This window comes from Pecten maximus, chromosome 8, assembly GCF_902652985.1.
Source record: "Pecten maximus chromosome 8, xPecMax1.1, whole genome shotgun sequence".
Taxonomy (NCBI): Eukaryota; Metazoa; Mollusca; class Bivalvia; order Pectinida; family Pectinidae; genus Pecten; species Pecten maximus.
In genome coordinates, this window is record NC_047022.1 from 26446352 (window position 1) to 26509790 (window position 63439).

At 35.7% G+C, this 63439-nt stretch overlaps 1 protein-coding gene across 3 annotated transcripts; it reads left to right on the plus strand.

Moving 5' to 3' along the window:
- Window positions 1-11913: 11913 nt before the first annotated feature.
- LOC117333741 (solute carrier family 46 member 3-like) lies at window positions 11914-34115 on the plus strand. Of its 3 annotated transcripts, XM_033893166.1 has the most exons (3): window positions 11914-12138; window positions 15795-15870; window positions 32468-34115. In XM_033893166.1, exon 3 carries the CDS (start codon window positions 32516-32518, stop codon window positions 34019-34021), a length of 1506 nt encoding a protein of 501 aa, XP_033749057.1. In that variant the 5' UTR covers window positions 11914-12138; window positions 15795-15870; window positions 32468-32515; the 3' UTR covers window positions 34022-34115. The 3 variants fall into 3 exon arrangements, with proteins under 3 accessions (XP_033749057.1, XP_033749058.1, XP_033749056.1); XM_033893167.1 differs by lacking the exon at window positions 15795-15870; XM_033893165.1 differs by lacking the exons at window positions 11914-12138; window positions 15795-15870 and adding an exon at window positions 27410-28212.
- Window positions 34116-63439: the final 29324 nt, after the last annotated feature.

The following is a 63439-nucleotide window of genomic DNA, read 5'->3' on the forward strand; positions in this document are numbered from 1 at the left end:
CTTTAGGGTGAAACCCAGATACGGGTAACTGATAACGGACGGATAGAAACATATAGTGACACGAAGACATCATTAATGACATAAGCACATCATAAAATGACACAAACACATCACACGATGACACAATGACATCATATACAAACATAAACACATACTTAATGACACAAGGACATCATTAATGACACAAACACATAGTTAATGACACAAACACATCACACAATGACACAATAACATCATTAATGACACAAACACATCATATACAAACATAAACATATAATTAATGACACAATGACATCATTAATGACACAAACACATAATTAATGACACAAATACATAATTAATGACACAAACACATAATTAATGACACAATGACATCATTAATGACACAATGACATCATTAATGACACAAACACATAATTAATGACACAATGACATCATTAATGACACAAACACATCATATACAAACATAAACACATAATTAATGACACAATGACATCATTAATGACACAAACACATAATTAATGACACAAATACATAATTAATGACACAAACACATAATTAATGACACAATGACATCATTAATGACACAAACACATAATTAATGACACAATGACATCATTAATGACACAAACACATCATTAATGACACAAACACATAGTTAATGACACAAACACATCATTAATGACACAAACACATCATTAATGACACAAACACATAGTTAATGACACAAACACATAGTTAATGACACAAACACATAATTAATGACACAAACACATAATTAATGACACAAACGCATCATGTAATGACACAAACACATAATTAATGACACAAACACATAATTAATGACAAAAACACATAATTAATGACACAAATACATAATTAATGACACAAATACATAATTAATGACACAAATACATCATTATTGACACAAACACATACTTAATGACACAAATACATCATATAGTGATGAGGCACTGTTATTTTTTAAGTTAAATACTTCTAGATTTCTGTTAAGACTCTGCAGAGCAGACAGGGAGTCAGAATACAAATGATTTCAATACATCTCTAGTTTAAATATGTTTGAGGCTGAGGTAGATTGCAAGGCCTCCTACGAAATCTTGACGCATCATCAGGCAGCCACTATCCAATCGGAGTAGGTTTGGCAACCTTGAACATTCAGTACAGATTTTTTATCAGTATTTTTTCAAACGTTGGTTTCGTTGTAGACTGGGTCGAAATTAATTGTCTCGTGATATGATAAATCAGCCTTGGGTAGTTTAACAGCGAATGAGGAATATACAATGTAATTGGTTTGAAAGGATCAAATTGTATCAAAATCAATTTTAAAATTTTCAAAGAGTTGTGAATTACAAACACTAAAAGACGGTATGGAATATTAATTTTGGTTTATTTTTTTAAATGAAGCTTGCATTAAGGAAACAAAACATGAATACATATATCTGAATGGTTTTATTTTATTTAGGATAGATAAGACATTGAAAATTGTCCCCCTTCCTGGACCCAAATCTTGAATATATTGGTATAAATTACAGAATTGCAAAAAATTGTTCTTCTTGCATGCTCCGAATGTTTCAGGTGACGCTGATGTGATGTGACTTTGAATGCTTTTTCGTTATTTTCTATTTTTTTCCTCTAAAAAATGGCAAGAATAAGCTTTCGGGTGGAAGCGCGTGAAGTATTGATCGTGAAGTTAACAGTACTACCAAGCCAACCTTTACGCATGTAAAAAATAGATGACGTAGATCTACGTCACATTACAAGATTTAGACTCCGATACAATGACTGTCTGATGTATGTACGGCTTACTGAAAAGTCTGACGACTTAAAGTAATATACATATGTATAGCTATACAATAGGGGCAGATCTCTCTCGACTAGACCACGTCAATGACTGTCAATAATCAGCATACTTTTAGGACAATGAATGTTGACACGTGCTCTTCTTCTCGTCGTCTGTCGGTGGGGAAAGGGTAATATGGAAAGGTCAAGGCAATCTAAGAAAATCTAGGGGATGAACGAGAATAAAGGCGAAATGCGATTGTTCGCATTGTTATTCATTATATATCCTGTCACGTTCAGATATGGGCACATCGTCAATTTCGTCAATTTTATTACATGAATATAACATCCTGTTACATCTAATGAATCTGTACGTTCTGATCAAACGATCAATAATATAATGATAAAGTTATATATATATATATCCCTGAATATTGTCTAGTGCATTACTTGTAGTGTGTCCTTATTTATACTCGAAATTAAACAAAAAAACTTATCTATCAACTAGATGAACCTCGTGCAAATGGTACATGAACTGCTTCGCAGTTCACTTCATTTGCACGAGGTTCACTTCCCTTCATCAGTCCATGCAAGCAACAAAATTGACAATCAATCCTTAATTAAATGTATCATACGAGTTAAAGATTGATTTACGACATAGAATTGACGTCATAATGATGTTACCGGCGTGACAGTCCTGATTTCCATGCTTTTGTGTCATAATTCTTCTAATGAATAACAATACAAATGATGAATATGTTAGATAGAAATACATATTATGGCATATTTATGAAGTAAATATGACATAGTGTGAAAATGCCTCGCAGTCTCTAATTCACACTATTCGTAAGGGTCACATCATAGGCGATTACCAGTGTGTCGATCTTATCTTAAACTAAAATGTGATCACCATGCCAAATCATGTGTATCTCGTGTCCACATTTTTTCTGTTGAAAAAGATCTTCAACTTAGGGAATAGACCCTTAGAATAGCTTGTATAAGATCTCTCCTGGACGCATGTACAGAAAAAGTATATATATATCAATATTCTTGGGGTTTTGTGTAAAATAGTCTACATGTATAATTTAAAAGAAGAGGTGGGGGATTGTTACCATTGGAGGCTGGCGAACGAAGTGAAAGTGTTTCTAGGCAGCTTTGTGGATTGGTAGATTATTCCAGTTACTAATACTGCGTGGTTTAAAGAGGCCTGTATGTGTTTGTAATTGTTAGAATTGATGTGACCCTCGTGTTCTTCTGTCAGATTGTGTTCTTTGGGAGTACATAGATGGGAAAAAGACAATAATATCAATATTTACAACTCTAAAATTGATGGCAACGCTGAGTACTTAAAGTTTATATAAACAGTCTAATCACTAAGTCACGCCACGTTAACAATAATGTCAACATATATTGAAAATGGCGGCATTGGTTGTTACAAAATACGAAACTTGTGTACCAAACGGAACAAATGTGAAGTATGAAGAAAGTAGCATTTCGCTTGTTTTGCTTACATTCCATTTTGTATTTACCGAACGACCAGTTTTACCGGAATAAGCCAGGAAATGTAAACACTTCCGATTTTGAGTTTTTGATTGTTACTTATGTGTATTTAATGGCGGAGTCGTGACAAAGACGTAATAGCATGACGCCATTGAACGTTTGAATATAATTTCGATGATTTGTATGATCAAATTCTAAAACTCAAATTTGTACAGTCTGTGCAGTGTACATCCGACATAGGAAACTACATGTAGAGGTTACACGGCGTCTGGTATAGGTTTCTCGCCGTGTTATCCTCTAAAACGGTCGGAGTAGTATAAGTCTAACCTTTCAGCTTTATAATACATCTTGAACTCTAGACAAATGCATTACCCCTGAATTACTAGGTTGCCAGGAAGACGAAGTTCTATTGTGCTGTGAGATATCACTACTGCTGCTTTGAAATGTTTATAAATGATTGGCAAATGTATAGTGTGGGTTGAACCCAGACGACTGTAGTTACAGCGCTTCATCAGAGTGGCGTTATGTAGTAAAAGATCAAGGTCATTTAGTAGTCTTACACAAAATGTATTTACTGCTGTATCTAACTAAACCATTGATAATGATATACGGGATGTTTTTGATACTCCCGAAATTGATATCAACTTGAACTTGAAACTTTTCGGATATTTCCTTTTGCATTAAGACAGTATAACTATTTTAATTTAGATATTTCTCACACAAATACGGGGGATGATTGATATGTCGTGAGCCACGTATTGAAGGAGGTACGCAATGCTGTTCTTTTAAGTCCTTCTATTCTCTGACTATATAGAGCCGTGTACCCAAGGACTGGCATCAATTGGTTAGTTTGTATCGACGAGGAAGCACTCTAAAGTAAACACGACAAGCGGTTAGAGCAGTGATCCCCAGAATGCAAAGATTTTTCCCTCAGCTGGGAAGGTCTCGATTTTCTGGGATGTAGATGGTATTCTGCTGATAGAGTATAAACAAAAGGGACAAACAATCAATAGCGCATGCTATGCCTCACTGAGGCAGTTACGGGAAAATATTAAACTTAAGCGCCGCGGAAAGCTCACTAAAGGTTCGTTATTCCATCAGGACTATGCTCCCGTTCATAAGTCTGTCATTGCCATGGCTGCCATTCACAGTTTTGGCTTTAAATTGATTGAGCATCCGCCTTATTCACCTGAACTTGCTCCATTAGACTTTCCTTTATTTTCAAAACTCAAAACAAATATTTCAGGCACCCACTTTCAGTCCGATGATGACGTCATACATGCAGTGGATGACTTTCGGAACAACCAAGATAAAGAGTTTTATAAAAGTGGCATTGCCGCTCTTGAACACCGCCGGCAAAAGTGTATAGATACTGAAGGGAATAATGTTGAAAAATAATACAACGTGTCCGGCAAAATTCAAATAATTCAATATGAGGCTCACAACATATCAATCAGCCCTCGGTGTGAAGTTGTATCCGTATCAAGAACTTATCTCAATGTACAAAATGTCCATTGTATGAGGTATCATCTACGGCTACAAACCAAACAACTGAACCTGCGTGGTAACTCACACGAGCATATTGCGACACATTAATATTTTGAAAGAAAAAACATTGCTATAATTTATTCATTGATAACATGTGTATCTAGTTACTAACGAGCGATCCCGAGTTAAGAAAAACTCCCGTATACATTTACAGAACACGCAACACCTGTTAAACAAGCTGCCACACCTGGCCATCAGGAATAGGCTGTCAAACAAGGTAGGGGTTGTCGGATTCGGTCTTTCCGTTAATATAAAGATATTGTCCGTTCACCGCATTACATGAATTCGAAATGAAACAATAGACAATACAAAATTTCGGTGCCCTGGGAATCGGAGAAGTCATTCAATGGTTTCGAACGCCAATATTGCCAATAATCGGCGAAAAATATAGAGACGGCCTGACACTGGTTTGACTGTTGCATTTCACTATTACATGCTACTTTTTCAAGTTCGAAAGAATATAGTTAGTAACTAAGGGAAATCGATTGTCAAATGTATTGTTTTTAAAGTTAACGAAAAACCCCAAAGTAATTTAGTTATTTTCTATATACGTACTGCCGTATTCAATTGTTCTACTTTCGTTGAATGGGTTCATAAATACGCTTTACTGTAACATACATGTATGTCTTCGTTTAAACTTTTTTATTGCAATTTAAACAAAAGGATAGGGCACAAGTTTTTACCACCTATAAAAACCTCCAAATATACAATTAAACAATACAACATTCAATGGTCTGGACAATATTAATAAATTTACATAACAACAGATTTTATGTATATCTTAAAATCTGTTATATCATTTATATAATGATGCACATGCCTGAAAATACTTAAGTTCATATTTTCGGCATACGGTTTACTGCCATACGGTAAACCATTCAAAGTTATATTAATATTCAAGTTTCTTAAATTATCAAATAAAACATCCCTGCAATTTCAAAATTATCACATTCAAAGAAAAACTGATAGACACTCTCACAACGATTTCCCCAACTACAATCGGGACTGATTATGAGGTTTGCTCGGAACAAATTATAATTCAATTGACTACATCTATGTCGTAATTTAGTATATATAATATATGTCTTTCTGTCACCAAAATTAAAAAAAGCTGGATATTTATTTTCCGAAGATCTGGATATAGTTTTCTTAAATGTTGCCAATGAAGGTGATCTAGTAAATGCTGCCAGGTCATTCCACATCTTAAGAGAGGTATAAAGGATGAGGAAGTACAATGTAAGAAAGAGTCTGAAGTGGGGAATTCTATAATTAGTGCTAGTTCGTAGTGTGTAATTGTTAGTATCGTCTACTTTTGGAGAAAGAAGACAATGGAGATAATTTGGTGTTAAATTCCTATCAATTTTATATAAAAAAAAGACATAATTTTCTTCATTTTCGTCTCTCAGTGTCGCAATGCTCGTTTCTGAATATAGAGCTGAGATATTTACAAAAGATGGTAAACCAGTTATGATGCGAGCTGCCTCACGTTGAGCTAATTCTAATTTCAAGTTGTTGTTTTTTAATTTCATAGAGTCAAATATTGAACACCCAAAACATATGTCTATAAATCAGCCAATCCTAGGAGTATCAATTGTCGACCAGCACAGACCCATACAGGAGGTAATATAGACTTCATATGCTGATATAACTGCTCAGTTCATAATATAACTTCAAACAACCGCCCTTTACATTTTTCATTTTCGAGCGAAGAAACAAGACAGTGTGTTTTCCGGAAACTGTTTGCCGATTCAATGGTTAGATTGTATTAAAGCCATGTATCGACCCTATAAGGCTCACAAATAACTTACAATGTCCAATGGGTGCAAACACAGCAAAGTGACTCCATTCGACTTCCATGTTTTTTAAATGTACCTACTTTTTCTAAATAGGAAACGCCGTCATTTGCGGGACTGATTTTCATTAGGTTTAATCAAACTGATTTGATACACTAAATGATCTATGTCTGTTTATTTAGAATACAAAAGATAATAATTACGTTACTTCCAAATTCTTTTTCATGATAGTACGTTTCGACGGCGATTTACGTGGTCGAAGGTGTACTCGAAAGAATCTGTTGTGAATGTCTGCATATCTCGTTATCTGCGTTTCATTTCCCGTTATCTGCGTTCTATTTTCCGTTTTCTGCGTTTCATTTCCCGTTATCTGGTTTCATTTTCCGTTATCTGCGTTTCAGCTCCCGTTATCTGCGTTCCATTTCCCGTTTTCTGCGTTTCATTTCCCGTTATCTGCGTTACATTTTCCGTTTTCTGCGTTTCATTTCCCGTTATCTGCGTTTCATTTTCCGTTATCTGCATTCCATTTCCCGTTATCTGCGTTTCATTTTCCGTTATCTGCGTTACATTTTCCGTGATATGCGTTACATTTCCCTCACTATAGATCACCTGTACAAGCGAGTCTCCTGTCCTGTGTGGGTGACTACCATTCCCTCGCTATATATATCCAGTACAAGTGAGTCCCCAGTCCCGTGTGGGTGACTACCATTTCCTCGCTATATATATCCAGTACAAGTGAGTCCCCAGTCCCGTGTGGGTGACTACCATTCCCTCGCTATATATATCCAGTACAAGTGAGTCCCCAGTCCCGTGTGAGTGACTACCATTTCCCTCGCTATATATATCCAGTACAAGTGAGTCCCCAGTCCCGTGTGAGTGACTACCATTCCATCGCGATATATCCACAATACAAGCGCATCTCCAGGCTCGTGGGGTCGTCTACCATTCCGTCGCTATTTATCTCCAGTAGAAGCGAGTCTCCAGTCCCATATGGGTAACTACCATTCCCTCGCTATAGATTTCCAGTACCAGCGAGTCTCCAGTTCCTAAAGGCTGACTACCATTCTGTCGCTATTGATTTCCAGTACCACAGAGGCTCCAGTTCCATGTGGGTGTTTACCATTCCTCGATATAGATACCTAGGACTAGGGAGTCTCCAGTCCGATGTGGGTGACTAGCATTATCTCTCTATAGATCAACATTAATAGCGAGTCACCAGTCCCCTGTTGGTGATTACCATTTCCTCGAAAACCGTTTGGTGTCATATCGGAATAATAGTTTAACTTAAAAAACTATAATTAACACGTAAGCACACACTTGATGTAAACTTTCATGCTTAGAAATTATAGCGTGGTGTATTATTTACAAAATCAGCGTTATTAAAAGACTCGCGTTTATTGAATAGTGTCTTTACAGGTGTTGTGATTTTCAAAATGTTCAGTAGTGGCACGAAGAGGCCTTAATTGTGCAATACTCAACCTGTGTATTACTCTCGTCTAATACCATGTTACATTGGAACTCATCAGGTTAATTGTAACTGAAGGCCAAATTATATTTGTGGTTGAAAGCAATGGTATCGTAAACAAAACGGCTACCACAGTTTCCTGATACAGTTTGGTCTGTTATAGGGTACTGTTTGGGAAAATTACAGTGTACAGCCGCACTATCCATCAATGGTAATTTAGTCGTCTTCAGCGCAAAGTGAAATTGGTGCACATGATGGGGGCTTTCTGTGGTGAGGGCAAATCCATTAATACTGATATGGCAGGAAAAACACCACCAACTGACTAAAAGAAACCTAATTTCCTCTGCTGATAACATATTTCGGGGGATTGACATCTCTGAAATAAATACACAGGAAGTATACATCTCGGATGAAATAGGCAGTCTCAGTATGGGTATTTGTTTAATTAGAAACCGTCGTTGGTGGTTCTTTTCGTGCCTTAAGAAGTATAATGCTGTTTCTAATACTGTAATATAACATCGCCTTGTTCTCCAGCATTGATGTCTGCTGCGTCAATGACATTAACATTCCGCTGTTACACAGTTTTCATTGCTTTACCATGCGATACCCAGGTTTTTTAGTTTTACACTCGAAAAACATTTCTTCAACATTAAACAGTCAGTTCTACAAATCTTTACAGTCAGTGTTCAAACAGCAATCGACACGCAAACGAAAGCGTAATTCTAAATCGAAATCGATAAAATGGGACAAATAGGAAAAAAACATATTTTTACAAAGAAATTGCTTCGTTCCCTTACGTTATAAATGGACGTTGATCAGTGCATGGAATATGACCTTTAAGCAAAGGTCAGTCTACCTTACAGTGCAGTTAAAAACAAACTTAATATACTTGAAAACCTCAATATTTACTTACGAACAAAGTTATCTATATATCAACACAACAGAACACAACAAACAAAAGAAACCGTACAATGTTATTCAAATTCTAAATCGCCAAAACGACAATGGTAGATTTGCATGGAGACCGCGGAAGAAGTACACGAAGAGAATGGACAAGGTGTTCCGGTAGGACCAGCGTCTTCTGCTTCATCAATGACGCCAGCAATGCTGGTTACGACACATTCTCGAAATGAGAACTATGGCTATTTCATCGCAAGTGAATAGCCTTATTCCCGTTGAGACAACGAAACATTTCAAATTCTTCATCAACCTGCATTTTGCGAAATCTGTGTTGTTAGCTTTTCGCCAAAGCTGACATCAACCGTGGAAATCCTGATATCTCGGAACAGATCCTGGAATAATGAATCAACTTGGATATGTCAACATTAGGTCGAGGAAGCAGGGGTGTTATTCGAGATGGAAAATTAACAATTAGAATAATCACGCCTTTCAAACAGCTCATTTGTAAGCTGACCCTGGTGTTGAAATTGTGTAAAATCATTTCAGTAGATATAAATCCATATTGTTAAAATGACTTACATGTATATAACCAGCATTGCAACAGTAAACGAAAGCATTTTGTCTATTGACCCTAAATGACTTAATATTTCCGAGTGTAACCTTAACCCTGGCGTAATAACAATCGTAGATAGTGAGAATACCAAAGTGGTTGCCCCGAATCTTAATATTATTATACAATGCATGGTAAGATAAATTAAATGTTAATTTGATCGGGATAGTCCATGGATAACCGCCTGTAAATTATCCTCGATTTTCCAGGTGTACATCCACCTGTAAATATAAACTGTGTTAATGATCAGCATGGACGTTTCAGACGTTAAAATATTGATTGGTTATTTATTTTCAAAATTGCGTGATTTATATGTAAGAGAGATAATAAAAAAAAAGCTTTCTAACTACATTCTGTAAGTAGGTTAATATTTACAGATTAATTATATAATTAAATACATGCTATTTCTGTAGTTACTCTGTCACTGACACGCATTTGATTTGTTTCCTTGTTTTTATAACTTAATGCTTTAGTGATTTTATAACATTAAATCGCTAAGTACACGTTTCATATATATGTCCTCATTGTTACTAAAAGTAGAACGGAACAAAAGAAACCACGTGAAAAATCGGGGGTTGACAAAACTCACCGGTCTATTTCAGTAACGTTTGTCGACACACCATATATCTGTATATTGTATCACAAATTTTATTCAAATACCAAAATAGAGTTTACTACTTACATTAAACTTCTGCAGTCTGTTGATGCTACTATTCATTGCTTTCGCAACACACAAATTTGCATGCAATTTAATTATTTCGAAATAGTGTGTGCTCTGTTAATATACGTATACTTTTAAAATAGCAGGGATTTGGACATTAATACATACATATAGCATAATTTGAAACAAATTACTCAGTCAACTCAGAAATTTGGAAACTCCTACAAAATATTGCAAACCTTACATTTATACATTGTTTTACTAAACAATGTCAGGAATATTGACACTCTAACAGAAAATTGTGTTATCAATGATAATAACATTTAGTTAACAATACTTAATAGATGGACATTCCCACAATATTACTGTTTTTGATGTATTTATTGACAGTTTTAAGTTATTAAGTTATTTTAAGTTTATTATTTTGAGATGCCATGTAACCTATACAAGCATTCTTCTTCCTCATCAGAGTTTTATCAAAACAATAATTAATTCGAAAATACGACTTCCTTAAAATAATAATAGAAAATGCACCCTTCGATCTTCGATATCATTAAGTTGAACACATGTTACACAGATCAATACACTTGATCTGTTAATTAGGGACCTGACGAAGTCTGTATCATGAATGATGTAGCCTGTTATTTAAGTTTATAAAGCATAGCTTCGTACACTACATATCAAACGGAATATTCGTAGAATAACCATGGTCTAAGATAACACACAGGTAAGTTATTCGTTTATATTTAAAATACTACATTTTCAGTATACATCATATCGTATATAAACATGTACACTTGAAAGGTTTGTCAAAATTACGGTGTTAATATTATACAAACAGGGTATGTCGACTATAAATTATTTTTGCTTTCCCGGTCACCATTTACAGTTGTTTTCTAAATAAATTCTTACTTCAAATTGTCTGTCATTATAAACGTGTGGTTGGCATGTGTCTATCCATCTACACACATCCAATATAATATACATTGTCAAACCGTTTCTGCTAAATACTGCTTTGTGTATTCAATCTGCATCTGACCTGCTTCAGACGATTTGACGCCCTGATCTATCGACTTGCAGATCTGTTGGTTTAGGGTCGCTAGGAAAGATGAAAGAAGTAATATTCTAACATACACTTTTGTCAATATAACATTTCATTATTGCAAGAGTGTACTTTCCAATTTTGATCAATATAATACCTAATTTCACATGTTTAGGGTTAGTAAAACATTCAACGTACAATTGATTTAATTCACATTCTTTAAACTATTCACAACTAATTAAGCTTACCTGTACTTCACAACACGAATTTAGCTGTCATTTGTTTAAAGTAATTACTGTTTATTGTCATTTTCACGTCAACTGTTTTATAATGAAAGTTGTAAAAACATTTATGCATTGCATCCACTGTAATCATATTCGGGGATAGGGACACTTCAACAGAATAAATACACTTTGAATACCGATCATACTAATATTTTACTGTTTAAAGCGTTGTCAAACTAATGAATCTTGGCCCTCCTGGTCGAACTCTTACGTGGGAGATTGTAACACAGTGATCGATTCTGTGGCCTAGTCTGTCTGGTATTGGTAAAATAGTACTCAGTATACAACTGATGTCGACAGATCAACTGCCTGTTTCAGGGGTAATACCAAGCTCAGTCGACGGCTGACGTCGGCATAACATGACGTACGCGGCCCACCCATGGAACAGCCAATCTATTTGTCACTCCCTTACTCCTGCTAGTCAAGTAATTCAACTTGACTTTGATTAATGGAAGTAAGGTCGCCAAGTTTGCAAGATAAATCAAGTGTTTGACTACAACGTAGTAAATCTGGACATCGTTTTAAGTTCCCAAAGGTATGTATAAGCATTTAATATTGTGTTTGATGAGAAACTCTTTCATTTGTTAAGCCTCGTTATATCAATAAACACTATCACACTTGAAACCTATTTAACAGTATTTATATACACTGGCGTATGTCAAGATCAGTCATAAGGAACATGTCCGGTTTTGAATGTTATAGCTGTTTAATTGTAAAGCCTTGTTTATATGTTTTATATTGTTTCGAAAATCGCTTGTCATGGACAAAAGATTTCTGGGTATCTCAATACTATATATATGTCAGATTGTGTATTGTTATGTGTATGTGTTGTCAGATTGTTATATTCGAAGTCTAATAATCGTGGTCAGTTTAAAATATTTAAGTCTTACTATAAATGCATATATATATATATATAAATAATACGTACAGTATTAACAGTAGTGTAAACCAGCAACTAGTTGTAATCAGTAAAGATACCTGATACCTTATTCATTAATAGTATTACGGATGTCATTATAATGACATAATGACTGCATTAAATGATTTTTTTTCGTATATACTCTGGTCACACTTAATGGAGCAATATGTTCCTCTTAACTGACAAAAATATGAAATTCTCAAAAATTGCTTAATCTCTTATCTTTGATATTGACATGTTCCTACTATCTATAGTACGTTTGCCAAGTAAAAAACACTTCCTGACATTCATTTACGACGGATATATACGACTGCTCTGACCATTCGTAAAGTGATAAAATTATACTCTTAAGCAGAACAGTAACTCACGTCCTTCCTCTAAATCAAACGGATTAACTATCATCCATGACTATGACAATTATCCTTCAAACCGCACACATAGACTTAAGAATAGTCCATGTCCAGAAAGGCCAAAAACAAACATGTTCGTCTTCAAAGCACACACGAGGGCCGTACAACAAACCATGTTCCTCCTCAAAACACACACATGGGCCGAAAAACAAACCATGTTCGTCCTCAAAACACACACATAGGCCGAACAACAAACCATGTTCGTCTTCAACGTACAAACAAGAGCCAAAATCACACTAGCAAACATGCATTATGAGTAATGAGAAAAATGCCCTGATTCTCATCGGTTTCACTATAGAAAAAAGAAAATCGACTAAACAAAAATGATACTCACTATACACCGTATTTGGGTGAAACGAACGGGAATCGTTACATGCATCTGTGGGCCGGGGCCTTATGATAACAAAATGTCATATTTCGAAAATGATAAAACATAGGGCAGACACGAAATTGGCCATGTCCATCCGATAGGTTATACAAACGTGCACTAAACGTACTAATGACTACAACATTGTGTCAAAGAATGAGCATGCGTCGTCAAGTGAAAGCTATATACGTTTGTTGTTTGTGAATCTATTATTCATTACAATCTACATACAGACACTATAAGCTGACGTAATTCCGTCAGTATTCATGAGCATTGAATTAGCTGACTACGAATACCGTTATCAGCAAACAGTATATTTTGAAGCCTTGATTTTCTTCGGTTTTATTAACAAAGATGCTAAAAGTGTATTAATATCTAAGGCACCGTGCCACATTATAAATGTATTTTTTTCTCGTGCAATGTAATTCATTACACAGATTTTTTCGGAAAGGAATTAAAGCTAAAGCAAGATTATCACTGTCAGGAGGTTAGTTTAAGATTTTGATGAAGTGTTAACTTTTAATAGACTGAAATATGAAGACATTTGCATTTTACTGCCCACTTTTTAATTGTACGACATATTGATAACCAGTGGACACCTATCTTCGTGCCACAATTCTGTACGTCACGGGTAAATTACTGATTACTCAAAGGTCATGATCCCTCTAAAAGCATACCAGGTAACATTTTGTTGGATATACATGTGCAAAACTTAAAATAAAACGGAGATCCAGTTTTTTAAGGATTTTTTTTTTTCCAATATATATTCCATAAGATCTCTGGAGCATGACCTTTCCTAATTGTTTGTTTTGGTTATACGCTTTGTAGGACAATTATCGACAAATAATAAAGGCAACTTTATGAATCTAGAATAATGGCTTAATTCTGTTATTATCAAATACGAAATTAGCACAAAATAAAAGCGCTATTCCAGATACGAAATTGCCAATGTTTTCAACTGCCATTAGACATGAAATATCTGCTTCAAACGAACGTCCTTGGATAAATTGCCGCCTACTGATAGTTTCCTTGGTAGCGTTCGAGTATCTCAAAAACATTAGTAAGAATTGCAATAATTATAACGTTGTGAAGAAATGAAAAAGTGTTTGTTCAAACCATCTTATGCGCTCGTTGTTTATGATGACACAATGAATTTTACTAGAAATATCGTCTGTTTTGAGAGTTTAACTTCCTGACGTCAGTGTTTTCGTAAGTGGCAATTATAGATGCCCCTTTCGTTTAAGAAAAATGAATAAGTCAAAAGGCAAATATAAACACTGAACTGTTACCAAATACTGTCGATGTGTCTTACAAGTTGGGCGATAGATAAATAATCATTTGCACGTTAACAAGTTTGACCACCAATGCCATGGCACAGAGTTCGTCGTGTCTTGAAAAATCACCACCTGGCGGATTTTGTTAAAATTTGGTCAGATTTATCCAAAGGGTAACGGTAACACATTCGCATAAATGTAAGGTATGGCAGCACTTGGAGCAGACAGACAGGGCTAAATGGGGAAATAATTGAATTCTTTAAACTCCTTCTGCTGCCGTAGGGGCCTCAGGGTGGTGCCAGTTTAAAGAAGTTCTTCAAAAATCTTCTTATTTCTTATTCTATACGAATAAAGGGTTTTCATCGAATTTCACCTCTGTCAATGGGAGATCTAGTTCCCCTAGGAGCGAAAATCGGGTCCAGTGAGGGAAAAAGAGGGAAATCCTTTAAAGTACTTCTTCTGTAGGACTATCATGATTTTGATCGAATGGATGAATGAGGTTCAGTGGTGTATCAAAGGAGGTTCCCTGGTGAGAGGAGAGGCAGGGCCTTGAATATCGTATAACTTAAAGTCAACTTCCAGTATATCATTTTTTTTTTACGTCAAGCAATTATTTTTTTATGGACTATATTAAATTTGTATTTAATTTGCGTAATACACACAAAATTGTTTTAAAAATCTGCGGAAAAGTTCGCTTTTTACAAACTAATAGATTCTTTTTATATAAACAGTAAACAGGATTCATTTCTTGATTTTGTGTTTGTACCCCGTGACACCAAACCAAGCTTTTGTTAGAAGGCACACCAGTTGTATAACATATTAGGCTGACGAGGTCAATACCATTACTAGGGAGACTATAAATCCGTATGTTATACAGACGCTAGGCTATACATCCTCATGTAAATCACTGTGGCTCTGTCTCGTTATATACCCTGTATATTTATGGAATATATCAGTCTTTTGTGAGAGACGCCGGCAAATCTAACTCTTGAACTCGTGATTACGTTTACTACACCCCTCGGGGCTGAATATTTAAAGATTTAAAACTTGGAGCATAATTTAGGAAAATTTTAATCTAAGTAATCAGAAATCAACACGTTATCATCTTACTGTTGAAGTAAATAATATATTTAAAATACCATCGTCATAGCATTCTAGGGAATGGTAGAAAAACTTTACTTAAATGATTCTGTATGCATAGTTCAAATTCCTGTTCTTCAGATATTCTGGTTTCTGGTGATATGTAGATGGATGCTGACGAAAAGGGAAACGATAAAGAGACTGGCGAAGGGCGCAGGTACGATAATCACGAAAACGAATCTTATTATATTATGTTATGAGAGCTTTTCTCATAATCGCAGACCTTTTTTCGAAATTTTTTTTTATTATCAGTTCTTTATTTCAACCATGCTAAGCAATGATATATGATATATAGAAATTGTGTAGACTTGCAATATCAAGAGTATTGCCTTATGTGGAAATGATAATTCGGTCGTGAAGAACTCATTTGGACGTGTAAATGTCATTTGATGAATCGGTAGGCCGACATCCTGCTATCGTATATTATAACAAGAATATTGATATTTGTCTATTCATCTGTAAATATGTAAGCGCTAACTAATATGTAACAGCCCGGACAGATAGCAATAGATTACAAATCCACAATACCAATAACAATCGATTCTTATCTTTAGATAACGTAACATATTAAAACTTTGCTGTAGTTTACAATATGATCCTGTAAAGATGCATTTTACAATGTTCATCAACGCATATTTCGAAGTGTCTAAATCAAAACATGACTTAAATGATTAAGTATAGTTTTTACAAACATTAGATTATTCCACAGAACAGTACAAGTACAGTATATATCTAAAAGAACGCTTGTCGAAACCTGTTCTGTATTTAAGAATATAAATGTTATCGTGCAAAAGAAAAGGCTGTCCTGGTTCAAACCTAGCTGATATAAGTAAAGCGTTTTGTTTTACAGTATCAGAAATTCCATCGTGGATGATTTTGTCAGTTAATGCATATTTCTTAAAAATATAATAATAGTGATCCAGATCAAAGCCTTAAACAGTTGAAGCTGGCTGAAGTAAAATATCATTTTACACTTAATATATATCTCGTAGTTGCAAATAAAAGCATGTTGTTATTGTAAAGAAACTGTCAATAAAAAACTCCAAGTACATGTAGTTAGAAACAATGGACAGTTTTAAGGATGGCGTCTTCTACTTCGATGGACAATTTTAATTATAACATCGTTTACTTCAATGGACAGTTTTAATTATAACATCGTTTACTTCAATGGACAGTTTTAATAACATCGTTTACTTCAATGGACAGTTTTAATGATAACATCGTTTACTTCAATGGACAGTTTTAATTATAACATCGTTTACTTCAATGGACAGTTTTAATTATAACATCGTTTACTTCAATGGACAGTTTTAATGATGACATCGTTTACTTCAATGGACAGTTTTAATGATAACATCGTTTACTTCAATGGACAGTTTTAATTATAACATCGTTTACTTCAATGGACAGTTTTAATGATGACATCGTTTACTTCAATGGACAGTTTTAATGATAACATCGTTTACTTCAATGGACAATTTTAATGATAACATCGTTTACTTCAATGGACAGTTTTAATGATAACATCGTTTACTTCAATGGACAGTTTTAATGATAACATCGTTTACTTCAATGGACAGTTTTAATGATAACATCGTTTACTTCAATGGACAGTTTTAATTATAACATCGTTTACTTTAATGGTCAGTTTTAATTATAACATCGTTTACTTTAATGGTCAGTTTTAATTATAACATCGTCTACTTCAATGGACAGTTTTAATGATAACATCGTCTACTTCAATGTTTTGACTTTTTTTTAGTAACTAGTAAGCATACGTTGAGGTTTCGTTAGGTTAAACCCTTTTTATTTTGGTCATTCACTTACTCGATTTATAAAGGTCCTAACTTAGTTACCTCTGATCGTTTTTTATTGACTCAATCTTAACATTCCGAAAGGGATACATTGTCACTGATCATTCACACGAAGTATGAGTATGAACAAATAGTATCGAACATTTATTAGCACAAAAATATATTTTGAAGGATTTTAATACGCTTTTAAAATGATCGATCTGAAAAATTGTATTGATTTTTTTTTCTGGAACGCCGTAAGTCTTAATTTTAGTAACACCACGTCATCAGTATCAGAGGTTTTCGGTAAATCTATAACAAAACAGCTGTTAAAATGCCAATACTTCTGGGCATTTTGAACTATTCAAAGCGCAGTTTCCTTGAATTGGTCAGGTCCGAAGCCATATTTGGAATAAAGCAATTCATTTGATGACATCTATTTTAAAAAGGGTAATGTACGTGTTTCATTAAAACAGAGAGGACTGATATAAAAAAAAATGTATGTTTTTCATTTAAAGAAGTCATGTCACCAGATTTAAAAAAAAATTGGGGTGACTTCTGCAATTTTCCGGTCAGTAGGGAACGAACACATGCTAATTTCAATAATTTGACAGAAATTTCGTCAATATCAGTGCTTTTCTATTACGTAAATCTTTTATTTCTCCTACCAAGCTACAATGAATGTGTGGTTAATGGGATGGGAAATTCTAGTGGCATCATAATCTAAATTTGGTAAACTTGAATCAAACTAACTTCCTATTTCGACCCCAGTATTGCAAAATTTTTCATTTAAGTATTTGCGATATCTGTTTTTTTTCTGAAATGTTCTCACCATTGAGACTGTTATACTGACTGTAGGTTGTGAGAAGGTCCGTTTAGCATGAGAGTATAATCCAGGTGGGTAGATGGACAGGTACACACCGGGTAGGGTATATATCAAACAGAATATATAAATACTGTCACAGCATTACCGCCCTGATTGTTTTTTGTTTGTCTGAGTTTTTTTGTTTGTCTTTGTTTTGTTTTTTGTTTAAAAAAAAGAATGAAAGGATAACACACCGATACAGTGAAACAAACCGTGCATTGTATACACAAAAATGGGTTACTGTGATTCTGTTGTGACATTAAGTAAGTGGACAATGGAGTGGGAACTGGAGTCTCTACAATTATTAAGAACGCTCTCTAATTTAAGTTTAAGTAAGAAATTCGTAATAGATTGAGCGGAACGGGTTATAAAAGTACACGCACGCGCGCACGCGCGCGCGCAGAAGATGTAGACCTATAAAAACAAACAAGCGAGATGTAACAGAACAACGCATATAATTCAGCTTAATAATAGCTAAACGAAATCATACACTAAATTTAAAATAGAAATAAAAATCTAAAACCATTTCAAAGTTGGAATTGGATTTGTTGCCTAATTAACCAACATGGTAGTTTAGACAGGGTATCTTTGTAGCAGATGGTGGCTACCTCACTTGAAAAAATAGGGAGGGTTGTCCATTCTACCCGGAACAGTGAGAGAGTCGACACGACAAGGACACTATTGAAAACAGAACGGCTAGTAATATCAGATTGAACCATATCAGAGGTTGACATTCGTCCATGTCCTACAGAAAGGGAAACGTGCATGTTTTGCTAATGTTGGTAAAGCCATTGTTATGGAAAAAAAAAATAAAAAAAGCTTTTCACTATTGCACGTGATTCGTTTATAGAATATCCCCATCAAATGGTCTTCATATCAAGTCTATGCCACCACACAAAAAAATGATAGAGATGTTTGATGATTTGAAAAGAAAAATGTTTTTCATATTATCACCTACACTGCAAGCCTACAATATGCTGATGGAACACTTGTAGCCACGTACAATTTACGATTGGTCACTAATGGCTACGAGGATGATATTCACGTGATATCTCATTACTGTAGGTGTGTAATACCAAGTTTATCATTAACTGGTCAGATGAAAAAATGTTAAATATCGGTCATTGTACTAATACACAGGTGTCAATCCCGCTATTGACTTTGGTACGTCATCAAGCTGTATCTATATCTAATCGTGTCGTTCATTAATATGTCATGTTTCGTCTACTTCAGAGGAAAATGTCGGGCCACAGCTCTATGTTCTGCCAGCTATGTACGTAATCCAGATAAACTACAAAATGGTTCCATACTGAATTATTTGTTTTACTTTGTGTTGTCGTAGAAATGTGAATATCGAAATGGAAATGATATACACAATTTACATCTTAAAGCTTATATTAGAAAACCTATCTATATTGGAAAACATATATATTTATCGAATACTACACATATATAGTGTCAATCCAAGACCTGTATAGACATATAGCATTACTTCAACGAAATCTGTATAGACGACACAGGTATTGTTCCTTTCAATACAAACATACAGATGTACCCGAATCACCAGCTTCCAAACTCAAAAGTACAATCTTAGCATGAAGCACCATTTTGCTCTGAAATCGATTCTACCTCTAGCCTATTACGAGAGCCATCTTAGATGGAGTTGGCTGGTTGTGAAAGGACCGAGTCTGTTACTTTCATTATATATTGATTCCAGCGCTACACGGCCAGCATATTTAATCTTTAAGTACACTAATAAAATTCAAAAATGTCACTCAACTGTTAGACTTGGCACTTTTCGACATAACAGACGATCTTGAAGAGAAAGAAATTCCTTGTCTATAGAATTTACACAATTTCTATCTGAGAAATCACTTTGAATCCGTTAAAAGTAATTACCCGGTCACCATACCAACGTTCTGGCATTCTTTGAATAATTCGCCTTCCAGAGAGAACTGAAGCCATTTTGGAATAATGTAAATTTTAGTTACATATGTGTATATCTGTAATTACCACATTTAGTCACTCCATTCACGGCAGTAAGCTGTATCAACTGGATTATCATGTATTCTTATCTATATTCTCCTATCCGACAGTTTTATTTTTCTATTCCTTTTTTTTTTAAATTTCAATTTATTTTATTTCATATTTTTTGTTGTTGTTTTGTATTGTAATTTGAAAATATATTATCCGAAAATAATCAGCTGAAAACGTCTTACGTGTTTCAGCTTAGACAGACCTTAGTCTACAAATCATCGTTTCCTAATCAACTGAGCATAAGTTATGCGTGTTTTGCGTCGTACCATACTTTAGTGTGAGTGTTCGTATGAAATGGACGACAAGGGAGACAACTCCTTGTATTTTCAGGTTTAAAATTTACTGAAAATTACTGTAAGGTTTTATTTATAACGTTTAGTATATAAATAAAACCTGAATGTCTGTTTTAAACAGGTTCCGGTCTAATCCGTATCTTTATATTTCTATGGTAGGTCAATGTCAATAAATGTTTGAATGGAAAACGTGTACATGTACTTCAATTAATGAACTCATTTATGAGCGATTTGTCCTCTCTAAATACATTCAATATTGACCAAGGCTGGTGAGTCTAATTCTTTAATCAAGCACGAAACTAAAAGTCCATGCCGGCGGCGACGGAATATCCGGATTTGCTGTACTGAACTGCTTGTTTTGTAATCTGTGCAGTCGAATGACGGGTCTTGCAAATCTTCTTTGGTTTTTGTGAGACATTATCAGGAAGTGGATTCATTGTCATAATTACAACATACACTGTTAGAACATTTAAGCATTGAACTGCTTTAATTTGGAAGTTATGGGCTGATGAATGCCAACTGGACAAAGGCAAATTTAATGAAGAGCGCTAGCCATCTTTCGTTATCGCCGACGTGACAATTATGACGTCATTATAATAATGACGTCATGATAAAGATTTGGAAGTTATGAACTCATAACTTCCAAGTGAGCTTGGTAAAGTTATATAGTGGGGCTGCAGTGTAAATGTAATTATTTAAGCATTGAACGGCTGGACAGAGGCAAATTCAACATGAAGCGCTAGTTCGCTTCATGGAATTTGCCTCTGTCTAGTTGGCATTCATATTGACTATGAATGCCAACTGAAAGCCGTACAATGCTTATATTTACCATCTGTGGATTTTTTATTTGTGGTGCGATTTTTTTTTTGAAATTTTCAAATTCAAATTTCAGTTGGCAGTTCATAAGCTGGTGAACTCGCAACTGAATTGGTAGGGTTATATAGTGGCAGTGCCATACAATGGTAAATATTATAAACTGAATGAAGGGAGACATAAGGTGGTATAAGTACGAATTCATATTCTTCTTACAATTTCTTGCATGGGCCATAACTTGTTGATGTTGATGACACTTCCGTTAGGTCATTGTCACCTTGACCTCGAGGCCAAAGGTAAAATTAGTTTGAATTTTACAATAACATATTGTCCATGCCATACATGTATTTTCTAGATTAGTAAATGGTAATGGAACTTGCAGATAGTTGCATAACCTAAAGACAATGTGTAGTACATTGCCTGTAATATAGAAAGTGGTAAGTTACATTTTTAAAACGTACTATTGAAGAATTATATTGATAGCACAATCAGTCTGATTGATTTCTGTTGACATTACCGTCAACAATGAAAGTGTTCAGACGAGATATAGTAAACTCAGATTCGACCAATCAGCGGCCAAGATTTACTGTTAGTGTACGTGCTTAATGACGCCCAATCCTTCTTTTATCACTTCTTGCACGACACATGGTATGTTGTCGAAGAAATATATCCGGGTATGAAACTTTAAGGAGACGATCAATACATTCCCTATAACTATCATTTGATGATCCGTGGGTGTCCCAAGTTCCCTCCCCCTATTTTACAGGACATGTTTACCATAAAACAAACAGCGACATCGTAGGGATCAATACTTCGACATTTACCTCATAAAATGTCTCTTTCATCAAACAATAGGTTATTGTGTACTAGGTAATACAGTTATAAATACTTAATTTTATTGGATAGTTTATTGCGCTTAACCAAATAAACTTTATTTCCAATACTTGATTGAAAGAAATTCGACAATACCTGGCTATTATTACCAGTTAATATTTGTTTTCATAACTGGCAGCTAATGGGGACAACGATTAATTACATGAATACAAAAGGTCACTCATGTTTTGTTTACTTCGCAAACACTGAGTCTTCAAGTGGCATCAAATTTGATACGAGTCTCGAGTAACACAGCCGTGCTGTCACAAGCTACTACATGTACAGCTTAACATCGCACTATGTCAAATTTCATCTTCACAATATCCACCTGAACAAGATTTGTGCCCGATGATTAATTTAGACTTGAATGCCAGAATTTTATACGTTGGACGCTTACAAAAATATTAGTGATTGTAGTTTTATCGTAATAGGTCATCAATCTAATGATAACATTGGGAAACTGTCATGAGAGCCTCTTCGAGCCTAAAGCGATGATATAAATTATTCCATTATCGGTATTGCTCTTTTCTGACTTGGCACTCACCGAATGTCTCACCTGTTAATGAGGCCCATCGATCACTTTACAACTTCACACCTTCGATTATTGAGAATCCATAGCGTTAACAAATGCTCCCTACGCTAGCATTTTGTTCATTCTGCAGAAGGAATAAGTTGTACAATAGGGATCAATGATCTGCCCTCGAACACCTCCACATCAAAAACAACATGGCCAGACTGCTTTTAATCTGTCTCCACTTTAGTTCCCGTTAGTCGTGCTTTGCGTTGGCCACAGGATGATTTAATGTAATAACGCAAACAATCCATTAATAATGAAGTTGAAGTGTTCAACAGCTTTTTAAGTAGCTTGTTAGCTATTTGCTGTGGTTTGATTAGAAATAATATTTTATAAAACTATTTTTGCTATGTCTTATGACGGATATTATTTGTGTTGAATCCAACTTGTCTAATGTCGTCGGTAAATATAATAGAGCTACATGTATGTCTATAGACTGGATGTTATTTGTTTTGAATCCAACTTCTTTACTAGCGTAGAAGATTTTTAGAAAGGCTATGTCTCCTGACCGGATGTTATTTGTGTTGAATCTTACCTCTTTATTGACATAGGATATTTTGATAGAGCCATATCTCTAGACTGGATAATAGTTGAGTTTAATCTAAATTCTTTAAAATAACGTAGAAAAACTTCAATAGAGCTTTGTCCCTAGACTTGATGATATTTGTGTTGAATGCGGCCTTTCCATTGACGTAATTTTAGTATATTACATGTAGTAGAGGTATTTCTCTAGACCGGATATTAGTTGAGTTGAGTCTAAAACCTTTACTTAGCGTAGAACTTCAATCGAGCTTTGTCCCTAGACCGTATGTTATTTGTGTTGAATTCAAACTTTCATTTGCGTAGAATAATTTTAATAGAGCTATGTCTCTAGACAGGATTTTATTTTCGTTGAAACCAACTTCTTCACTTTTTTTATGAAACCATGTTTTGAAATATCCCTATGTTGGTTGTATGAAGTTAAAAAATGTTTTTCGCAATCTAACTGTCTACACATTTTATGAAAGAATAGAGAAATACAGGTCATGGTCAATAAACATAATGTTTCATTCCTTAATTAAATCTTCTTTCTTGTCATTTATAATCGTATGCATTGTATCTCCTTTGAAAATATTTTTTAAACAAGAGATATATTTATATAAGCTCCTGGATTGTTTCGGGTGTTTCGGATATATTTTTCGGGGGAACAGTCTTGTGTGTGATTTGGATAAAACATCTGTATAAGTAGTTATTTTCAGAATACAATACGACAATGGATTAAATATATAATTGACATTCGATACAAAAAAAACAAAAACAAAAAAATACAAAGGGTCTAATACGACCTGGCGGATTTCTATGTTTTCCCCTTTTCGTTTGCTGCCAAACCTTCCACCAATTACCAATATTCCATATGATATTTAGCTCCAGGTTCACGCACGTACATATCATTTTCATTCTGGTATTTACCTTTTCTTCATGTACCGTGAATTGGTTCAATGTAGTCTATTGTTTGCTCCATAGACGTTGTTAGCCAGATCCACCATATGTTACAATATCACTAAAGCCATCAATTATCATTTGTTAAACCCTCCAAGCAATGATTCAGATTTTACAAAAACGTTTACTTTTATGACCAGTGTATTTCATCGTAAAGTAGCAAAATCACTAACTATGGACCAGGTGTTAAACTAATGACAATAAGGATAACGTTCCTATTCTTGCAAGTATGTTAGCACCGCAAGTAAATATTAAATGGAACATACAAAAAGTGTCATATGTCTGAATAATACTATTTTTTGGCCGAGTTAAGGATAGGAGAGGCATAATTGTTACGTCGATACGAATCTTAACACTGGTTACATATACTGTACATGTTGTTTTGCCAGCATGTTCCCTGTTCCATATGGCCGATATGATCCACCATGAACAATTACTTCTTCACTACACTCAGTTTGAAGTCTTGATTATGTAATTACGAAATATAGTTTTTTAGATGTTCTACACATCGAGTGAAAACTATCAGTACATGTAGAATAATCAATTCAACACGAGAACATGATTCCTGAGATGTCATAGTTTTAAGATTTGTTTACATGCTTCGCAATTGCAATAAAGATTTAATCGATGACCAATTAAAAGAATGCATTTCCTAGGAATAGACGCACGTGCCTACGTTTGGTAAATAACTTCATGTTCCAGCGTTTGTGGTGTATACGTCTCTTCCTGATCAGTTAAACAGTAAAATGTATGTCCATTATTGGTTGACATTCATGTTACGGCATGTTCACGCTACTAGTACAAATATCAAAACAGCAGTAGAATGTTCATCGCGTGCAATGTATATACCAGGAGTGGCTGGTCATGAAAGAAAAGTTAACAAACTCTAGGACTTGGGAAAATAAAGCCCAAAAATATTTGTTTTATCAACATTCGCTGACGATGTTATCTCAATCTGTAGGACGCCCTTAACTCTGTTGTATCCACCTCCGCTAACGATTTTGTCACAATCTGTAGGATAGGGGAATATGGAGTACCAAAAATATGTTGTATCCACTTCCGCTGACGATGTAATCTTTTGATGGGTGAAACCAGATCCATATTTGATGCCACATGTGCAATATCGTGCATTTGATTGTCATTAGCGTCAGTACGCGTGAACTACTGCACATCCTGCAACTTCCTATAACACAAGAACTTACTTAAATCAGACCAATGAAGGTTGATCGATATACGTCAGTTAAACCTCTTCACCAGTATCAGTAGTTTGGAGATCAAAGACGACTGTTAAATAACCTTTACTAATGGATTCCTATGTAGGAGTAGGGGTATTGAAATTCATCCGGAAGATGTGGCGATCGGGTCGGAAGAGATGCTCTCTAGGTAATGCAAACACCAGAGGGACAAAATTTAAGGTATACAATGTGTAATAAGTTAGACATCTTGGGGGGATTCCTTTTATTATAGTTCCTAAATCCCATTAGCAGTTAATTTAAGTATTCCTCTCAGTGTCATTACCAGGTAAAATGAACGAAAGCAGTGACAGTTAAATAATGGTTTGATTGAAGACATGTGAATATAAATTATATAGCTGAATTTATACCGATTTGCTCGCAATAAGGACGGATTAGTTCACAAAACGGATGTTTTGGGTTTATCTATCATTTGTTCCCCAAGACCACCATAAACATCGGTGATATAGTCTGAGCAATTCTGCGCATGGTCGATCACCCTGATACAAATATCCGTAGACTGTGTTTTTATTTGGGACTGAAAGAAAAAATCTAGACCGTAGACATTCTAAGATAACGAACTGCATACCATTGATAGCGATGCCGACTCAGAATTTACAACAATAACTAAATTGATCTTCGTTTTAAATAAGGGTTATTATGCGCCTCTCATCGTATATTTATCATTTGTACAGGCCCAGCCCCCCTGATAACTTTGCCCCATGGTAGCATTTCTGACAACACCTAACAGGCAGGTACAGCTGTATGCATCACTGATGGTGTCTCCTTGAAGAATGAGATAGCTGTATGGTGTCTCAAGCATCACTGATGAGCCCTAGAAGTACAAAACCGTTTTATGATGCCCTTAGGCATCATTGACGAGTCCTTGAAGGATGACATAGCTGTATGGTGTCTCTAGCATCAATGAAGAGTCCTAGAAGGACGAAACAGCTGTCTGCTGTCCTTTGCATCATTGACGAGTCATTGAAGGATGACATAGCTGCATGGTGTCTCTAGCATCATTTACAAGTACTTGAAGGACGAAACAGCAGTCTGGTGTCCTTAGCATCATTGACAAGTCCTTGAAGGATGCGATAGCTGTATAATGCCGTATTAAATTCCTAAGTGACATTGCTAGGTGGTATTATCCCCACGGTATTGCCGCTTTCCTACACGCGATTTAAAAATCTTTCGAAAAGTGAAATCGATTCAGGGTAAACAGACGTAGTTTTCCAAATTTATTTTTTTTAGACAATGTAGTTTCCAAAAACATAAACTTAGTTTAATGACTAGATTTATGTTTTTTTTATCTTGAGTTGTATGTAAATTGTTTGGTAAAATGCTTTATAACTAGTGCGATTAATTAATCTGTACCTCTCCATCATCAGTCAGCGTTACCAAAAGTGTTTCCTAACATCTGTTAAACATCACAATTTGAACTTAACAAACCTGTGCATATTGTATCAAAGAGGGCAGATCGATTTTTTTTAGATTTTAGAATATTTAATAATTGTATATCATCTTACTGAAAATAAACAATAATTTCAAAGATCTCTTTCTTCCAATGATAACATATGATTTCTTTTGTCTTCCGGTTCAATACATTACGACAGGCGATAGGTTTAGTCAAAACACCGCCTGATAATCGATCCAGATATTGACAAATGCCAAGCTGAAGATAAACGCTGGTTTAGCCCCAATGATAGTGCTCTCTTACATATCGGTCGCGATAGAAAGCAGTCCCGTCCTCCCTATCGGCAATCATTGTTCTATTCATCAAAGGGTGGTTAACACTAACGACTCTAGTATCAAACAAGTGTTGTTCCTCGGGACAATGCAGACGCTATTCCAGCACTCGCGTTACACCATAATTGACGCAAAGGAAATTATCATTGTTATTCAATAATAACACAAGCAGATTACTGGAATCCACATTATTCCTTACAAGGACACACGCTGTGAATATACTAATGCTTGTGCTCGTGATATCGAGAAAATTGGGATTTAAAAAAAATTCGTTTGCATGGAAGTAAGCAATACATTTGAGAACAAACGTAGAATGGATGTCAGTTCGATCGTTATTGTACAATGGTATGTAAATATTGTTTGTAGAAATACTTTGGTGTTGATTCTAAACGCCAACACAACCTCATTTACATAAGGATATAAAACGAAGGGGCTCAAAGCTCCGAAACAATCCATTGATTATTCAGGCAAGTTGGACTTCCAGTTCCCGCAACGTTCCGAGAACTATTTATAATAACGTGATTTTTACGGCTGGTTAGCAGAATTTGATTGAATGGCTAACTATCCATTAAATAGTCAAGCCCGCTCTTTTAGAACCCAGAGGAAACAGACAGACTTCCTTCATAACCATATGCGAGTTCGGTTTGAACAATTGAGTGATGATTGACAAAACGGAAATGAATCATTCTTAAAGTCGTGACAACTTGAAGGTTTATAATATTTCTCGGTGGATTGCGGTGGCATTTGATTTGACTTGGGACATAAAATCACGGATCATTCTCTTTTGGTGTATGGTAAGATATATCTTATATAAACATATTTGGGGATTTATTTGTCCAGTGATCGTCTGTTTCGTTTTTACACTTTAGAGTCAAACATAGGTTTAGTTGTATCAAATTGGATGAGTTTTCGTGTTTTCTGCATTGGTTAGGTAAGTACCATGTACTTGGCATCAAAGCGAGATCTTTTGTATAAAGGGAAATGTGTTATATCAAGAAAGATATGTTGTATAAATCGAGATATGTTGTATAAATCGAGATATTTTGTATAAAGACAGATATTTTGTATAAAGGGAGATATGTTGTATAAAGACAGATATTTTGTACAAAGGGAGATATGTTGTATAAAGACAGATATTTTGTATAAGGGGAGATATGTTTTTAAAGGGAGATATGTTGTATAAAAAGAGATATGTTGTATAAAGAGAGATATTTTGTATAAAGGGAGATATGTTGTATAAAGACAGATATTTTGTATAAAGGGAAATGTGCTTTATAAAGGGAGATATGTTGTATAAAGGGAGATATGTTGTATGAGGGGGTATATGTTTATAAAGGGAGATATGTTGTATAAAGACAGATATTATGTATATAGGGAAATGTGTTGTATAAAGGGAGATATGTTGTATAAAGAGAGATATGTTGTATGAGGGGGTATATGTTTATAAAGGGAGATATGTTGTATGAGGGGACATATGTTTATAAATGGAAATGTGTTGTATGAGGGGACATATGTTTATAAAGGGAAATGTGTTGTATAAAGAGAGATATGTTGTATAAAGGGAAATGTGTTGTATAAAGGGAAATGTGTTGTATGAGGGGGTATATGTTTATAAAGGGAGATATGTTGTATAAAAGGGAGGTACTGTATGTTGTATAAAAGGTAATATGTTGTATCAAGGGAAATATGTTGAAGTCAGATGTTTCTTAGATAACAAAAAGTGTGTAAAGTTATAAAAGCAATTTTTTAATAACTTTTGTTATATATTAATATTCATCCCATCGTCCTGTCCTATTTTACACTGTAGTTATCCTATCGTCCGTCCTGTCCTATTTTACCGTGTTGTAGTTATCCTATCGTCCTGTCCTATTTACGAGGTAGTTATCCTATCGTCCTGTTCTATTTTACTGGGTAGTTGTCCTATCGTCCTGTTTTATTTTACCGGGTTGTTATCATATCGTCCTGTCCTATTTTACTGGGTAGTTATCCTATCGTCCTGTTCTATTTTACTGGGTAGTTGTCCTATCGTCCTGTTTTATTTTACCGGGTTGTTATCATATCGTCCTGTCCTATTTTACTGGGTAGTTATCCGATCGTCCTGTCCTATTTCACGGGGTGGTTTTCCTATCTTTTTGTTATATTTTACGGTGTGGTTATCCTATATATGTATTTTACTGGGTTGTTATCCTATCGTCCTGTTCTATTTTACTGGGTAGTTATCCTATCGTCCTGTTCTATTTTACTGGATGGTTATCCTGTCGTCCTGTCCTATTTTATAGGGTAGTTATCCTATCGTTCTGTCCTGTTTTACGGGGTAGGTATCATATCGTCCTGTTCTATTTTACCGTGTAGTTATCCTGTCGTCCTGTTCTATTTTACTGGGTAGTTATCCTATCGTCCTGTTCTATTTTACTGGGTAGTTATCCTATCGTCCTGTTCTATTTTACTTGGTAGTTATCCTATCGTCCTGTCCTATTTTACTGGGTAGTTATCCTATCGTCCTGTTCTTTTTTACTGGGTTGTAATCCTATCGCCCTGTTCTATTTTACCCGGTGGTTATCCTATCGTCCTGTCCTATTTTACGGGGTAGTTATCCTATCGTTCTGTCCTATTTTACTGGGTAGTTATCCTATCGTCCTGTCCTATTTCACGAGGTACTTATCCTATGGTCCTGTTCTATTTTACTATGTAGTTGTTCTATGGTCCTGTCCTATTTCACGGGGTAGTTATCCTATCGTCCTGTTCTATTTTACTGGGTTGTTATCCTATCGTCCTGTTCTATTTAACTGAGTAGCTATCCCATCGTCCTGTTCTATTTTACTGTGTAGTTATCCTATCGTCATGTCCTATTTTACTATGTAGTTGTTCTATGGTCCTGTCCTATTTTACTGGGTAGTTATCCTATCGTTCTGTCCTATTTTACGGGATAGTTATCATATCGTCCTGTCCTATTTCACGGGGTAGTTATCCTATCGTCCTGTTCTATTTTACTGGGTAGTTATCCTATCGTCCTGTTCTATTTTACCGGGTAGTTATCCTATCGTCCTGTTTTATTTTACTGGGTAGTTATCCTATCGTCCTGCTCTATTTTACTGGGTAGTTATCTTATCGTCCTGTCCTATTTTACTTGGTGATTATCCTATCGTCCTTTTCTATTTCACGGGGTGATTTAGTTATCTTAACTTAAAATATGAGATATAAGGAATATTTTGTTAGGAAATTAATTTGATCTGAATAAAAAATGTCAATCTCTCCGAAAATATCAAATACATTATATACATCCCAAACACAATTTCCGCTGTAGGATCGGTCGAGGTGCTCCCGAACATCTGTCATTGTAAATCGTCATGTAAATATATGATTGATTTTCGCGAATTCGAGTTCTCCGTATTATAGGAGGACACTCGTCAGAGCAGTATAATAAGTGTTAATGTTAATTTGATGATAGTGACGTCATTTAATTAATATGACACTCGCGCTACCAATTAAATAATGAAAACAACTTCGTCTTTAATTTACCAATCAATCAATAAATCAATCAGTCATATTTTATATAAGTGTCACATGTAAGTACGATTATGATAAAACAGGTATTGAAGGAACAATAACAAAAACCAAATATTTACTTCAGCCATTTTATGGCTTATGCGACACTATAAATCATTTAAATGCGTTCCATCTTCTAAAAATCAATATAATAATAAATAAGTAAGTAGAATGTACTTAGACCAAATGACAAGAGACCTACGAGTTACACAATCCTCACCATTAGGAGCTTGATGAATAATAATGATACAAGTTACAATAGATAAGTACATATATTTTTACCACAAGTATGTTTCATAGCTCGTTAGTTTTAACTTTAAAATTTTAAAATGCAAATGGTACATGTAGACACACTTCGCTTTAAATAGTAGAAATAATAGAAACACGTCTTATTGGCAGCCTTATTTTACTATAACGAATTGTTATATATTAACAGCTGCGCCATGCTTTGTTTAAATGTTATTGTAAGGTACATTATACATTATGACTGTATCAAGGGTTTAGCTTCCGTCAGGATGACCTATTGTGACCATGATGGATTAAGAGGAAGAAGGTCCTATAGTGTATTGATTTGGTTTATATCTATAATTTTAAGTCCAACTAAACTTCCTAATAATATAGTACCTAATTATCACCTCACCCCAATAATATAGTACCTAATTATCACCTCACCCTAATAATATATTACCTAATTATCACCGCACCCTAACATCTGCGCCGGCGCTATCACGGTTTCCCTTTACCGAATAACCATGGAGGGTTCTTTTTCGTTCGGGTTGGACATTCCCACACGGTCAGCCATTTTAAGTCCATTCCGATGGGCTGGGGATTAGTGGTTAAAAACATGCATGTCATTTATAGGGATTTATTTGTGTTGTCTTTTCACGTTTTTCCATGCCATCACAATCTGTCATATTGTATACTTGTCAACTGTTAAGAAATATCTACAATCCGATGTAACCAGTCTGCGAATTTCTCTAGCAATTTTCCACTGCGCCGACAATGTTATCTTATTTATTGAGGTATATAGTGTGAATGTTAGTACAGGGGTGTGAAAGAAAATAAAAGTAGACAGTGAGTAGATATAGTTATATACTTTGATGTCATTTAAAGTTTCATTTGTTGAAAGTTGATATGATGAAATTTATAAGTTCGATAATAGAGACAGACAGTGTCTGATAAGATATGGCCAATCATGTTGCTACGACAAGGGCGATAATGTCAGTTTGGATACTGCATACCTGGAAACCGTACAACTTACTATTTGAAACGAAGAGATTTTTTTAATACTGTCTCTCTGTTAATATCTTACATATGGCCAGAGCGAAGGTTGAAAGTGCGTACAATAACTACTTGCTGCAGAATTTCGTTCATGATTTATTGATCATTGTTATGGTCGTAAGGAGAGTGGAGACCGTTTAAAAATCCAATATTGCTTCTGGAAAGTAGTACTTATCCTCTTTTTGTTTATTGTTTCATTTTGAAATCTTAATGTCTTTACAGGCGTAGCTAAACGAACCGGAACAGGAAGTGAAAAGCACCAAAATCAACATGGAGGAAAATTGTTGTTCGTACGACATGGTAGTTGTAGAACTCATATTCTTTCTGTATAAGACAGGAGAATCAATGCTTGACGCCACGACTCGTCCTTATATCGTGAAGGCAGTGTGTCAGGAGACTTTTCCGTACAACGCCTCCGTCTGCTTTGACCTTGACAAATATCCCGAACACGAGAACCGCGTGCAGGGTATCGCAGGGAATTACCTGATGTATTATCGTTTGCTTGTAAACCTCCCCGCCGTTTTTCTAGGATTGTTCTGTGGTGCGTACAGCGATCGTTACGGACGCAAATTACCCATGCTCCTCCCGAGTATAGGAAGTGTTTTAGGTGTTCTGTTGTACATACCTAGTCTAATGTTTGAAGAAATGCGAATTCCATTGATATTAATGGGGGCATCTCTACAAGGAATCTTCGGCAAAAGCTCCGTTATAACCATGGCAGTGAATAGCTATGTATCCGATATAACGGAGGTGGACGAAAGGACAAAGAAACTAGGGAAACTGCTGGGTATGAATTTCTTCGGTCTGTTTGCTGGGTCTCTTCTCTCGGGTCTATTCCAAGACACTACGGACATGCTGACAACGTTCTGTTGTATCGTGATGATTCACGCAGCGGTTGTGTTGATCACAGTGTTTGCCATGAACGATTCTATAACATTTCCATCGAAAAAGGTGGAAAATAAAGGACTTAAGGGTGAGTGTTGTGATGTTTTTAAACCTTCAAACATCAAGGACAGTGTTATGGTTATTTTCAAACAAAGACCAAGAAATACAAGAAGTATAATTTTGATACTTTTCTTTACATCAGTCCTTAACCAGACTTGTAAGGTCGGTGAAATGGACATCACAGTACTGTTTGTTGCCAGAAGCCCACTCAACTGGCCAAAATCTTGGTACGGCTATCTGTTGTCTGTGGATTACGCAGTGATGGGATCATCTCTGTTTCTGATACTTCCATTGTTGACGGCGTTCATGAAGGTCCCGGACGTTGCATTACTCCTCATTGGAATAACGTGCAAAGTTATTCGGCTCACCTGGGCAGGGTTTTGTCGAGAAACATGGATGGTGTATGTGTCGGTTGTGATAGGTGCCTTTGCAGGGATGATTACGTCATCTATGAGGTCACTTCTGAGCAAGTCGGTTGAGGAGGATGAGGCGGGAAAGATATTTTCACTTCTCGCATGTGGCGAGACAGCATCAAAGCTGTTAGGTGTTGTCGTGTTTGTAAATATATACAGCGCAACGGCTGCCATCTTTCCCGGATTCGCATACGCGTTAGAGGCATTCATATATCTGTGTATGTTTGTGATGATTTGCTACATGTATAAAGACATTCGTTCCGCAGGAACAGTTAACTTGATGCAAGCTTTTTCAGAAGCACCAATGTACGGAGCTACAACCGGTAGTTATGACACAAAGGACGGTAAACTTCCGGTTGTTGATGAATTAGAGGAGCAGTCATCTTTCCCCGCGCCTCTTCCCGCCACTACGCCTTGACATTGTAAGCACACCCCTTCCCCAAAACCGTTGTCCAGTTACGTCCATCTCAGAAGTTAATATGAATAAAGCATATCCTGCAAGATCCAAAGAACTGTGTTCATCAGTGTTGTTATTGCGTTTCTTCTGTGTGCTGTTTTAGAACCGATTTCTTGGTGACACATCCCCATAAAGGGCCTGATTCCAGTAATGTTAATTCTCCATAGGAGCCTGCCCCCGTATAATTTCTTATCTAGCTCAACTACAGTTTTGTTCTTTTCCGAAGAATAATTTTACACCTTTCCGACACCCAGATTTCATAATGTCAGTGAAAATATATTTTTATAAAGTTGTCATTTTGGGCATCAAAGACATAATGTCATAATGTCAGTGAGAAGGGGACATTTTGGAAACAGGCCCTTTGTTTTGTTTTTACCCATACGTTGCAGATGGTAGAGATATAAATAGTTAATAATGATTGATTATTATAAATCGAAAAAGTCAATGAAACACATAATTTAAGTTTTCATACACAAAACAAAAAAAGATGATGCATATAGGTAAACGCTTGGTGTATAAAATATACTCAAACATAACGCAAAGCAGTTTTAAGACACAGGCGATATTAGTAACTTTCAACACAATTCATCATACATCTGATCCGTCCTTCTAGGACTCATCAAGGCTGGTGGATGGGGAGTTCAATATGATCCCTAATTCAATAGAATTGAAACCATTCGATCAATTTCATAAAAACAATATTCGGCTCGTGTGTATATTCTAAACCATGATAATATTCAAATGAATTAAAACGGGACAAAAAGGCCACGTCTAATAACAGACACAGCGAGCATAGATAGCATGGAAGACTATATTGATATCCTTCCATTCTCTAGTCAGTTGCTGTCTCCATGACACAACGGCATTAGGAGAAAGGGTGGCAATTAACTGAAAATAAATGAAATGAAAGGGTTGATAACGTTGGAAAAGCATTAAACCACCTAGAATTGACACTCTCTAACACGGAAAAGAAAAGAAAACCATTAAACCACACAGAATTGTCACTCTCTTAATAAACCATTAAATCATCAAGAATTGTTACTCTCTAACAAAGAAAAAACAACAATATTTAACCACTCAGAATTGTCTCTCTCTTAATAAACCATTAAACCATCAAGAATTGTTACTCTCTAACAAAGAAAAAAAACTATTAAACCACCCAGAATTGTCACTCTCTAACAAAGAAAAAAAAACATTTAACCACCCAGAATTGTTACTCTCTAACAAAGAAAAAAAAAACATTTAACCACCCAGAATTGTTACTCTCTAACAAAGAAAAAAACCCATTTAACCACCCAGAATTGTTACTCTCTAACGAAGCGAAAAACATAAAACCACCCAGAATTGTCACTCTTTAACAAAGAAAAAAAAACCATTAAACCACCCAGAATTGTCACTCTTTAACCAAGAAAAAAACCCATTAAACCACCCAGAATTGTCACTCTCTAACTAAACCATTCAACCTACCAGAATTGTCACTCTCTAACAAAAAAAAAACAACAAAACATTAAATCATACAGAATTTTCACTCCCTAACAAAGCTAAAAACATTAAACCATCAAGAATTGTCACTCTCTAATGGAGCGAAAAACATTAAACCACTCAGAATTGTCACTCTAACGTAGCGAAAAACATAAAACCACTCAGAATTGTCACTCTCTAACGAAGCGAAAAACATAAAACCACCCAGAATGGTCACTCTCTAACGAAGCGAAAAACACTAAACCACTCAGAATTGTCACTCTCTAACAAAGCGAAAAACATTAAACCACTCAGAATTGTAACTCTCTAACGAAGCGGAAAACATTTAACCACCCAGAATTGTCACTCTCTAACAAAACGAAAAACATTTAACCACCCAGAATTGTCACTCTCTAACGAAGTGAAAACCGATAAACCACTCAGAATTGTCACTCTCTAACGAAGCGAAAAACATTAAACCACCCAGAATTGTCACTCTCTAACGAAGCGAAAAACATAAAACCACTCAGAATTGTCACTCCCTAACGAAGCGAAAAACATTAAACCACCCAGAATGGTCACTCTCTAACGAAGCGAAAAACATTAAACCACCAACAATTGTCACTCTCTAACGAAGCGAAAAACATTAAACTACTAAGAATTGTCACTCTCTAACATAACGAAAAACATTTAACCACCCAGAATTGTCACTCTCTAGCGAAGCGAAAAACATTAAACCACTCAGAATTGTCACTCTATAACAAAAACAAAAACAAAACATTAAACCACCCAGAATGGTCACTCTCTAACGAAGCGAAAAACATTAAACCACCAACAATTGTCACTCTCTAACGAAGCGAAAAACATTAAACCACTCAGAATTGTCACTCTCTAACAAAGCGAAAAACATTAAACCACTCAGAATTGTAACTCTCTAACGAAGGGAAAACATTTAACCACCCAGAATTGTCACTCTCTAACAAAACGAAAAACATTAAACCACCCAGAATTGTTACTCTCTAACAAAGAAAAAAACCCATTTAACCACCCAGAATTGTTACTCTCTAACGAAGCGAAAAACATTAAACCACCCAGAATTGTCACTCTTTAACCAAGAAAAAAACCCATTAAACCACCCAGAATTGTCACTCTCTAACTAAACCATTAAACCTACCAGAATTGTCACTCTCTAACAAAAAAAACCAACAAAACATTAAATCATACAGAATTTTCACTCCCTAACAAAGCTAAAAACATTAAACCATCAAGAATTGTCACTCTCTAACGGAGCGAAAAACATTAAACCACTCAGAATTGTCACTCCCTAACGAAGCGAAAAACATTAAACCACCCAGAATGGTCACTCTCTAACGAAATGAAAAACATTAAACCACTAAGAATTGTCACTCTCTAACATAACGAAAAACATTTAACCACCCAGAATTGTCACTCTCTAGCGAAGCGAAAAACATTAAACCACTCAGAATTGTCACTCTATAACAAAAACAAAACATTAAACCACTCAGAATTGTCACTCTCTAACGAAGTGAAAACCGATAAACCACTCAGAATGGTCACTCTCTAACGAAGCGAAAAACATTAAACCACCAACAATTGTCACTCTCTAACGAAGCGGAAAACATTTAACCACCCAGAATTGTCACTCTCTAACAAAACGAAAAACATTAAACCACCCAGAATTGTCACTCTCTAACGAAGTGAAAACCGATAAACCACTCAGAATTGTCACACTTTAACGAAGCGAAAAACATTAAACCACCAACAATTGTCACTCTCTAACAAAACGAAAAACATTAAACCACCCAGAATTGTCACTCTCTAACGAAGTGAAAACCGATAAACCACTCAGAATTGTCACTCTCTAACGAAGCGTAAAACATTAAACCACCCAGAATTGTCACTCTCTAACGAAGCGAAAAACATAAAACCACTCAGAATTGTCACTCCCTAACGAAGCGAAAAACATTAAACCACCCAGAATGGTCACTCTCTAACGAAGCGAAAAACATTAAACCACCAACAATTGTCACTCTCTAACGAAGCGAAAAACATTAAACCACTCAGAATTGTCACTCTCTAACAAAACGAAAAACATTTAACCACCCAGAATTGTCACTCTCTAACGAAGCGAAAAACATTAAACCACTCAGAATTGTCACTCTATAACAAAAACAAAAACAAAACATTAAACCACTCAGAATTGTCACTCTATAACAAAAACAAAAACAAAACATTAAACCACACAGAATTGTCACTCTCTAACAAATCGAAAAACATTAAACCACTCAGAATTGTCACTCTCTACCGAAGCGAAAAACATTAAACCACACAGAATTGTCACTCTCTAACGAAGCGAAAAACTTTAAACCACCCAGAATTGTCACTCTCTAACGAAGCGGAAAACATTAAACCACCCAGAATTGTCACTCTCTAACAAAACGAAAAACATTAAACCACACAGAATTGTCACTCTCTAACGAAGCAAAAAACATTAAACCACCAAGAATTGTTACTCTCTAACGAAGCGAAAAGCATTAAACCACTCAGAATGGTCACTCTCTAACTAAGCGAAAAACATTAAACCACCAAGAATAGTCACTCCCTAACGAAGCGAAAAACATTAAACCACCCAGAATGGTCACTCTCTAACGAAGCGAAAAACATTAAACCACCAACAATTGTCACTCTCTAACGAAGCGAAAAACATTAAACCACTCAGAATTGTCACTCTCTAACAAAACGAAAAACATTTAACCACCCAGAATTGTCACTCTCTAACGAAGCGAAAAACATTAAACCACTCAGAATTGTCACTCTATAACAAAAACAAAAACAAAACATTAAACCACTCAGAATTGTCACTCTATAACAAAAACAAAAACATTAAACCACACAGAATTGTCACTCTCTAACAAATCGAAAAACATTAAACCACTCAGAATTGTCACTCTCTACCGAAGCGAAAAACATTAAACCACACAGAATTGTCACTCTCTAACGAAGCGAAAAACTTTAAACCACCCAGAATTGTCACTCTCTAACGAAGCGGAAAACATTAAACCACCCAGAATTGTCACTCTCTAACAAAACGAAAAACATTAAACCACACAGAATTGTCACTCTCTAACGAAGCAAAAAACATTAAACCACCAAGAATTGTTACTCTCTAACGAAGCGAAAAGCATTAAACCACTCAGAATGGTCACTCTCTAACTAAGCGAAAAACATTAAACCACCAAGAATAGTCACTCTCTACCGAAGCGAAAAACATTAAACCACCCAGAATTGTCACTCTCTACCGAAGCGAAAAACATTAAACCACCCAGAATTGTCACTCTCTAACAAAACGAAAAACATTTAACCACCAAGAATTGTCACTCTCTAACAAAACGAAAAACATAAAACCACCCAGAATTATCACTCTCTAACGAAACGAAACACATAAAACCACCCAGAATTATCACTCTCTAACGAAACGAAAAACATAAAACCACCCAGAATTATCACTCTCTAAAAAAACGAAAAACATTTAACCACCCAGAATTGTCACTCTTCAACAAAGAAAAGGAAATCATTAAACCACCTAGAATTGTCACTCTCTAACGAAGAAAAAACCTTAAACCATCTAAAATTGTCACTCTATAACGACGCGAAAAGCATTGAACCACCTAGTTCTGCCACTCTAACAGAGCAAAACGAATTAAACCGCACAAAATGAAATATTCCAGAGTTGCAGTAGTCATACCAGTGTTAACGGATTCGGTCATAATCGTATAGCGTCAAGCCGTGTCATACCCGATAGGATATGACCACTTTCTTCGCGATGAACACTCGGGCCATGGTTATAATTGGGGACACCCCCTATAACATGACCGATAGCCGAGTCTTGACATGCTAATATATTCATTGAGCGAATTATATGTTCTTATAGGCGTCATGAAATATGTATGTAAATATTTGTCTAGACAGGACAAACTCTCAATACGGTCTTTGTTTTGTAGATAGTGCATCCTAATTTCTGTTGTTAATCTTTTTGTATGAAATATACATTAACAGTTATTTCAACAACTTATGTTTTATGCATTACACTTTGGTATTATTGTAAATGATCTTCGCTTTTTTATACTTTTGACAATACATATCAGGTAAAGCTGTTAAATGATGACAATCGTATTACAAATTACCGAATATATTGTAAAATATTGTACAATGTTGCTTGTATAAATATGCTGTCTAACAGGGATCACAAGTGATACAATATAAACCAAACGATATTGAATATAAGCCATGCGCTTTATAATGGAAATCACATAAGATACACGTCGAGAGCTTTCTGAACATTAACTATAATGTGAATATAAACTCATCCTGTATAAACAGTCTGGTTAACATTAGTAATACAAAGGATATTGAATAGAGATCGTGTGTTTTACAATATAAATCACATAGTGGACAATATTGCAGTCTTTCGTGCTCGTGACTTTTAAGCAACAGTAACTATATATTTCATTCTCATTCAACTGTGATGTTTTTTCTGATAAATGATGTAATTGGTTTAAGATATACATGATAGCCTATACGGTATAAAATATTCTATAAATATATTAAAACACAGTTAACGGCAGTTGTTTGTACTCAATACTTCACGGAGAAAGCCGAATGGAGTTACATTTGTACGTGGCTGCACAGCGTTCTGAATGTTATTGTTATCTAATGATATCTACAAAACACGATGGCGGACACAGGTAATTTTCCTAATTAAGGGGAAATCTTAGTTTTATAATGTTTCCTTTAGAATATTTAAAAAAAGGCCTAATAATAATTTTCAACTCTGTTTCAAGTTATAACCACTTTAACCATGCTCAATATAAATCTAGTACTAAAAAGGTGAATTAGTCATGGATTCAATACGAAGAGAGAGAACGGTAAGTGGTTCGACTTCTGTTACGTAGTGTAATGTGTAGGGTGGTTACATCCATCATGTGGTATAGTATTGTGACACGGAGAGAAAAAAGTGCCTAGTTCAGACATGCGGTAGTGGAGTTCGTCACGTGATATGGTATTGTGACGTGTAAACATGATGTTGACGAGTTCGACTTCAGTCACGTGATGTGGTATGGTGACTTGGAAACATGCCGTTGACGAGTTTGTCTTCCGTCACGTGATGTGGTGTTGTGACGTGGATACATGACGTTGACAAGGTTTGGTTTGGTTTGGTTTGTTTTGTTTTACGTCCTATTAACAGCTAAGGTCATTTAAAGACGGCCTCCCGTGCGTGCGACATGCATGCGTGTGTTGAATGCGTATGTGTGTTTTGGGAGGCTGCGGTATGTTCGTGTTAAGTCTCCTTGTGATAGGCCGAACTTTTGCCGATTTATAGTGCTACCTCACTGGAGCATACTGCCGAAGACACCTAGCAGCACACCCCACCCGGTCACATTATACTGACAACGGGCGAACCAGTCGTCCCACTCCCAATATGCTGAGCGCTAAGCAGGAGTAGCAACTACCATTTTTTAAAGACTCTGGTAAGGTCATTTTGGTGTTATATTGTTTCACGTCCTATCAACATTATTGATCATTTAAGGACGGCCTGGCGTGTTTGTGAAGATGTATACCGGTATGTATGTATGTATGTGATAAGATCGAAAAATGTTTGTGGAATAGATTACATATGTTGTTCATTTAAAGCTCGCATGATATTCGCGTTCGTTTTTGGGTTTTTTTCTTTCCTTTTTTATATTTTGTAGATTTTAAAATTTTGAACCACAAGAAAAACTCACTGTTCTGTGTTAGAGCAAACGTCACTATCGACAATGTATTCCTCCTTAGCGCAATACTAGTCGTTATTTTCCGCTTCGTGTTTTCTTTGTGAATCAATTTATCTTTTAAAGTGTTGGTGATTTTGCTACTTCGACTTTGTGTACTTGGTTGTATAAAGGAAACAACGCTACACTTCTCGGCATGTCGTTCTGTTTGATATCCGCCTGCTGTTTACTATAACCTACTTTAGAGTGGAGCCATCAGTTCGTGGAGTATAAATTAAACTAATAATTGAGCAATTTTGCCTACCACTCTTGTCTCGTTGTGTCTTTATAAACAGTTCAAAACACAGTATTTTATGTGTATTTCGCGGAATAAAATCTCAGCATTTACCGACACAAAATTTATTTATGTCTTTTTATATGCCTTTTATTTAACATACGAAACGCTATGTTCAGATATTCCAATAATTTCCAAATTGATATTTAATTTCATACGATTTATGGAGACAAATTAAAACTAAAGCTGTGACATAGACATCATGTCTATTGTCTCGACAAGAAGTTTATTCAAATGTCCCTTCGCTCTTGAAGAATCCTTACAGATTTAATGTATGTACCGGAAATTAAGATTATTAAGTTTTTCCTAAATGAGTGATTAAAAGTTCTACATGTATAGAGGTCGACATAGACCGGTAAAATGGTGTGAGATGGAGCTTATTCGCCGATTTCCTGAGAACTTGAGACCATCCGTAAAATAGCCATTGGCGAAACTCATTAAAGACCTACATAGAGAAATTACCCAGCAGAATGCATTTCTATAATTGAATCTCCATATATCAAGGTGTTTGTATGAAACGAACACTGCCTTAATAACCAAAGCGAGCCAGCCGTGTCGAGGACACTGCCACTGGCTATTTTCGGAGGGAAAGGACTGACATCATTTACATTACATATAGCTATTTTAATTGGGTTAGTGTTTTATGGATGCAGGTCTAGATAAAAAGAGTGTAAAACCAGTAGCACCCTGATAGTTACCTGCCTGCTCCTAAAACATATATCAGAACGCATAACAGAAATACAACCTCGGTATATACCAAATTGCACTGATGATTTCCATAGTAATCTGTCTGGCCAACAGAACAAAATACCAGAACATGTCACTAATGTTTTACAAAGGAAACACAAACTCGGTTTATACACTGAAGACTGTACAGAGAGACAAATGTTAAACATACACTATTCACAGGGACAAAAGTACGACATTCTCTATAAAATTAACAAAAGGTTCCAACGATTCTTCCAAAGACTCTAATCAAAACTACATAACTTATCATAGACATGCACAGTGGTCAATAAACCACACGAAACATAAATATTATCACGATATATGGGGTCACACAGTACACATACATGTAGCTTATGACGTATCTACTGAAGTAAAGAGTATGAAGGGAAAGTATATGTCTAGCCACGAAATGTGTCGACTTTGATTTTTCAATGCACCCTTCACAGAGATGGAAAAAAACCATAAAAAATGCTGTGACACCACATTAGTCGCCTTTGGACAAGTAATGTGGAGTTTAACAGAAATAGCGGTCTCTCCGGTTGAGGTATTTATTGCTTCATTTCAGAATGTAGTTTGTTAATGTGCGACACATGCCCTATATATCTGTTTTAACTTGCTCTCCTGACGAAATAATGACTGTAATTTAGCCTGACACGACAAGCCTTGAACCGATAAAGAAATGTCGTACATCAAACTTAACAGGCAAGCTTCCCCTTGCTTTACTAAGCTCACAAACCGTCAATTACATGGATTTTGCATTTAATGAAACGTTTAAAAATAAACTGCACCCAGCTAGGAAACAATACCCAACTAAAACGATTTTCCGACCCAGTTGCCAGAATACATGTCTAAGAAAAGTCGTACCCGATGCCATCATATCTGACATGGTAATGTTCATATTAGCATGTTTCCGTTTTTGTTTCACTAAGCTTGTGAATATCGTTTTATGTTATTTGCTGTATTTGGAAATAATGCAGATATAATAGAAACATTTTTGTATGCAGTTGATACGGACGAAAGCTTTCGATTATACATTGAGTCACATATTGGTCGCCAAGGAATACACAAGTTCGAAACGGTTTGTGGAATCCACAATGAATAAGGTCATGGGAAAGAACATATTATGATAGTTGACGGCCTACAGGAACATTCATTGTATCGGGGTGATAGATCGTAACGATACAAAGACCATTATGTAAGATGTGGTCTACCACGCATACGTTTTGCGTCGAATCGGTATTTTGAAAGATATCAGCAAAACGTTCGTATTTTTTCAAAACTTTACGAGCAATAAAATCCCATGAATGGCCAGTGTGATACAGTGTTTCGCCCGAGCGTGTAATAGAATGTTTGAACTAAAGGACGGAAGGATGGCGATGATATCGTTACTTCAGAAGTATAACTGACAATCGAAGGACAAACCACGTGGTCAATTTCGTCATCTTCATGTCAGTAGCAGAACTATGCAATTACTACATTGGTGTTTTTATTATTTCAACACATACAAAAAACAGAAAATCGACCTATAAAGATTATCTATAGAGAAGAGCGGTCAGAAACTATTTAGAGGTTGCACAACGAGTGGTTGTTGGATATGGAATTTATTTCACACGAGTAAGTTATTTTTTTAAAGTTACAAAAGACATGAGCTTTAGCGAGTGCTTTTTGCAACTTTTAAAAAATAACTTACGAGTGTGAAACAAATTCCATATCCAACAATTTCGAGTCGTGTGACCTGTTTCTACTACAATAATATCGGTTTGAATCAAAGGGAAACGTAGCCAAGTATAATTTCGCATATGCAAATAAAGTGTACCGGTGACGTCCGGGACCCGGTGATGTGACGTCATTAGATTATTGATGACGTCAATAACAATTGCAGCTTGGGTCAAAGTTCACCGTCTTAGCCAATCAAAATGCGTACAGAGTTTATACCACGTGTGGTATAAACAGATTGTTAATCAACAGCTGTAATGATTAACTGATGGTCTGAGATTTGAATAACACAGGGTATTGTGGTAGAAGGGCTTTTTTCCAGAGATCTTATTTTTGTTTTACATATTTTCTTCGAACCCACAGATTCAATTATTTTCCTGGAAATAGTCTCCTTATTATATTCTTAAAATTGTAAAATAATAACATTTATGATTATCAAAATCCTCCCCTTGGCGCTATATTTGTGATATATTATCCACTGCCGCCATTTGCACTTCAAGTACAAAACAGAATCGACATGCACGCCTTTGTAGACTCATGTAGCGGGCTGAAGTGAGCAGCGGATTCGTTATTCGTTATTGGGGATTCGAATAACGAATCCGCGGATTGGGGATTCTAATAACGAATTCGCTGGTGGCAGTCGATTGGGGATTCAGTTACATATTAGTATTTTTTCTTATAATATATGATTAGGGATTCGAATAACGAATCCGCTGCCAGCGGATTGGGGATTCAGTTTTTTTTATGTTTAAATGATATTTCTTTCTATTGACATTTTGTCCGCTGCAGCAGTGAATTGGGGATTCAGTTACATATTAGTACTTTTTCTCATAATACATGATTGTATAAGGAATTTAAAATTATATCAGTAAAATACTCTTGGTTATTATATTCATGCTACAAATTGAATTATATTGTTATACTTATCTGCTGTTTTTCGAATCTATATTAAAAGGAAAAATATCAATTGAATATGTACATGTATGTAACTGAATCCCCAATCCGCTTCTGTGGATTCGTTATTCGAATCCCCAATTTGCTGCTGGCAGCGGATTCGTTATTCGAATCCCCAAGCAGCGGATTCGTTATTCGATTGGCAGCGGATTCGTTATTCGAATCCCAATAACGAATAACGAATCCGCTGCTAACTTCAGCCCGGTGACTCATATCCGGTCAAATAAACCCTACCCTTTGTTTGCTATAGACACGTGTGAGCTTCAGGGCATGGTTGTTTATTAACCGATCACGTGATAATAATTCCTGATATTTGTCGGTTGAGTATTGCTGACACAGAACAAGTCTGATGGTGTGCGTATGAAATGAAGGCGAACATATTACTGGGCGAAATGATAGAATAGATTATTTGTTTTCTGTGTAAAATGTGAGGTTATTCCTTTAATCGTGCGTGTTTCGCGACATTGATGTAGGATTCTCGCTGCACTTGTATGCAATATATCTATCTTACTCAAGCCGCATTTTATACGTTCATGAAGCTTTGACTCTATCCACATATGATCATATTGTTATGACGGGAGGAGTATCTATCAATTTAACAAAAAAATAAACAAATAAAAATCCCTGTAATACCAGGGGTTCGTCACGTGACATTAAACTTTATTGTCGTGGTAGCTGTTTTCCTGACATTGTAATACACGGCATTGGTTTCGGTGTTAGCTTGACGTGTATGATTAATCTAATGCAGAAAACTGGTCAGAATATTTATACATGTTTTGACATATACTATCTGTTTTAGTATCTAAGGGCTTTTGATAAAGGATTTAGCCTGTTTCCAAACGCAGATTGAATTTGTTTCTTGATAAAATCGTCATTAAGGAAACCAATTCTTTAACTTGAGGACGGTCGAGAGTTTCATCGAACAAAATTTGCTATAACACGTGGAATTAAAATTATATTATACCTTTGAACATCATTCAAGTACACGTCATTGAAATTTGAGACCTGAGCCTCAAACGCTATTTATGCTGTACTTTAAGTCTATATTTCCGTTTTAGAGACTTGATTGCAGATAATTTCCTAGCATCCTACTTGTTCAATGTTATGTGAGCATGCCTTTTAGCAGGGATTATCGATCACCTAGCAAACATAAGATTAAAACAAAGGATATTGTATTGTTATCCACTTCTTTTATGATTAATTATTCATGTTGTCATTTTGAAAGGAGCTATAAGTGATGTATAATTTTCATCGAAGGTTTGATATTTTTTTAATTGGCTGCTGAAGATGGGATGCTCACTAATCTTTTTCTCAATCAATATTTAATTTTTTGTGACACATTGAATGAAAAGGTTTGATATCAGGGCCATTAGATAGCATCAGCGGCGAAAAATGCTTCTCCCATAAAGGCTTGGAATACGGTCGACTATTATTGGACTCTGACTTAATGTTATCTCGAAGGAATGGATGATTTAGAAGATAGGTCAGTCAGAACATATGCCATACGAAACGTTAATTGTTTTCATATAATTTATCTATTTATTTACATTTTTTATTCCATCAAGTCAAGAAACATATTTGTACAAAATCGTATCTAATATCAAAAGCGATGAAACGAAGACGAACTGCACCTACGTATAATGACATTTTTTCAGAAGGTAACGTGCCTTCTGAAAGCCGCCATGTCAACCATCAAACGCAAGGTTTCTCAGTCAACATCTCATCAAACACTGGAAATAAAATCATAACTTCATTCGGTAGTAAGGCTGATCTCCCCACTCAGTAGTAAGACTGATCTCTCCACTCAGTAGTAAGGCTGATCTCCCCACTCAGTAGTAAGACTGATCTCTCCACTCAGTAGTAAGGCTGATCTCCCCACTCAGTAGTAAGACTGATCTCCCCACTCAGTAGTAAGGCTGATCTCCCCACTCAGTAGTAAGACTGATCTCCCCACTCAGTAGTAAGGCTGATCTCCCCACTCAGTAGTAAGGCTGATCTCCCCACTCAGTAGTAAGACTGATCTCCACACTCAGTAGTAAGACTGATCTCTCCACTCAGTAGTAAGGCTGATATCCCCACTCAGTAGTAAGGCTGATCTCCCCACTCAGTAGTAAGACTGATCTCCCCACTCAGTAGTAAGGCTAATCTCCCCACTCAGTAGAAAGGCTGATCTCCCCACTCAGTAGTAAGGCTGATGTCCCCACTCAGTAGTAAGGCTGATCTCCCCACTCAGTAGTAAGACTGATCTCTCCACTCAGTAGTAAGACTGATCTCCCCACTCAGTAGTAAGACTGATCTCCCCACTCAGTAGTAAGGCTGATCTCCCCACTCAGTAGTAAGGCTGATCTCTCCACTCAGTAGTAAGACTAATCTCCCCACTCAGTAGTAAGGCTGATCTCTCCACTCAGTAGTAAGACTGATCTCTCCACTCAGTAGTAAGGCTGATCTCCCCACTCAGTAGTAAGGCTGATCTCTCCACTCAGTAGTAAGACTGATCTCCCCACTCAGTAGTAAGACTGATCTCCCCACTCAGTAGTAAGACTGATCTCTCCACTCAGTAGTAAGACTGATCTCCCCACTCAGTAGTAAGGAGGATCTCCCCACTCAGTAGTAAGGCTGATCTCTCCACTCAGTAGTAAGACTGATAACACATATGACCTTTGGTAGTAAAGGTGGGCAGGATTACAGTTGATAGCAAAGACGGAGATGGATATTTATTTCTGATGGAAATTGTGATTTTATCGTATTTCGCACGCTAAAGTCAAACGAATGCAGAAATAATGTTATTATTCAACTCGTTGTAGAAATCAGTTATCTGAGAGATAATAGCACCACTGAATATTTCCACAATTAATTTTTTTGTTTCTTTTTTTCCGATTACATCTTTTGTTTTGCATTAGCCCTGAATATGAAACCTGGAACGACGTTTTGTTCCAGATACGAATGTAGACAGTGTACATAATCGTGGTCTTCACGACACCCACATGTTAGGCCTAACAGGGTAAGGGGACGATAACTACTGCCAATTGTATGTTAATTCACAACACGTGACGGTTGTTTATCATGTTTATCTAACTTTTAATTTTCAAAAGAAAAGACACTCGTTAAATATTTGTAAATTCTAAATAAGAAAAATAATAAACAAGGGCTGGAAGCACGTGGTAAACAACCGTCACTTTTTGAGGTACATTGTATGCCATAATGTTTATCCTACAATTGTATTGAGTTCAAATTCTCCCTACATAACAACTAAATTTTGTGAGCTGCAGTTTGTTATCTTTTTTGATGAAGGACTAATGTCTAATATATTTGCAAATAATGTTGTTTTTAAACAATGCGTGCTTTGTAAATAAAGAACTTGTTTTAATTCCTCTATGCAAAGTCAGAGGACTTCAAGAGGTCGAACGTCACAACTGAATATTAAACTAATCGGCGCCAGATTCAACTATGGGTCCTTCACTTGACTTGGAAGGTATGCTATCATTGATTATGATGATGGCTAAAGTTCATCAGAAGATTTGTTCACACAAGACACCACACGGCAGATGCATTTCAAACAAAATTCCGGAAACTGAAAGCTGGAATACTGACAATGCTTACTATGCTTATCATACTAACCATACGTACCATACTCACTATGCTTACCATGTTACCATGCTTACCATGCTTACCATGCTTACCATACTGACCATATTTTTCATATTACCATACTAACCATACTTACCATACTAACCATACTTACCATACTTATCATACTTATCATGTTACTTACCATGTTACCATACTTACCATGTTACCATGCTTACCATCTTGCCATGCTTACCATGTTTACCATACTTACCATGTACCATGCTTACCACTGTGTATTTCAAATTAACGTCGCACGTCTGACAGTGTCTTCGTTAAATAGAATCTGATTATATATATCAGCAATTCGAAATAAAGTGTAATTATCAAATAGTGTTCATTTGTTTTGTTGTGTTGGCGACACCGCAAGTGACATCTTGATCTACATCGACATAGAGTTTACGCTTGGGCCGTCCATTTTTACACACAAATAACTACGGTATGGGACAATTACTGGGACTGGACCATTGTTTTTCGTACATTTTGGATCTGTTGTGTTGATTAATGACAATTTCTCTGTCAACCCTAGGTTTAAGACAGATACGTGATGGAAGTCAACAGTATAATGACGTCCCGTCAACAATACAATGACATCACATCGGAAACTTTATCATGCCATTTCAATATTGATTGCCATATCTATTTTGTTATTTGAACAACACGACCCTGCGTAGGTAAAATAGACTAATGATAGAGAAGTAATCATCCCCTACTTTGAGGAAATGATGGGGTTATATTTTTTCATCCTCGGCAGAACCTCTGGTCACACCCTCAATAACATATTGTCTCCTTTTGTGGGCACTATGGGGTACCTTGCTTAGTGCCTTAAAAAGAAGGCATTGAATTTTAGTACTTTACATTTACATTCTACTTTGCTTATTTCAGTATTCTATTGACCACCGGAGGACCCGTCATCCATTTTCATCGACATTGTCCTGCACAAAAGTAACAGTTACGTCACAATAGATTCACATTCAATATCACGCCAAGTATGTTACCGCGGGCATTATCACCCTATATTTCCACTTTATTACCTTACAAAACAATATAGAAAGATCATAATCCCCTAATAATTCTTTTTGTTGTAGTAATATGAAGAACAATGTTCTTGATGTCATCATTAAATGAAGTTTTGTTTGACATCACGATATTAAGTTTAATTTTAACGTAATGAAATGCCGTGCTTCTGCATTGAATAAAACCGATATACTCAATGTAACTTGCAACAACTCATGAAGTTTTTATTATTGAAAAAGTGAATATTCCCAAAGTTGAATGTATTGAATAAATGCTGAAATTAAATTGATGATTTTGTGTTTATTTCGACGACCTATATTATGATTGGTAACCAGGTCACACTGACAGCACGTGCTCATGTGTGTTGCTAATGGGAAATTGGTTTTCTGCCACGTGATGTACTGATAGTCTTTACCGGCGTAGGGAAAGAAAGCTGACAAGTGCTATGACGTCATTAAAATGATTACCTACTTGAGGTCATTGTATTGTTTCCATGACGTCAAAATTGTTGTGAATGAACAACACTTTGTTTGAAGGCAAGTATTTTGGGATTTTTTTCCGGACGAGTTTTATTTTTAAGTATGCGAGAAAAATAACCAAACATTGGTCTGTTCTGTGAACAGGGATATCTCATTCTGCTGCACGAGACTTGCCGAACAGACCTAGGGTACGACTATTATTCCTATCCATTTAGTTAGAAGATTCGATGTTTATCACAACTATCAAAGATCAGAATCTTAAGCCCTCATTGCATTACTACAAATTTTGACTGAGCTCTGGGATTAGGTAAAACAAAAATGCATTTTAATACCTAAACGTTTTGAAATAAATATTGTCAGTCTCTTTCAGCACCGCCCTAATTGATTTCAATCATAAAACACACAATTCGTCAAGGATAAACGTAAAATGTATTTCGACTATAAAACAACATCAGCGCTTGCTGTTCAGTGATGAAAATCACAATAGTGGTGTATAAACCTTTACGAAACTCACGTCCCTACCAATTAAAGTACAATAGTGTGCCTGGGGCTCTATGCTTTGACAAGTAGGAATCTGTCTGGTGATATGGGGGAACATCCATTACAACATTAATCGGGAGTGTGCGTCTTCCGCCAGTTTCGGAGAGACGTCACATGCCGGTAGTGGAACGGTAATGCCATTATGGTGGTTACGCAAACATGTTAACCAGAGGTAGCCCCGTAGTGCCAGCGAGTACCATGAATGGGGACACTGTACAGCAATGCGTCATGTACGTAACCAATAGATCATTTACTTTATATATAGAGATATCTATTTTCTATTATTCTAACATCAGGGGATTGGCATCAGAATCCATCCCACTTACGTTAACTGTATATAGAAATAAATAATTACTTTATAACGGAATGAAATATGTTGGGCGACATGAAACATTTAACGTACCACGCACGGCATAAAATATGAATGTGTTGTATGTGTTGTTGTCATGGAAACATACAATCTGCTCATTGTAAAGTTACATCAGCACAATATGGTGAGTGTATCAAGGAATAAATAAGCTGCTCTAACATTTGCCAAAAGTTGAAAATTTTCTTCCCAGCATATTTACTATCGTTTTCTTCAGTCATCTTATTAACATTGTTTACATTTTTATAATCAACGGTTGTATGCTGTACATATTACAAACAAAACACTTTTTAGACTGGCGTTTGATCTCCGACACAGACATTGATCTCGTGTGTTTTTTTTATACTATCCTTTGAGACTGAAGACGCTGCTGATGGACTTGAGTCCACAAAGCCGTAACTTTTTTCATTTATTTCAATAGTAGCACAGCTCAGACAATACACATGTATCTGATGCTCTTACAAATCTAATATTGCAATTAATTGAATTTTTTTGTGAATTATGGGTATTCCTCACCTGCAAATCCATATTTTGATATTTTAATTTTTGTTTGCTTTTCGTTCATTCAAGGCCATTAGGACCCATCGGCGAGTCCTAGAAGGACGAAATAGCGGTAGGGTGCAGTTTTATTTGGCTCTACAGTTTCTATCATGTAATTAGTATTGAAAAGTGCTGATGGCTTGTCTGTCGTCTGTACAATCCTGCATCTGAACAAATGCTTTTAATGCATCGAATAGAGAGCATCGCCCTGATTGGTCAATATCAAACGTAACACTAACAATGTCACAGAGTTTATGACGTGCTTCGAATCCAATATTGCAATCAAACATTGCGGAATAGAATTAACAATAACGAAATATTTTGAAAGAAAACTTTAAACATCCTCCGTTACACAGTAATTAAAGACAATTAAACAAAATGATTCATCCATGTTCTAAATGTAATTGCATCTAGAGCGGATTAAAAGCCTCAGGCGTTCACACTTTGAATCTGACTTGTGGAGTGCGCGTGACCTAACCGCTGGCATTAACATCAAAACAAATGTCTAAATACAACTTCAGCGTACCAGGATAAATATTACAACAACATCACCGACGTACACAAAAATATAAACACACAGGGGCAAATTAGTATCACCACACAAAGACAGCATATACAACAACGTCAACAATGACCAATATACAACAACGTCAACAATGACCAATATAAAACAATGACCAATATAAAACAATGACCAATATACAACAATGACCAATATAAAACAACGTCAACAATGATCAATATACAACAATGACCAATATACAACAACGTCAACAATGACCAATATAAAACAATGACCAATATAAAACAATGACCAATATACAACAATGACCAATATACAACAATGTTAACAATGACCCATATACAACAATGACAACACACAAAGACAGCATATAAAACAACGACAACAATGACCAATATACAACAACGTCAACAATGACCCATATTTGTTTGTTTGTTTTGTTTGTTTTTGTTTAACGTCCTATTAACAGCCAGTGTCATTTAAGGACGTGCCAGGTTTTGGAAGTGGAGGAAAGCCGGAGTACCCGGAGAAAAACCACCAGCCTACGGTCAGTACCTGGCAACTGCCCCACGTAGGTTTCGAACTCGCAACCCAGAGGTGGAGGGCTAGTGTTAAAGTGTCGGTACACCTTAACCACTCGGCCACCGCGGCCCAATACACAACAATGAAAACAAACAAAGACAGCATATACCATAACGGCAACAATGACCAATATACAACAATGATCAATATACAACAATGACCAATATAAAACAATGTCAACAATGATCAATATACAACAATGACCAATATACAACAATGACAACAATGACCAATATACATTAACGACAACAATGACCAATATACAACAACGACAACAATGACCAATATACAACAATGAAAACAAACAAAGACAGCATATACAACAATGACAACAATGACCAATATACAACAATGACCAATATAAAACAATGACCAATATAAAACAACGTCAACAATGATCAATATACAACAATGACCAATATACAACAACGTCAACAATGACCAATATACAACAATGACCAATATACAACAATGACCAATATACAACAATGACAACAATGATCAATATGTAACAATGACCAATATACAACAATGACCAATATACAACAATGACCAATATACAACAATGATCAATTTAAAACAATGACTAATATAAAACAACGTCAACAATGACCAATATACAACAATGACAACAATGACCAATATACAACAATGACAACAATGATCAATATGTAACAATGACCAATTTACAACAATGACCAATATACAACAATGACAACAATGATCAATATGTAACAATGACAACAATGACCAATATACAACAATGACAACAATGACCAATATACAACAATGACAACAATGACCAATATACAACAACGACAACAATGACCAATATACAACAACGACAACAATGACCAATATGCAACAATGACCAATATACAACAATGACAACAATGACCAATATGCAACAATGACCAATATACAACAATGACAACAATGACCAATATACAACAATGACAACAATGACCAATATACAACATCGTCAATAATGACCATTATACAACAACGTCAATAATGCCCAGTACAATGTCAATACACAAAGACAAATTACGGAGAAATCATAAACAACAATATGACCACACAAACTATCAATAATTACACCAACACACAGGCACTGAATCAGAAATCGTTGTAGGTATGTAAGTGAGAAATTTAGAACTCCTAATCCACAAAGAAAAGAAAATGTTTGGTGTTAATTCATATTTCTGCTATGGTAAGCATTTACTTCGATTGTTCACACTATTCTATTGATATGTGCCTTATTAGATTGCTGCTTCTTGTCGGCTGGATGTGCTTAAATAAAATCTAATATTTACACTTATTCATCTAAACCAATAGAATACCAACACAACTAGCAAATAAATTGATTAAAGCATGTCTATAGAGCTTAAATAGATACAATGAAGGAATTCGAGAGTGGAACAGCCATACATGTATTCGCTAGGTTTCGGCTGCCGTACTAACTTTTATATGGCTGATCTTCCGCATTCTCATCCATACAAATTAATAGCAAAATCTAATGTTATCGGGAATAGGAATGGTACTACTCAAAATCATCAGGATGGCAGTCAATTTAAATGTGTCACTTCAATCGGGGTTCTAATTTGTAACATATTTAGATTTGGATTTCTTCTGTTTGAAAAGATTCTAATTTATCGGATTGGGATCTTCCTGATATGTTTTCACAATTTCGGTATCACGAATTGTTCACAACTTTACTCCACTTGACTATTCAAGTCGAAATTAACATTCTTCAGCGATGTAGGAATGAACTTGGCTTTGTTATTTTGTCGTGGTGCCACAATCACTTCCAGTGATTTCGTTTATACTATTAAAGTTCAGTACAGATTTCAGACTACTATTTGCATTTTATGAGTAGGGGATACTGATACAATATCAAGGATATGAACTTGGATATGGCCAGTAAGGACTTCGCAGAAAAGCATGCAATACCAATACAAAATGAAAGTAGAATAAAATGTTGAGTTCACCTTTCACCTTCCAAACATTCCACTTATGGAATCCCGGCCATGATAAGCAGCTGTTTGGGTAGTAGTGCATAGAAGGAAGTAGCAGAATCAGAGTAAAAAACCCGTTGTTTATAATAACTCCTGCAAAATAATTTGGTCGGATAAGGGAGTTATTTTCACTATTGTATGATATATATTCCAGGTATCATCCTAAAGGTAGCATCCTAAAGGTAGCATCCTAAGGTATCATCCTATCCTAAGGTATCACCCTAAGGTATGTATTATCCTAAGATATCATCCTAAGGTATCATCCTATCCTAAGGTATCACCCTAAGGTATCATCCTAAGGTATCATCCTAAAGGTATCATTCTAAGGTATCATTCTAAGGTAGCATCATAAGGTATCATCCTAAGATATCATCCTAAGGTATCATCCTAAGATATCATCCTAAGGTATCATCCTATCCTAAGGTATCATCCTAAGGTATCATCCTAAGGTATCATCCTAAAGGTATCATTCTAAGGTATCATTCTATGGTATCATTCTAAGGTAGCATCCTAAGGTATCATCTTAAAGGTAGCATCCTAAGGTACCATCATAAGGTATCATCCTAAGGTATCATCCTAAAGGTACCATCCTAAGGTATCACCCTAATGTATCATCCTAAGGAAGCATCCTATCCTTAGGTATCATCCTAAGGTAGCATCCTAGATGCGGATTTCTTTCGGATAGCAACCAACCTTTCTGGTCGCGTGCATGCTATTAGCTTAATAAGGAGAATCCTAACACTTAATTGTTTCCAGAACCACTAATTGTATACAATATATTACCATAATGTGAATATAACAGTGTTAAAGTATCAACAGATTATACATCATTGCCGATGAAGACAGAGGTTACATCCCTGCTTGGGACAAACACTCCAAAATGTTACGCAACAACATAATGAATTGTATGTAGTGGATTGTACAGGATACACACTATGTCATCACATTTCAATATTGGGGCTGAGATAAGTAGAGCCAAAATGATTTTGTATCATACAGCTGTTTAGTCCTTCTAGGAATCGTGGAAGATGCTTAGGGTTGAAAGTCACTTCTCTCGTATAAAGTCACTTCACTCGTATACATAGAAAGCTGAATCTCACAATAAGTCGAAAGAAAATCTCAAACTATATTCAATACCCCTACTATTCAATAAATTTGATACGAAGCAAATTTCCAAATCCTAACGTAGTCAAATAACCAAATGTAATTTGTAGATGTAAATAGCTGGTCCTTTCCAAATCCTAACGGAGTCAGATAACCAAATGTAATTTGTAGATGTAAATAGCTGGTCCATTCCAAATCCTAACGGTGTCAAATAACCAAATGTAATTTGTAGATGTAAATAGCTGGTCCTTTCCAAATCCTAACGGAGTCAGATAACCAAATGTAATTTGTAGATGTAAATAGCTGGTCCTTTTGTCCACACGAGTTAGAAGACGCTTACCCTTCCGGACCTCCTTCAAAGTGTTCCATTTGCAGCAATGGAAAATGATATTTTGGTCAGTTTGCATTGGATTAGTCACTTTTGAGATAAAGTATTTTATTCTGAATTCTATTTCTGTTTGAATAGTATACTGATTGTGAAAAGCTTGAAGATTTATTTTGCAGGAGAAGTATCGACAGAAAAGGATAAAATGAGTTTAGCAATGCCAAAATATTCCAATTAATCAAGATAAGCCGACAAATCAAGCATTACCTCTGTGGTGTTGTTGTCTAAGGATAGTGACGTGTTATCGGTACAAGTATGCAGGCCTCTAAGCAGGACAAATAAATATCTATTACAAATATGTAACAATCTAATTATCTCGTGGCATATAAAGTGGCTCTCAGACCTGCTGAGCATTACTGTACAATTAAAGACGCTCGTGAATCCCGCGCGCTTTGTAAGCACAGGGTCCTTGAACGAAACTCATTCATATATCTGGACTTTTCCTATTATCTTTCTAGACCGCCGTACTCGACTGTCCAGCCTCTACAATCTGCCTCTGTGATTCTATGAATAATTGAAACAGTAATACTATCGGAATAAAAAATACATCTACGCACCATATCGAAATGCATCGAATAGCGGTGATTTAATCGATGTGGGTATCTTGCGTCATTATGTCAGTAACAACATTTGCATTCCTTAACAACATTTCATCGCCGTTGCTGTTAAAAACCCGTACCTTTTTTGATTGCAAATATCGGTTTTTCCTTGCAGCTATTTGTTATTTTCCCCCGCTCTATTCTCATTATTCAATATTATTTGCGTCACGTTTTAACACTATTAGTTTTACTCTGAAAACGGAACGAGTCATTAATATACATTACACGTGTTTTATAGAGTAACTTGTTAATTAATGGACATTGATGATTTTGTTAATTATTGCACGTAATGCTAAATTATTGATATAGTTCCTGCAATTGTTCCAAATATCAGGTTCGTGTTTTGATAAAAATGTAAAGACATTTTTCAGATATGACTTAATGCTTTACACATAACAGTATCCATTAACATTTGATTTTAAACTATTCAACATTCAATGACATTGGCCAACGTTAAGCACCATTCGGCAATTAACGACCCCATCACTTTACACAACTGTAATAATTACATCTGTGCACTATTGGTATGAGGCGTGCCAATGTATTAGGGGTGTAATAGAGGAGTAAGCAGGTTAAAAAATCCGCCATTCAATGCTGTAAACAAACTGTTTTGTCTTTTCATTCCCATATTATATTGAAAATCATACCGATCTTAGATAGAACTCTTTAATTGTCCACTTGCGAGGTTTTTCTGTTGCCATCCTCAATATATGACGCACTAAAAACAGAACCTACCTCGGCCATTACAATTTTTAAAAACAGATTTTCGAGCCAGCTTGTTTCTAGCTGTTTCACTGACATTAAACACGAAACAATCAGAGATTTAAACTAAAGATGAGTAGCTGAGTGGTACATAACACCAGTAAGGACTACAAGTCTCTACCTTCCGCCTATGCTGCAGGCTTCATGCTAAATTCTCATCGGTGACTTTGAATACCTCTTGATTACATGTATCAACCTCAATCATAATCTTTGTAATATGCTATCACATCATATTTATAAATTCATATACATACACTCAGACATTGTGTAGAAAGTAGACAAAATGTAATTTTTATTAGTAGGAAAACAAGCCCACTGTTTAACCGTGCAATACTACTAATGAGGGTTCCCGGTAAACTAGAGCGTTATTTTTCCTGTTAAAACGTCTAAATTCAGTTATGTTGTTAATGCAACTCCGTTGGCCTTCCTTGAATTCCCAAATGCCCCCTGGACATTTCACTTCACGAATGGTTATCTGTTTGTGGAAGCGTTTACCTGTGAATGCCTTACTGTGAAAACGTCTACTGTCAGCTATAAAATGTCAAACTATTTGAATTCTTAACGAAAAGGTCAGTTGAGAAGGATTTACATTTCCTTACAAAAGATTGGCCAATGTAACGAGGAAAAAAAGAATAATATTAGACGTATGGCTTGTCAAATCAACTCAAACCTACTCCCTGGTGTCATGTCGCTATCTACACTGAATCTGCAAACGACATAAAATAAAAATCATAAGATTAAAGAAAATTTGAAAAATCGGTTTCCCTTTAATTTTAGATTATTGTATTTGTTTTCTATTCTTGCGGCAGGTTGCCAGGAGATTGGCTGTGTCATGGCAGATAAATCCCCAGGCATACATTACAGACGGCAGAAAATATTGTTGGACAAATATCTTATTGACTAACCTCAATACCTTGTAAAAAAAAACGTTACAGCTAGCTGGCTTAAATAGTAGTGTGTCTGGCTCAGTTTGTGGTAACATTATAGGGAAACAAACAAGCACTGTGTTACAGGCGACAAAATAGCTCATGGCAGACATCTGCGATCATGGCAGACATCATGATGACATATCAAAAATAAAACAAAATATGCTCTGTACCTCAAAAGTTGCTGCTGTCGAGGTTGTACAGCAAAATATGAAGTATTACAAAGGTTGTTGAAGTTTATACTGGGGAGAAAATAAGTGCCGTAATTATCTGGGTATTTCCCTACGGATATGAAATAAGGCATTTTAATCCTTTTGTAAAAAAGTGATTTCAGACCCACAACCGGCGGATTGATTCCGGGTAATACGACGATTAAATTATGCACACGAACCAATTAGGTGCTCGATCGGAACTTTATTGAGGCGAGTAATGAACACAATACAGTATTTTTTCTTTTGGTTTTCATTCTAAAACATAAAAACACAGTGTAACCCGCATTGTATCTACATCTGTGTAAAAAAAATCCCTGATAGCCCGTTCCTGTAGATATCCGGCAAAAGACAACAACAAAAACAAAACAAAAAAATGCATGTAAAGGAATAATGAAACCTAAGTAATATTAAATCCCTCAAAATATTTCAGACCCTTAGAAACAAGACAGTAGAACGTTGGAACGTAAATGTAATTGATTTAGTGTAACTTGCCTAAAATTGTTTCTTCAGCAGCCAGTATCAACAATATTTCCAAACCGACCTTCATGTGCTTAAATTCCGTGAGTCACAAGGGGAAGACACTCAAGACAGCGATGAAAGCGCTAAAAACTTGTTGTCATATGTTTTATTTTATTTTTTTAATATATAACGTGAAAATGTCATTGTTGCATACCTTACACCTCTTGGAAAGTTAGCATTTATGAAACGGTGAATAAAATTCAATTACGCATGGGAAATAATGAAACTGTCAATGGAACATATTCAATGACAGCGTCACAGTTGTAGTCGGTCGTAAGATTTTAAATATTTATATCCCTAAAATACAGGACTATTGATTTTTCAAATTGATGGTATACAATTTCAGTCCTTAGAGAGAAACGGTTTGAAAATAAATTGTTGTGATTCAATCTTCCTGCCAAATGATGAGCTTGATGTTATTCAATCATCCTCTCAAATCATGGGGATGATAGGATAGTTTCATTGAGCCTTTAATACATGATCAATTAAAAAAAAATCGCAAAATGCAAGGTTCAATGTTAATCAGTTCTGTGACTGTATACATGTAGGGTTTCATAATACAATATACATTTTAATGTGAGACGTTTCGGTGCCTAAATCATTTTTGTCCGATGATGGCGATCGAATCCCTTATACTCCCATATACATGTATATGTATAATTAAAAGTCAAACACAGATCTGCTCTCTCCCAACAGCAAATCTTTGTTTGACTTTTTATTTTATTATTATTTACTGTCACATGGACACTTTAATGTTATTAACTTAGCAACACAAATGACGAAGGAAGACAACTTTTTGACTCGTGCCCTAACCGGGCCTCGAACTCATGATCTACGGCACCCAATCGCCTAGCCAGAAATACCCGCAGCTTATACCGCTGCGCCACATCGGCGTTCTTAAAAAGAACGTTTCAATGGCGCAGTGATGGTCGGCCCGATATCCTGACATGACCATTGTGGAAGTGGTCTATAAGATGATATGAATACCTGGATCGCAATGTATTTACATACATGGATACGAATTATACATATATTATATATATTTCTCTCGGTACAACTACGACAGGAAATTCAAATCTATATCTTCGGATCACCAACACATAGTGTATATGATACATTGTGTTAATAAAAAGATATATAACTTAGCAACACAAATGACGAAGGAAGACAACTTTTTGACTCGTGCCCTGACCGGGCCTAGAACTCACGATCTACGGCACCCAATCGCCTAGCCAGAAATACCCGCAGCAATTGTTTTTAAACAAAACAACTTACCAACGTTCTCTTTTATATATATCGTAGTACTCTACTCTGCCTTTGTTATATCAAACATAACAAATAATATCACTATTAAACCGAAACCGTTATTCTAACTACACATTCTATAAGACGAGGGCAACCAATGAACAAAGATATAGACTTTTATGCATAAATTCTAATGAAAGAACAAGGCGAATAAGACCAAGTGTTCCGGAAGAGTCGGCCATGCAAATCTAGGTCCAATATGGGTTAAGTCACATTTTCAAAATAACAACTAGGGTGGTTCAACGGAACCACAGGGTATCTAAACAAACCTTGGACACGTCATGCTTCATATCACACAAGGAAAAAAGAATATTTACAAATGAGATCAGGAACCTTAAAACCTGTTCATGGTCTGCATCAATCTGTATCACTTTAAACCTTTTGTAGCTACATGTACTATTTCTGTCAGTTGGCATACTCGTACGTACACACTACTGTAGAAAATGTTTCATTGTGTCGGGTAAATAAAGTTTGAAATGCACCTTCAATATTCTCAACGATAACCAATTTTTTCTTACTTCTTCCTGAGTTGTTTTGCCCGCCAACCCTCTCTGACATTTGTATACAAAAGTATGTAGTACATACAACACTATGAAACATTTGTGTTTTCGACTTTGAAATTAAATTTGAAGATAGAGTCATTTTTGTCAGGAAATGTGGCTAATGGGAAAATGCGGCATTCAGAGTATAGAGTAATTGGTGTGATTTCTCAGGACAGGAACCCATATAAGGAAGCGTTCGTGGGTAAAGTGTTAATGTTTAAAAGGCCTGTCGTCATGTGAAGGAATAAGATCCCTCACTACCTGTTCTACTGTCTAGCAAAGTGACAAATCAAACCTAAGAAACCAGATCTACAGAGTTAGCAGACTACTGGCTTCTTTACATTAGCTGAGAACCGATATTCTCTATGCTCTTATTGAATGACACACACACATATATATTTATATATAACATTTAAAAGTTACTGTCAATCTGGCAAATGCGAACTGCCTCGAAGCAAAGTCTTGCGGAACATCATGAGGCAAGGAATATCAAAGAACGTTGAAAAAAGTATAACAATGCATTATATAGAGGGTATTGAATAGTTTCCCGCTTAACACGAGTATGACAGAATATCGATATTTTCACGAGTGCGAAGCACGAGTGAAAAATATCGAAATATTTTGTTATACGAATGAAATATATGTTACAGTATATTCAACGGAAAACCAATCAATTTGCTTTTTATTGCATTTCATATACTTAAAAACAAAATTTAAAACATCGAAAAATCGATAGTGTCAAAAAGTGCGGGAATCAGTAACATAATTCAAGACGTCATCTCTTTGTTAAGGGTACTGCACGTCAACTTGCCGGCGCCATTTTGAAAGGACTGATCAACGCAATTTTAGTGTTTTCTGCTATTATCGGAGAATATGTGCATGGATAGCTAACGTCAAGTGATTATTTTGTCAAAAACTAGTCTGAATATGTCATAAATACAGCAAATAACCCATTTTTCTATCTTTGCTTCGTTTGGAAAAATCGGCAAGTTTCAATGAGATGAATACAAAGGTTCGCTCTGATTGGGAAAAAACGAATATTTTCACTACAAAACGAATATTTTCACTGCAAAATCTAATATTGTCACTGCTCATCGCTGTAATTAATATATAGGTTTTATTAGTTTGATAAATTTCTATATTTCACTGGCAAAAATGCAATAAATATTATTATGATACAAAACTGTATATTGATTTTTTTCTTTTGTGATATATCTTGAAATAAAATTCACGTAAGCATAGACTCTATCCACAACATTTTTTAAAATAACTAGGCCTAACAGGAGGTGAAAACTGTACATTACACCGTCTTTGATTAGGAAGTGTATGTAGAATAGGATTTCGTCTTTTTTAATCAAGGTCGAATTCAATGTATATTTAATGTTCTATAAAGCATTGTGATTTGATGTGTTTGTCCTCCCTCAACGACTATAAATCGCTGGCAGGACACAAACCACGATACCGTGGTACGACTCACATGGCAAAATGGTCACAATATTAAATGTGGTTGTCTGATTGAATCAGTGGATATCTACGGAAGGCCGTTTGTGCCTGTGACTAGTGTTCTGATCGACTTAAATATAGACCTAAAATCGTATAAGCCACAATGTAAACGACCATTAAGATAGATAGTCACAATAGATGAACGGCGAAATTTAAATCCACTGTCACCTTGATATATATTCTAGATATTCTAGTATTCTAGATGTGAAAATATAACTTTCAAGTTATAGTTAAAGCTGTTTCATTGACACGTGGAGTGTATTATAATGTATCTTTTGTTGTGTGAACTGATATGTATATAGAGGCTTAACAAGAAGCTCAATGGGCCTGAATCGCTGACCTGCTTCACTAGAAGAGCAATTTTGAAGTTGATCTAAATAATTTATATGCAGATACTAACTAATGGAGATTATCACGTTATCAAATTATCAGCGAAGGCTATCTAGGTTTATTCATGTCATTTTATACGCCTCTGTTCCAGCATTTTATTGACCAAATATCAGGTCTGGGAAGTCTCTTGTCATATTTATCCCCTGTAACTTTGATTGTAGGTCAATGTCATTCTTTTGGTAGCCCTTTACCCAAGAATGCCACAATATTTCGTCTCTGTGCCTCATGACTATTGAAAAGAAGTTATTAAAAGGAAGAAGTTGACGTAGGACGGCCGGACAGATGACAGACGCCGCACCACGGTATAACATCGCTTGGCCTTTGGGCAGGTGCGCTTAAAAGTCTGTGTCCATAATGTGTCATATCAAATCATATTAAAAAAATATTTACAACTTAAGCTATGTTGATGTACGGAATAAGTTATCATTGCCAAGCACCTTGTGATGCAAGCGCGTG

Bases quoted from the DNA above. Each gene is read 5' to 3' on its own strand.
- LOC117333741 (XM_033893166.1), top strand. From the start codon at position 32,516: ATGGAGGAAAATTGTTGTTCGTACGACATGGTAGTTGTAGAACTCATA.